At 39.0% G+C, this 72,089-nt stretch overlaps 2 protein-coding genes and 1 non-coding gene across 11 annotated transcripts; 1 reads left to right on the top strand and 2 right to left on the bottom strand.

Moving 5' to 3' along the window:
• Positions 1-30,828: 30,828 nt before the first annotated feature.
• Positions 30,829-42,813, top strand: LOC132045853 (calcium sensing receptor, chloroplastic). 4 transcript variants are annotated; one of them, XM_059436426.1, is made up of 13 exons: positions 30,835-31,144; positions 31,998-32,768; positions 32,908-33,002; positions 33,098-33,212; positions 33,352-33,429; positions 33,519-33,611; positions 33,925-34,008; positions 34,576-34,674; positions 36,372-36,434; positions 40,162-40,192; positions 41,405-41,451; positions 41,680-41,738; positions 42,338-42,813. In XM_059436426.1, the coding sequence occupies exons 1-13, from the start codon at positions 31,088-31,090 to the stop codon at positions 42,573-42,575; spliced, it is 1,830 nt and encodes a 609-aa protein (XP_059292409.1). In that variant the 5' UTR covers positions 30,835-31,087; the 3' UTR covers positions 42,576-42,813. The 4 variants fall into 4 exon arrangements, with proteins under 4 accessions (XP_059292412.1, XP_059292411.1, XP_059292409.1 ...); XM_059436427.1 differs by having other exon boundaries at positions 30,837-31,144; positions 32,911-33,002; XM_059436429.1 differs by lacking the exon at positions 41,680-41,738 and having other exon boundaries at positions 30,829-31,144; positions 42,338-42,518.
• LOC132045854 (U6atac minor spliceosomal RNA) lies at positions 38,095-38,214 on the bottom strand. The gene has a single exon (XR_009412544.1). It is a non-coding gene; the product is annotated as a U6atac minor spliceosomal RNA (small nuclear RNA).
• Positions 42,814-42,967: 154 nt separating the features above from the next.
• Positions 42,968-63,287, bottom strand: LOC132045851 (ion channel CASTOR-like). Of its 6 annotated transcripts, none has more exons than XM_059436422.1 (12): positions 62,877-63,285; positions 54,283-54,354; positions 51,473-52,078; positions 50,614-50,796; positions 50,276-50,335; positions 49,991-50,194; positions 49,606-49,854; positions 48,966-49,064; positions 48,340-48,534; positions 48,012-48,104; positions 44,582-44,845; positions 42,968-43,844 (listed from the first exon to the last, which is right to left on the bottom strand). In XM_059436422.1, the coding sequence occupies exons 1-12, from the start codon at positions 63,234-63,236 to the stop codon at positions 43,626-43,628; spliced, it is 2,604 nt and encodes an 867-aa protein (XP_059292405.1). In that variant the 5' UTR covers positions 63,237-63,285; the 3' UTR covers positions 42,968-43,625. The 6 variants fall into 6 exon arrangements, 5 of the variants coding, with proteins under 5 accessions (XP_059292405.1, XP_059292404.1, XP_059292408.1 ...); XM_059436421.1 differs by lacking the exon at positions 48,966-49,064 and adding an exon at positions 48,814-48,912 and having other exon boundaries at positions 62,877-63,284; XM_059436425.1 differs by lacking the exons at positions 48,966-49,064; positions 62,877-63,285 and adding exons at positions 48,814-48,912; positions 54,655-54,845.
• Between the last annotated feature and the right edge of the window lie 8,802 nt (positions 63,288-72,089).

Below are 72,089 nucleotides of genomic sequence, written 5' to 3'. Positions count from 1 at the left end.
GCCACTCACAGGCAAACAGGTTCATTATTATCAATAAGCCACTCACAGGCAAACAAGTTTATTGTTCTCAATAAGCCACTACAGGCAAACAAGTTTATTATTACCAATAAGCCACTCACATGCAACAAGATACGAAATAAGACACTCACAGGAAAAACAAGTTCATTGTTCTTAATAATCCACTCACAAGTAAACAAGTTCATTATTACCAATAAGCCACTCACAGGAAACTCAATCAATCGATGCTCAGGGCTAGGAAATCATGGAGGCTAATTGTCCTCTGGACTAGCACAGTAATAGATGCACCGAGCTATACGCCTCGGAGGTCAATCGTCCTCTGGACTGACACAGCAATACTCCGGGCTAGCAAGCAACGGAGGCTAATCATCCTCTGGACTAGCACAGCTTGCCCATACAGGCCCAAAGACACTATAACGAAGGGACGACCACTTAAGGTTCCCTAAACTGCATAGAAGCACCACATCGGGGTTTGTCACCCTCGACGGCTATCCTTCCTCCAGAATAGCTAGGTAAAACCACATCGGGGTTATGAACCCTCAATGACCACTCTTCCTCCCGAATGGCTAGGCATAAACCACACCGGGGTGACGAACCCTCGATGGCCACTCTTCCTCCCGAATGGCTAGGCTAACCCCACTAGGATCCATAGTGACTACCCTTCCTCCCGAATAGCTAGGCCAAATAAACAATATAAATCATGGCAAAAGAGCCGAATCACAATCCTAGCATAGAAGCCGAATCACTCAAATCATGGCATAGAATCTGAATCACAAGTCATATCATGATAGTCACACTATTCATTAATGATTATGTTCATCATCCCATTATAGGGGTACATCAAGACATTTCAGTTTTAGAAACCGGATTCACTTCTTTACACAAGTTTCAAGTCCAACAACAATCCATTATAGAGCATTCACATGAGATAGTCAAGCTTTTCAATTATCAAGTTTAAATATCCCTTATGGGGTAATTCAAGTTTGAATACCAAAGCTTTATATCTCAATTTTTCAATCATCCTTTAGAGTAGAAAACAATCATGACTACATATATATAATATAGTACAACCAAGGTTTAATGTGGGATTGTCCCTCACGCACACAAACCACAACCAAAGAGTTCATAAAAACCATTCGAAAGAGTATGTTAAAAAAGAAACATACAAATCACCTTCATAGTCAAAAAGGATTTTTAAAAGAGACATGCGTCCAAATAAGGTTTTCAAAAGAGACATACCTCCAATCCCGCTAAAAGCAAGCAAAAATAGAATTCCCAATGTTCAACAATCAATCTACAATGGATTTAGATGAGAAAGATTAAAGCTTGAATCGTTTCTTGAAGTTTTCTTGGAATTTCGAAAGCTAGGGTTTTTCATCAGCCTAAAATCTTGTTCTTGAACCTTATGGAAATCATTGGTGGATTTTAACCTCTTTGTTTACTCTATACTAGTTCAAACATCAATAATAATCTCATAAAATCAAGAGTCTTACCTTTTGATGGAATCTCACACGCCTCTCTTCTTCCTCTTCTAGAATTTTCAAGAACCTAGGGTTTGGAGTGATGATTTATGATGAAGAAGAGATGAACTTTGGTGTATGATTGATGGATATTGAGTATAGACTCACCTTAGAGTTAGAGATATTTCTTTGGTGTTCTTTTCGTCAGAAAAATTGGTTTAAAATGAAGTGGGAAGGAATATAAAGAAGTTAGGCTTTTAAAAGATCATTTTCGGTGCGTGGCTGCACAGCTGGAGGCCCACTTCGTGCAGCTGATCATGCAGCGAAGGCAGTAACACTGCCTCTTGTGCGCGATCATGCACCTGAAGGGCACTTCACGCAGACTGCGTAGCGTCTAGTAAAACGGGCATAACTTCTAGTACAGAGCTCTGTTTGAGCTCTATAATAAATGGTTGGAAAGATATTTCAAAGACCTACAACTTTTATGTCTTGAGTTTTCTCAAATTCCTAACATAAATACCCAAAAACTATCTATAAGTACATATTGTCTCAGACTTAGATAAATTTAGAAGGCCTTAAGAACTTCATTTTTTGGTTTGACTTCAAAATGACCATTTATCACCCGAATTCATCCCGAATGGATTCATATGGCTAAAATATAAACTTAATATTGATTTCATACATTCACACCTAACTCGGATTTATGGGACATTACATTTTCTTACCATATTCCCTATGGGATTCGAACCCAACCTTGTTGGGTTACTATATTTGACATCGTCCGCTTTACGCTAATAAAAGGTATAATTTGAGTGTATCAAATGTGGGCTCCGTTGCCGGAGAATACGGTTTTGAAATTACTAAATAGTGTTTTCTTTGATTAAAGTCTTTTTCTTATTCCATCACACCTTGTTTTCTATTCCTTGTGAACCAAGTGATCATGGTTATGCAAAATCAACGTGCAGCACCTAGTAACCAGGGTGATCAACATCATGACCCCTCCCCCCCCCCCTCCCGCATGATGCAGAGGAGGAGAATGTATTTGGTGATCTTATTATTGAGGAGGACTATGCATCTGCTATTGTTCATCCTCGAGTTGGAGCTACAAGTATCAAAATTGACTCTTCTTTCTACCAGTTGTTGAAGCTTAAGGGCTACTTTCGAAACTCTACTGATAATAATCCTCAACGACATTTACAGAACTTTGTGGATGTATGTGCTCATCATATCCAAAACAATGTTTCACAAAATGCTATTTGGCTGAGGCGTTTCAAATATTCCTTAGCTGGAGAAGCAAGAATGTGGTTCATGAAGCTGGTCCGGAATTCTATTACTACATGGGCAGAGATGGTAGCAGTCTTTCTCAAGAAATGGTATCTTCCTAGCAAGAAGGCTGAGATCCATGACAAATTCTATGAATTCAAGCAGCGACCGGGGGAAAAATTATACGAAGTTTGGGAAAGATTTAAAGAATATCTGCAGAAGTTTCTGACTCATGGCTTTTCAAAGAACATATTAATGGAGAAGTTCTATCGAGGGCTGGATCTTATAATGCAGTCAATTGCGAACAACGCAGCTGATGGTTGTTTTACGGATAAATCTTACTCTCGAGTTACCAACATACTTAACAGATTGACTATGCATAATCAGTCTTGGCACTCGAACAATGCTGATATTGTACCCTATGGTAATGCCACGATCCAGAATATGGTAAAGGAGAATGAGGATACTCAGCAGACATTGGCTCAGCTTGCAACAAATATTTCTTTGCTGACCAAGAAGTTTGATGAGAACCAGACCAAGAAGGTAAATGTTTGCGAAGATACTTCAGGTATGCCGAATGGATATACCAAGTCCAAGAGGGTCCATATCACGAGGGACCTCCTATGCAAATTGAGGATGCTAACTATGCTAACTATGAGTTCAAGGGAGACATCCAAGGGGGTTATCAGAATCAAAATTGAAATCAATGGAGACCTCAGTAGGGATAAGGCGCATACAACAACAACCAAAGGAAATATAACAACAATTATGGTGGGTCGAACCAAGGGAACTACAATAACAATAACTTTGGAACTAGAAGTTCCAATCCATACATTCCACCAAAAGGGCAGTCAAACAATCAAGGTAGTTCGAGGGTTGAGGCAATGCTTGAGAAGGTTCTAACAAATCCAACCAAGCCTGAAAAGACGTTACCTGGGCTAACGAAAATAGTGGGATATCGTACAGCGGCTATTCAAAAGCTCGAGTCGCAGATGCATGATATTTCTAGAGAGTAGCACCCTTCTAAAAAAGGAGGACTTCCTAGTAACACTATTCCAAATTTGAAAAATGGGGGAGGCACTGTGGATCGTATGTTTACTATTAGTACTCGAGGAGGTAAAATACTCCAAAGTGCTAAAAAGAAGGTTGTTGATCTCGAGCCAATTAATGAAGAGGAAGAGGTACAGTCTGATGCACCAATTATTATTGATGAGGTTCCTAGTGAAGAGAAAGTTGTTGATATTTCACTAAGTTCGAAAGTGGCTGATGATAAGAACAAACAGACTGTAAAAGGGGCTCTTCGCCCTTTGACTCAACTTTTCAAATCTAAACCTCCCTTCCCTCAAAGGTTGGTCAAGAAGAAGGAAGATGCTAAGTTCGAGAAATTTTATGATCTGCTAAAGCAGTTATCTCTAAATTTTCCATTCTTGGATGCTATCAAGGAGATGCTCGATTTTGCTAAGCACTTGAAAGACCTGCTGACCAAAAAGAAGACGATGCAACATAAAATCGTGAGTTTGACTCACACCGACTACTATCCAGAAAAAGAGAGATCCTGGGGCGTTCACCATTCCTTATTTTGTTGGGTACCATGATTTTGCTCGTGCTCTGTGTGATAATGGGGTGAGTATAAATTTGATGCCACTTGCTATCTATAAGCAATCGGGTTTGGGGATGCCAAGGCTGACTACTATGAGATTATAGATGGCTAATAAATCTATTAAGCGGCCGGTTGGCGTGGTTGATGGTGTTCTTGTGCGGGTTGGTAATTTTATATTGCCCGCTGATTTTGTGATTCTTGATTGTGCTGTTGATCGGGATATTTCTATTATTCTGGGGAGACCTTTCCTTGCCACGGGAAGAGCTCTTATGGATTCGCAAAAGAATGAAATAAAATTGCGAGTCAATAATGAAGAGGTAGCTTTTCAGGCAAGTAAGGGGATGAAGTTACCAAGTGCTTACAAGAGCATTTTGGTGATTGATTCTTTTGATGTTGTTGATGAAGCTGTGGAATTCAAAATGGAAGAAGAAAGTTTGGGAAAAGCTCTTGCTGCTATTCTTGTCAATTTTGATACTGAAGACATGGAGGGTTATGTGGAGAAGGTTAATTCGCTAGTTGGGTTGGGCTTATATTCTTACCACCCAAAGAAGCTTGATCTTGATTTGGAAAATAGAACAACTTCTCCTGCAAAGCCTTCTATTTTTGAGCCACCGAAGCTTGAGCTTAAGCAACTCCCATCACATTTGAAGTATGAGTTCCTTAGTCCAAATAATACGTTACCAGTGATTGTTTCAGCATTACTGACTGAGGAGTAGAAGGAGAGGTTTGTGGAGATATTGCGTGAGCATAGGCATGCTATTGGTTAGACCATAGCAGACATTCGAGGGATTCCTTCTGGGATCTGTGAGCATAAAATCCAGTTAGAGGAGATTAGCAAGCCGAGTGTGGAACATCAAAGGAGACTGAACAAAAACATGCAAAAAGTAGTCAAGAAAGAAATCATCAAGTGGTTAGACGCTGGAATGGTTTACCTTATTGCTGACAGTAAATGAGTAAGCCCAGTTCAATGTGTTCCGAAAAAGGGCGGCATCACAGTGGTGCCCAATGCAAAGAGTGAGCTGATTCCGACGAGGACTATGACAGTTGGAGAGCTTGCATGGACCATCACAAGCTTAACACTGCTACTTGCAAGGATCACTTCCCTATGCCTTTTATTGATCAGATGCTTGATCAGCTAGTGGGGCGGTCTTACTATTGCTTCCTTGACGGGTATTCTGGCTACAATCAGATCAACATCACCCTTGAGGATCAGGAGAAGACAACATTTACTTGTCCATATGGGACATTCGCTTTCAGCAGGATGCCCTTCGATTTTTACAATGCACCGGCTACTTATCAGCGGTGTATGATGTCGATATTTTCTGGCATAGTGGAAGACTTTCTTGAGGTCTTTATGGATGATTTCTATGTGGCTGGTGATTCTTTCGATAACTATATTGACCATCCGGGTCGAGTGCTTAAACTTTGTGAGGAGACTAATCTGGTGCTGAATTGGGAGAAGTGCCACTTCAAGGTGAAGGAAGGGATAGTTCTCAGGCATAAAATCTTTAAAAGGGGATTGAGTTCGATTAGGCGAAGATTGATGTGATTTCGAAGCTTCCTCCACCTATCTCAGTTAAAGGTGTCTGGAGTTTCTTGGGACATGCTAGTTTCTATAGGCGTTTCATCAAAGATTTCTCCGAAATTGTTAATCCATTATGTAAGCTTCTTGAAAAAGAGACTAAGTTCTAGTTTGACGAGAAGTGCTGCAAGGCATTCGATGAATTGAAAGAGCGTTTGACCACTGGTCCTATTATTGTTTCTCCTGATTGGTCTCTGTCGTTCGAGTTGATATGTGATGCGAGCGGTTTTGCTATTGGTGTTGTGCTTGTTCAGAGACATAATAAAATCATACACCCTATCTACTATGCCAGTAGAATATTGAATGCGACTCAGATGAATTACACAGTGACTGAGCAAGAGTTGCTTTGTTTTTGAGAAATTTCAGGCCTATCTGTTGGGGTCCAAAATTGTGGTATACACTGATCATGCCGCATTGAGATATCTGATGGAAAAGAAGGAAGCTAAGCCGCGGTTGATTTGATGGGTGCTTGTTGCAAGAGTTTGATTTCGAGGTAAAAGACCGCAAGGGAACTGAAAATCAGGTTGCTGACCATCTCTCTCAGCTTGAAGAAGCTGGGAGACCTTCAGATGAGCTAGATATTGATGATGCTTTTCCAGGTGAGTGGTTTTTAGCAGTAGTAGCTGAGGTAGAACCATGGTATGTAGGCATTGCCAACTTTTTGGTGACGGGCATTATTCACATGATATAAAGTCATACCAGAAAAAAAGTTTCTGCGGGATTCTTATATGTATTACAGGGACAAGCCATACCTGTTGAGAATATGCACTGATAACATCATTCGATGTTGTGTTCCTGAGTATGAGGTAATAGAAATTCTGAAGGCGTGCCACGACTCTCCTGTTAGGGGTCAGCATAGTAGTACTCGGACTGCTGCTAAGGTTCTCGAATGTGGTTATTACTGGCCTACTCTCTTTCATGATGCAAACTTGTTGGTAAGGTCTTGTGATCAGTGCCAAAGACAAGGGAATATTGGTAGGAGGCAGGAGATGCCTATGAACTTTGTGATGGAAGTGAAGGTGTTCGATGTTTAGGGAATCGATTTTATGAGGCCTTTTGTGAGCTTTTGTGGCATGAAATATATCTTGGTTGTTGTGGATTATGTGTCTAAATGGGTAGAAGCTGTGGCTTTACCCAACAATGAAGCCAAGAGTGTCATGGGGTTTTTGAAGAAAAACATATTTACTCGTTTCGGTACTCCGAGGGCAATAATCAGCGATGGTGGTTCTCACTTTTGCAATAGAGCCTTCGCTGGGCTGATGGAGAAGTATGGTGTGAAGCACAGGGTTGCAACCCCTTATCATCCTCAGACGAGTGGGCAGGTTGAAGTCTCCAATCGAGAGATCAAGAGTATTTTGGCCAAGACTGTCAATGCAAATAGGACTGACTGGGCTCGGAAACTTGATGATGCTCTTTGGGCCTATCAAAATACTCACAAACCTCCGATTGGGACTTCTCCTTTCAGACTGGTTTTTGGCAAAGCTTGTCATCTGCCAGTTGAGCTTGAGCATAAGGCCATGTGGGCCTTGAAGAAGCTGAATATGGATTGGGATGAAGAAACTAAACTTCGGTTGTTTCAACTCAACCAGATGGATGAATTCCGGTACCAGGCTTACGAAAGTGCAGCATTGTACAAGAAGAGGATGAAACACTATCATGACAAGAAGATCCTAAAGCGAATATTCTACAAGAGTGATCCTGTCCTGCTATATAATTCTAGATTGAAGCCGGCGGCAAGTTGAAATCAAGGTGGTCCGGTACTTTTGAGGTGGTAAGTGTTTCACCTCATGAGGCGATTGAATTAGAGTCCGGAGATAGAACTCGGACATTTAAGGTGAACGACCAGAGGGTGAAGCACTACCATGGTTGCAATGATGGGGATAGAATTGTTGATAGGTACCGGTTGAAGCATCTGGGAACGGATCCTGATCCGAAATAAAACAGTACCACCGTCGTACCGCGATGTTAAATCAAGCGTTTTTTGGGAGGCAATCCAAGTTTAGATTTCTGTATGTTTCTTGGTGTGTTTATTTTGTTTTCAGTAGTGTATCTGGGCTTTTTAACGGGTGTTGATTGTGCAGGAACTGGAACTCAGGAATCTGGCAAAAGATCATCTCAGTGCAAATTAACGGGACCAAAGACATTATTGACGGACCGTCGATGCGCATTGATGGTATACAGAGCCAGAGTTTAGAGAGTTTGAAAATTTCAACTCTCTGACAAAGTAATTCGTCGAACCGTCAACATTCGACGGTACCGTCAATGTACATCGACGGTCCGTCGAATTACCCAAGTAAGTTTTTTTGATTTTGTAAGTCGACGAACCGTCAACATTCGACGGCACCATCGATGTACAAAGACAGTTCGTCGAGTCACCCAGGTAAGTTTTCTAGTTTTAAGGGGAAAAAAAAGAAAACAAACCGACGAGTAGAGGGTTTAAAACACCCATAGGTCGCGCCCTTTTCTTTTTCATCTTCTCTACTTCTCCACCCATTAACCCACAATATTTTCTCCATTAACCCACAATTATTTCTCCAATAAATCCCATTAAACACCATAACCCACCATAAAATCACAATATCCCCTCAGAAAACCATAATCCTCTGCTCAAAACAAAAGCAAATATTTTTTTTCGAGTTCTCTGTTGCTATTTCCACCAAAAGCCCCAAGTTTTTTCGAATTTCTCTGACTATCAGGTATGTTGCTGTGAAACGCTCTTCTTCTTGGTTTTCTTTTGTGAATAGTTGGTCTTAAATTGAAATAGACACAACTAGGGACTGTGAATTGTTGAAATGGCTATATTATTGAACTAGGATTGTGTCTACCCATTAATGAACTACGTTGGAGCTGAAATTATTGGTTGTAGGAAGTTAAAATTGGTGCTGAACATGAAGGGTAGAGATCATGACCTAGGTTTGATATTTTGGGCTGAGACTAATGCTACAATTTGAAATTGTGTGAAATTATTAGTTGGGGGTGGGGAAGTTGGTATGTTTGCTGTAATTAGGACTCATGGGGATGAGAATATCATACCTCCATTGAGTTGGCGAGCATTTTGATCCACATTCGTGTCGATTCATTATGCCCGCCAATGATTCGTAACGGTTATATGTGAAAAGTGATGAAAATAGTGGAGTGAAGTCTGAGTAATTCCAACGGGTTGGAGGGCATTTCGATTGATAACTTCGGTTTGATATTGTTATGCCCGCCAAACAAAACCCGATAATATACCAAATCATCAAAAAGGTGTGAAACAAGAGGGTGAAGTCTAAGTAACCCCAAAGCCCCAAACCCCAAAAGATTGTATATAGATGAAAAAATTATTCTGTGATGTCTGTGCATCTGGAATTTGACTTAACTTACAGATATTTTGTTTTCAAATTGACAGGACCGTAAACATGTTGACTTTACCGTCAGTAAGTCGAACGACCATCCTTATACGTATTGTCGAGTTACTCAACGGTCCATCAATAGGTTTGACGGTCCTTCGATGTACAATGACGGTCTGCAGGCCATATTTTCAGAGAACAGACAGAATGGACTAATATGCCTTTGATTGAGCTTATATTGCACATACTGATTAATAAATGGTTTTTGATGACAGATATGGCTCCACTAAGTTAACAACTACACGAGGCGGTAGTTCAAGGCAAACATAGAGAGAAACGGATAGAAGGCGGCCCAGTGGTCAACTCGCTCTGAGAGATGAACTGTTATATCCGGCATTTTTGCGTATTCGAAAATTTGGAAGTAACCTTGACTTGCAAGGAATGAGGTCAAGTTTGGATTTTTCTTAGTAGGTGTATGTCGGTTATGGAAGTTTGAATGTGGAAACAACGGAGAAGGCCTAAGGGCAAAATTAGAATTTTGAAAATTTATTTCGGGAACTACAAAATAAGATTCATATCCAATTGGGCTCAAAAAAAAAAAAAAAAATTTAAGCCCAAAGCTTGAAGGGTGGCCGGCCAAGTGGCTAGGCCCAAGTCCAAGGGGAATTGGTCATGTGATGAACATGTGCCTAACTAATATAAGGGCCTAAGTATCTAGAGTTTTCAAGAAATCAAAACAAAAAAAAAATCAAGAGCAAGAAAAGGCCATTCGGCCGTGAGAGAGAAGGAAAAAGGAAAGAAAGAAAAAAAATTTCTAGCCTTCACTCTTGGTCCAAAATTTGTGATTTTCCCATATTATACTAAGCTCAAGGCGCTCTTCAAAGTGGTATAATTATCTTAGCAAGGAAGTGCTTCTTTTGGCAAGTGGAAGGAAATTGGAAAAGGTAAAATTTTTTACTTTTTTTTTTTATGTTGGAGGAATTATATGTATGTTGTAGCATATGTAGTGTACATGAGAATCATGAAAGTGTTGCATGCATGTGCAAGCCGTGTGGTGTGTGTTGTGTTATGGCCGTGTGTGTGTGCATGTTGCTTGTCCATGGTGAGTTGAATTTTGTGTTGTAATCTAGTGGTGATTATGGTAGAATTTATATTGGAGATGGAAGTTGAATAAATTGGGTTGAAGTTGGGAATATGGATGTTGGCCGTGGGGTATGGAAAATTGAAATGGGAATGAATTATCTTTGTTTAACATGTTGGTTGTATTGTTGTGAATCTTGTGATGAAAATGGAAGGCTAATGGTCTTAGTTGGCATGAGAAAATTGTTGTTAAGTTATTATCGGAAAGTATGTGATTTTCATATAGTTTTTATATAATTGTGAAAGCAAGGTTCTAAATGTGAATTATGGTTGTTGCTAAGGAGTTTGGAAGGAAAACAAAGTAATTTTGTAGTTTTGTTGTATTTGTAGAAGTTTGGGATGAATTATGGTTTGATAGAAATTTTGTATATTATGTAGAATAATGAGAAATATGTCCGAAACGTATTTGAATGGCCGGAATTAGAGAAAGGATATGAAAACGTTGACATTGGATGAAAAGTGTGAAGTTAGAACGGAAGTTAATGCATTATGTAGAAAGAAAGACTATTTGTGTTAATATGTGTTTTGTAGTGATTATTGGTGTTGTTGGGTTGGTTATTGTTATTAGAGCGAGTCACATTCTCGGGGCGACGAATGTATAGGGGAGATGCTGCCCAAATTTTTGTAGAAAAGTATAAGATAAGATTTAAGTTCTAAAGGGTTGAAATCGCTAATTGGTAAATAATGACCATTTGTAGATTCTGGACGGAACGGGAATCGAAATTGGACGAGCGTAAAGCATAACCAAGGTATGTAAAGTCTTGCCTTTCCTTCTTTGGCATGTTCTGAGTGTAATAGGCTTGAAAGCGAGCCTCGAACGCATACACTTCTTACGATCCGAGATTGAAATTGGCTCTAAATCATTCGGAAGATTGAATTGTTTCCTTTACCTTTTGTCGGCAAAATCAACTATATGTACACGCGTTTCTTCCATAAATGGAGTCGGAACACCCTAAGATGACTATGGACGACTCCCTAAGGTTTATTATCCATAATTTACGTACTCCACCGTGGTTGGGTCCGAGGTAGGGCCCATGACAGAACCCTGTTGTTTCTCGTAAGGCATAAATTGACTCCTTTTTGTCCAATTTTTATAGCGAGCTCTTGGCTATTATTCTGCTACCGTATGATAAGTGTTATGAGCTTTGTAGTATAGTATGACATCTGGAACGCTTCTGGACACTCGTTCGATATAATGCGTCGTGCATCCCAAATGACACGTATGCGTATCTATTATAACTATGATCCGATAATTCGATTTGACTTATCTTCCGAACTATTTCGGTTTCATTAAGTACGTATGTCGGTACGTATGCATATGGTTTCTCATTGATGTTCGTGGATGTCTCAATGTTTCCTTCATTGCGCCGGGCCGGAGTTACGTGATTCGTGCACTTCTTGCATTGTTCACCGCGTCCCTCGGATGTGCGGGCCGGGGATCTGTTTATATTTGATTATGATTTGATTATGTGATATTATGGGGATGGCGGCCGGGATGGCATTTGATACGATACGTCCACCGCAACGTCCGTACTAAGAGGGCGGGTTCGTTACGCGTCCCTTATTAAGGGCGGGATCGATATATGATGTGTATGTACGAATATGCTTATGACTGCGTACGTGATGCGAGACTCGATTTGGATAAGGATACGTAAGTACATTTACGCACGTACGATTCGGACTACGATTATCGTCCGTCTTACCGAGTTCTTTTTACGTTTGAGAGTACATTTTGTACACCTACGTACCTCGGACTACGCTTACGATTTATAACCACACTTTGTGCATCGATCCGCGTTGTGCTTCCGTCGGCTACATTTTGTACCTCTCGAGTCAGTATTGAAACTTCGTTAGGCTACGTTCCACAAATCGACATATTATGATTACGTACGCACACTCTGTAAGTACGCTCGCTACGAATCCGATTAAATACTGTACGTTATGATTTTGCATATTTGACTCGATTATTATGATTATGTATGTTATATTTCCGCTTTACATACTCGGTACGCCTTCGTACGACCCCTGTTCTTTGGGGGCACGCTACCACACGCCGAGGTACAGACGCGCCGCGTGATACGCCACCAGTTTAGGACATCGGTTTCTGTCGAAGAGCTCCTTTGATCCGGAGCCGATACTTTTGGTATATATCCTCTGTTGTTCATATACACTGTACATTTGGTTATTTGGGTACGGCGGGGCCACGTCCGCGTCTTCGGTTCTTGCTACGTATGTTAGAGGCCTGTAGACATGTTTGTGGGTTGTGGGTTGTCACTGTTCGGGTAGGTACGTGCGAGTTTGCGACTTTGTCTGTTATAAAGCCTTAACGGCTGGTGTGTAAGTCTATGTATACGTGTACTTTTGTGCGATGTATGCTATATCTGTATGAATCTGTGTATATCTATTTGGATTAACTAGTTGGTACGCCAACTCTGTCAGGCAGGTACGTATGGGTGTCCAAATAGGACACCAGTCGCGGCCCACGGGGTTTGGGTCGTGACATGAACCTTCAGAGGATGAAGCTGAGGTTATTCCAGTAAAGAAGAACAAGGCTGTTGTTCCCGTTTGGAACAGGAAGGTCACAATACCATCTCGTTCACCTTCTGATTCCTCTCGGTCTGAATAGGAGGGATCGTCTTCATTCGGATTAGGTGACAGTGATGCAGAGAAGGGTTCAGAGGCTGTTTCAGGAGACACTTCATCGGTCTCGCAGCAACCCACTACAGGGGATGTAATTCACAGGCCTCCCAATTACCCACCAGATCCCCAACTCAGCAGAGTTCACCTTCAGCAGATGACAGTGATGATGCGACTACAACATAAGATATTATAGCCAAAAATTTAAAAGATGATCGTCTCCGGTTCACAGTCTCGGGTGCTAAGGAACTGTTTGATGCTGGGGTGGCATTGAAAAATGAAACTAGATCGAACGTAAACAGAACTATCCATGAGGAGCGTATCGATTTGAGGTGCGGAGATCTCCTCACCGCAGACACCATTGAGCACTATAATTTGGGCTTTATAGATAACGCCCCTGGGAGTACTATCCAGTGTTGGTACGGGAGTTGTATGCTACGTGTGGAGCCTTGATTAAGAAAGTAAGAAAATTACGACAGAGGCTGATTGAGATTGACCCATTGACATAGGTCGAGGTAAGAGGGCTGAATGTTGACATCTCCGCGGAAGCAATCAACAGGGTGTATTTCGGTAATGACTATAATGCTCCAAGAAAAATAGATGAGTTGAATGATAAACTTGATAGAAAAGGGGAGCAGTCAGTCCGAGATTGGGTGGCGATAGTGATTGGCTGACTAAGCAAGAGGGGGAGACTACTGACATGCCCCAGTGGATAATGAAGCGCTGGTTGACAACGATGGCAAGTTCTGGTGGAGTGTGGTTCAGTTGCGGCTCCTTCCTACTCAGGCCAACAATGCACTTACTGTTGACAGATCCATCATAGTTGCTGCATTGATGACTAGATACCCGATTAATTTTGGGCGGTTGGCTGTTAATGAGATTCAGCTGAGGGCTTCACAGTCCATTACTTTATTGATATATCCGTGTTTGATCACCTAGCTCATTCGGAGGGTACATGTTCTTATTTTACCACACATTGATCATCGGGTTATAGCCTCGCATGTGTATTCAGTGAAAAAGAGCAGAGATGAGGCCATTAGAGAGGGCCAAGGTGCAGAGGATGGCTTCCCGATATTGTTTGGTGGTTTGCCTAAGCCTCAGGATATTCAGCATTCACGGGCCGCCGGTGATACTATGGAGGTGTTACCTGTCACTACTGCCCCTGTTTCCGAGCCTATCCGGACTACAGATCCTGAGCCTCCGCACGGATGTACCGGCGACTGAAACTCCCCTTCGCGGACCCGGACTCCGACAATAGCCACGGACGCTTCTGCGGCCATAGGGTCCCGCTGCACTACCATAGAAGGAAGCCAGAGTTGCTAACCCATATGCTTTCTCGCTCAAGAACTTCAGAAAGTTTGCAAAGCAGGCAGCGACTGCAAATGAGCAGTCCAAAGTCATAGTCAGGCAGCTGGATGAGTTTGTAAATAAGAGGGTTGCAGCTGCCATGGTGCAACTGAGGCAGGCCACGACTGCTCGCTTGGATAGTTTTGAGAAGCGGCTCGCAGCTTTGGAGTTATCTCAGCCGAGTACTTCTACTGATGCATTATGGGTTGAGTTGGAGCAGCTGAAAGTTGCAATACTGATTTTGCAAGCTCGTGATCTGAGTGTAGTGGTGATGCCACCCCCCACCAGGACTGAGGTGGAGGAGGACGTGCTTCCAGTGATACAGTTACTTGTTGATGAGGGAGCTCCCACTGCCCCTCCAGCGGTTGGTAATCAAGAGAAGAGGAAGAGAGTGATGGATAATGGTGAGGAGAAGGATGAGTTGCAAGAGAGGACTCAACTGCGGGGTCAGATCTTAGAGGAGCAGCTTATCTAGGAAGCTACCCTGAACTCTCTTGTGGAGAACTACTCTCGTGGAACTGCGGGGGCCACCTCAAGCAGTGCTCCAGCTAGAGAGACTTTGCCACCGACCCTCCCTATTCCAGAGCCAGTGCATGAGGGCACTACTGCTACTGCTACTGCTGCCACTGATGCTTCGCAGGCCTTAGAGCCTCGAGATGAGCAGCGCGCCTAGTGCGCCACAGCTATTCCTACTCCTTTGCTTTTCTTTTATTTTACTGCATTAGCAACACTACAGATTTCTTTAGTTGGGGGTGTGGGTACTTGGTATGTAGATAGTGTATGTGTTTAGGACCCCCTTCGACTTTTCTTTGCCATAGTTCTTTTCCTGAGGGATTTTATTTTGTTGAAACTGGCATGTGTAGGATGTTGCTTAGATAGAATAGAGTAGTTTTGACTTATTTAGTAGTGTTCTGAAACTTATGGCATGTTTTGTGATTTTGTAAAGTATAGACCCCTCGGAAAAAATTGAAAGATGCATACTTAGAAACAGCTACTGATTGACGGGATTGATTATTTGTATGACATTATGATTATTGGGGTATTGTGTGTGATAAATGATTGCTTAGGAGGCACATTTGTAAAAATAATCATCCTTATGCTGATGTGTGTGTGAGATGTTAGTTGTATTCATACTATGCATGTGTAATCTAGAACTTGCCTGGTTAGTCATGTTTGAATTTGGCAGATAGTTTGGTTGTGAAATGATCTTAGGCTTTCTTTGTATAAATAGTCACTTTGCCTTATAAGCCTAACCATGAAATGCAAATATCCCTAGTTTTCCCTTTTTGAGCCTCTGACCTTTTTGTTGGCTAGCTGTAACAAACCCATACCCTTTTTTAATTGAATTCCAGTCCTGTTTTGTCATGACCCGACTAGGGCCATGACGGGCACCCGGGGCTAACCACCAAACACCACTCATTCTATTACTCACCTGCTTTCATTCGTATTACTTATGCTCAAAATCATAGAAAGACCAATTCATTTGAAACATATTTACTTTATATACACGAGCCCTTTCGGCTATCAAAATAATAATATATATACAATGAGGAACTTGTAAGATCATACTACCCACAACTGCGCATCCACGAGCCTCTACTGGAGTGCTAGACATAGGGACGGGACAGGACCCCGTCATGCCCAAAACATACATACACATATATACCAAAAGAATAATCAATGGCACCTCCGGATAAATGGAGTGCTCTCAAATCAGCTAATAGCTCCTACGAGTCCGGATCGCCTCCCGTCTACCCGTGGGCATGAACACGGTGTCCAAAGAAACGGACGTCGATGTACGAACATTGTGCCGAGTATGTGGCATAAACAATAATGAAACATCAATGAAATAGGGAAGCATCAAATGAGGAGCAATTTGTAACTGACTGTCAATCATAAAAGAAATAATGCATGCTGGCTTACTTCATAATCATCATCATATCATGTATGCATATATGTATAAGATGCCCGACCATATAGGTACGGTGTGATAATCATTAGCATTAGCTGCGTCCCGTGCCCTCCCCGCGTCCGGGTACCATCTCATGCCGCCCACTAGTGGTGTCTGCCCATGCCATCTGGCCATGGTATATACGCTGCCTGCCTTAGCGGTGACTGCCCGGCCATATAGGCGCGGTGTAACATCATCATCATATACTCATCATAATATGCTCATCATAATATACTCATCATAATACATGCATGGAAACTCAAAGACAACTATACTTTATCGGGGTGACATAAGGTCGTGAACCCCCAATTTCATTATGGAACATTCGTAAACATTCTGCCTCACCTTGAAGGAATTAGCATAAGGTGAGTGTATACAATAAACAACATCAATGGATTATATATAGCATCATTAGCTTTATAGGAACATCATATCATGGACTCTAGAATCTTTAGACTTAAGCTCATCATCATCATTATCGTACTCATAGTGTATCACTTATCTCATATAGCTATGCATGAACAAGGACTCTTAGTTTTCTTGAAGATAGGAGATTCATGAAGAAGGAGAAAATTCATGCCATAAGATTCATGCCTTAGATGGAAAGGACTAGCCTCACATACCTTTTCCTTTAGCTATTCTATCACTTGATCGTTCTCCTTTAATGCTCACGTCTTTACCTTCAAGAGAGTTCGTATCGATATTAGCTAAACAATTATAAGAACGTGCTTACTAAAGAGAAGATTAAGCAAAGCATTTCCTTTGTTTATACGACTTCCTCCATATTCCATATCAACTCCCAAAAATTCATAAGCAACAATCACAATATCATAAACAACAATCATCTTTCAATTGCATTATCCACATTTCAATCCAAGCTTCTATTCAAAAATGACACTATTGCCGTATTTATGACCCATTTCCTATTTTCTTCTACAATCCAAGTGTTTCAACTTTTCAATACTTCAAACAACATGAAAAGATCATGAAACTGGCAATACTCTTCTTGCACCAAAACCCTAATTCACTTCTCTTGGGATTCCTTGACTTAGATGACTTTAATGTGCTTCACACTCTTGATTTTTGTTGGTTTGATGAAGTTGATCATCAATTTCCTTTGTGTTCTTATGGATAAAGAGTGGAGAAGGTTCTAGAGAATTCTTGAGTTGTGTAGGAGAGAAATGAAATGAATTGAAATGAACTTGGGTCCCTTATATGATTTTAAAATCTATCCCGACCGTGATCTACGGACCAACATACGGTGCGTATAATTTATACTGGCCGTATGTCTAGCTGTAGATCTGGTCCAGAGAGACATTCCATTCTGGGCTGATTATACGGCCAGACATACGGCCAAGATAATTTATACGACGTATGTTGGGCCGTATAATGCCCAGTGGTTCCGAAATCATTCTCGTCGACTCGTTTGATCTCCGATCCTTATGGAACCTTCTTGGCACTTGTTTAACACCTCATTACTAATCTAAGTGACATTATAACTCTTTTCCAAAGCATCATTAGAACGTCATTAACTCGATACTCGTAATTCTTGTCCGATACACAACATATGACTTGCTTTCCTTAACAACTTCCTTTCCTTACCTTAAATGTCTTTGAAATCTCGTTTAGGGTCATCAAATACTATTTCTTACTTTTCAAAACATCGTATACATCATGCCCTTCGTTAGTCTATTCACTGTACGCTAACGGGAAATTTTTCGAGGTGTAACATGCACCCGGTCCCTCCTTGATACTATGAGATAAAAGAGGCTAAAAGCCTAAGTTGAGGGTGAGATAAGTGTGAAGTAGAGGCTAAAAGCCTAAGTTGGGGGTGGTGTAAGTTGTGGTAATTAAAACTCGATGTGGTTGCTGTACATATTTAAAAAAAAAATCAGAAAATCATAACACAAAAAGAAGGTTAATTTTATTAGGAATAACCCACTTCAACGTTAAAGATTTGAAATAAAATAATGGGAGAAAAGAAGAGGTGAATAAAGGTGAGGAGAAGTGTAGTGTTCAAGGAGGGTGAGTCACTAATATCAAAAGTATCCTACCCGTCCCCAAGCCTACATTACAACTGAAACAATTCCTAACGTGATCACAACTGAACTATCCAAGGGTGAAATCATAGAAAATAAGGGCAAGCCTATGGTATTTGCATATGTAGATGTGAATTTCTTTGTGAGAATGAGTGTCTTCTCTTTTCTTTAGTCTTTTGTCCCTTTGTCATTGCATAGATGTGTGCGGGACATTCTTTGGTCTATGTGAGGGCATGAGGATTGCAAATTGTGCAAAAGAAAGTGCCCGCCTAAAGTGACCTTTGTGATGTTCAATAATGTAATGTCATAAATTGAAGCTTCCTTGTGAGTCGTAGCATTCTTGAGTTATGCATCGTATTTTGATCATGAAAGTGAGGTGGTCCTTGGTAGTAGAACATGCATTCATGTAGTTCAGAGTCAAAACTATTGTAGACATTACTACCCTATGATATCTAGGTAATAGTTGAGTCGTTGTGTTGTTTTACTTACTTGAGGACAAGCAAAGACTTTAAGTTGGGGGTGTTAAATTTTGGTACGCTCAAATTACACCTTTTATTAGCGTAAAGCGGATGATGTCAAATATACTAACCCAACAAGGTTGGGGTCGAATCCCACAGGCAATATGGTGTGAAAAGGTTACTAAAATCGTAGAATGCTTTATTTAGGTCTAATGTCTTACTCCGATGAATTTGTAGAAAGTTGGTTATTTATGACTAATTGCTTTGGATTGTAATATATGATAAAAGAAACCAAGGTTGTGTCCCCACCAGATGAATGCAATGCTTAGGGTTCTAATATGATATACTTCTAATGGGTGCACTTAAGCTCAAATGGAGTTCCTAATTGTCATGACCCAACCAGAGGGCCATGACGGGTACCCGGAGCTAGCCTACAGATCACCACCTTTCCTTTTATCATCTGTCTTACCTTGAATAAATACAATTCTCAAAGAAACACTTAATATGGGATAGTCTTCAATTACTCCTCAAAACATATATATATATATATATATATATATATATATATATATATATATATATATATATATATATATATATACACAACTATATAAGCCCACGTGGCTACAAAATGATATACGAGACATACACTAGAGAGATCATAAGACATCTACTACCCACACATATGTGTCTGCAAGCCTCTAACTGGGATACTGAAATTATAAGGACAGGACAGGACCCCGCCATGCCCCAAATATGTGCGCAAAAGAATATACCAATAAGCGGCAACTCCAGAGTAGTGGAGTGCTCCTGTATATTTGATGATAAAGCTCCTACGAATCTGAACCGTCTCCCTGTCTACCTGCGGGCATGAACGCAGCGTCAACAAAAGAAAGGACGTCAGTACGGTAATGTACTGAGTATGTAAGGCATGAATAAGAACATAACAAGGAAATAAGAAACATGAGATAAGAAGATAGCCTGTAACTGATTGCCTCAAAAGGCGGATATCATGCATGCTAACTTTTACTTTTAAAACATCATAAACATATGCATATACATAAACTGCCCATACCTTTATAGGTACGATGTAATCATCATTAGCCCGCGTCCGGGGTAATCATTTCATGCCGCCCACTAGTGGTGTTTGCCCGGCCAACTAGGCACAGTGTTATCCATAAGCCACCCACTACGCCCATCGTAGTGATGTCTGCCCGGCCAAATAGGAATGGTGTAATCATACATAAAAATAAGCATGCATTTGAGCCTAATTAAAGCTACCATCATATCGGAGTGACGTAAGGTCGGTGACCTCCGATTATCTTATGGAACAATCATCATCACTATATCTCACCTTGCAAGAACAATGATTATAAGGTGAGCTCAACAATAATGAACAATATGAAATAGCTTAATAATCTCATGATAGCATCACAATCATAAGCTTTGGAACTTCTAGAAATAAAATTGTTATATCCCGTATTTCGTACATTGGAACAATCCGGTTTATCTATGGTAAGTTAGAGACAAAACCATTCCAGGATACAAAGTCGGGACTTTGGACCTTCGATTTTATTTTGAGACATAAGTTGTGCATGAATTTGTTTGCATGGAACAATTAGGAAAATTTGGACCAAAATTGGAATTAATGGAACTTGCAAATCATGCATTTTTTCATGCATTTGGCCGTGTAGATGTTGGAGTTGGCCCACCCATTTTGTGTTCAATTTTCATTGCTCCAACACATGGTGTGGGCCAAGGGCAATTGTGTACTTCATATAATAGCAAAAGATGACCAACTAGTCTTCATTATTCATTTCAACACTTAGACAAAAAAAAAGAGCAAGAGTGAAGAGAAAGTGAGGCTCTCGGCCAAGCCTAGCAAAAATCAACTTCCATTCAAGCCATCCTAAAATTATTTCTTTGATGCAAACCCACTAAGTTGAGGTCCCTAAGTAGCGTGGAAGTGTCGTTGGAGCGATCAACCCGCTAGTTTTCATTATCGCAAACCCTAGCCTCTTGTGAAGTGGAAGGAAGAAAGGTAAGATTTGATTATGTTTTATGTGTTATAAAGGTTGTATGTATATTGTAGTATGCTAAAATGAAGGAAATTCATGAAATATAGTAAGTTGGAATTGAGGCCATGTGTATGAGGGTTGGGCGTGTGAAGTATGTGTGTGTTGTGTTATGTTTAAGTGATGAATTAAGTCCTATGTAGTATGTTAATTGTTGTAGGGTGAAGAAATGAGTGAGAATTATCAAATTGTGCATGATGGTATGTTGGCCGAAAATGGGGCATGTTATATGACAAAGAACGCATTAATGTCGCTTAACGTTTTAGTCGTCGTCGTTATGAATTCTATGTTGGAAATGAATGTTTAATGACTCAAATTGATATCGTAAGTGTTGTGGGCTGAATTGAAGGCTATTGTATAGTTGATGTAATTTGTATAACTATGAGAATGGCATTGTTAGAATGTGAATTGTTGATGCAAATCATGATTCGGGTTAGAAATGGGTCAGTAGTGGTGTCTGGTTTGGGGACATGTGCAAATTGGAGTTTTGTTGGATTGTTGGAAATATTGTATGAATTGTTTAAAATGTTGTTGAATGTTGTTGGTATGGATTTGGATTAGTATATGAATGTATAAGCGTCGATGTTGGCTTGAACGTGAGTCGTTGAATCGAATATGTTGAAAGTTGTTGAATGATGTAAAAGAGAGTTATTAGTGTTATATTGCTTTTCGGATTGATTATTAATGTTGCTAGGTTGGTTGTTGTTGTTGTTGTTGTTGATTTTGGCCGAGTTAAATTCTCGGGGTGGCCTATTTACGGGGTAAATCTTTTTTAAATTTCCGAATTAAGGGCGAAATTGGAATTTAATGCCCAAAATGCCTATAGCTAATGTTGGCATATTATGAATTGTTTGTAGACTTTGGGCAGCCCGAGACACAAGTTTAAGTTGGACTAGCTTGAGTTTGGAGTAGCTTTGGAAGCGTTTGAGGTATGTAAAGCAACCTTCTTTCTTTGGCATGCCTTGGTTAAAAATAGGCTATGACACGAACTTCGAGGGAACTCTATTCTCGCAATCCGAGCATGACTATGATACGCATTTGTTTCTTGGTATTCATATGTTGGATATGATGAAATATTGATCCTTATGTCCTTAGAAGTATTGATTTACCAAAGTTATATGAAAGTTTAATTTTTCAAAAAAAAAAAAAAAAGGTTTTTATTCTTAAACAATTCTAAAACTACGAACGCCCGTAACTTTCACGAAAAGCTCGGATTGCCTTGATATTTTCGTAGAAGGTTGTATGATGTTAGACGAGTATGTTTTCCATGGCGGAGCCCGGCTCGGGCCTATGCCCGTCCGCGGGTCCCGCGACGTTCCTTTATGTAATTTCGACAACTTTTGAAAAAGAGAATGTTGTAATTATTATTTCGATTTCAAATATGACTATTTTACTTATCTTTTGATTTATGACAATGATCTTATGCACATGATTTTGGTACGTAATTATGATTTATGAAATCCCCCGTGTGAGATGTTCCCGAGTGATATTCGAAAGAAAATCGATTTGATTTATGTTTTGGCTTATAAATGACGGTTCGTTGCGATTAACATATTAAGTCTTCGAAATTATTTTGAATCGTATTTGGTTACATTTTTGCCAAGTCCCGGTCGGCCGGTTTTCTACGTTGTATTCTCAAATATGATGTGTATTCAAACATGATATGATGGTCCGATTTACCGATGCGTATATATTCGTGTTATGATACGACCGCAGATATAAATGAGTGCTTTTCTATTTGCCGTGTATGTATGCTATGTTGTATGTTATGTTTATGGATTCAAATATGATCACTGTTTCGTGATCCTGGTGGGGGCAAACCCAACCCGCAAAACCCAAGGGCAAACCCATCGGGAAAACCCAATGATGACGCAAAATTCCACATTGGTTTAGGCAAATCCCACGTTCGCAGGCAAAATCCCACATTGGTCTAGGCAAATCCTACATTGGTTTAGGCGAATCCCACATCGGTTAATGTCGGCTCATATGATAAGGTATGATGTTATGATGTGCTTCGATATGTATATGTATAATCTATATTTCAGGAGTAAGCGTGTTGATATTCTGATTATTATAATTGTTTTCTGTTCCTCTCGTTGCATGACTTGCGTGTCGGATGACAAAGATTTTGAGATTCGTTATTATGTTTACTTTTTATACCTCTCGTTCGATCATGACTCAGATTTGTTACTATATCTTTTGCTTTGCATACTCAGTACATATTAAATCGACCCCTTTCTTCGGGGGGCCGCGCTTTCATGCCGCGCGCGCACACACGTTTCGGTGACCAGCCGCGTAGGATTTTCGTTCCGTCGTTCGAGTGCTCCCTTTGTTCTGGAGCCAATATTTTGGGTATATATTCTTCCGATGTATATGATTATGTTATTCAGGGTACGGCGGGGCCCTGTCCCGTCATCTGATTCTGTTATTCTGTATTAGAGGTCTGTAGACATAGATGTGGGTTATGTACAGTTTTGTTCGGATGCGACGTGTGAGTTGTGTTTGGGCGGCCCATCCGCCGTGGCAGCCTTGTCGGCTGCGTGTATATATGCTTTGACATGTTATGTATATTATGACAGCCTTACCGGCTTCTGTACAGTATATGTGTTTGTATGCGTCCGTTTGGAGCCACGTTTGATATTTATAGATGTATAAGTCGTCTGTATGCCGAATCTGGTTAAAGAGCGCGTATGGGTGCCCAGCTCGGGCACTAGTCACGGCCTACGGGGTTGGGTCGTGACAAAAATCATCATCATCATAGAAAACATCTCATCTTTAACATTATATGAAGCCGTAAGAATCATAAACTTCTAGCTTTTGGAAGTAAGAAGGTCATCGAAAAATATGGATAGAATTACAATATAGGAATCATGCCTTGAAAAAAAAGGTGACTAGCCTTACATACCTTTGTGTTTCCTTAATGACTAAACGTTCTCCTTCCAAGCTCACGACTCTACATTCAAGAGAATTCGTACTAAGATTAGGTCATTGAAGACATGCTTAAGCTTAAACTAAATCATCTATAAGCTAACGGAATTTAGGCAGCATTTCCTTTGTTTCCTTGACTTTCCCATATAATAAACAACTCCCAAACATCAATAGCAACATCCATAATATCATAATCAAGAAGCTTCTCTCAAGTTAAGCATGGTTCAATCCTCAAAACTCCTTTTCAGGTCATTCATAACCATAGCTTCAACACAACACCACATTCACTCACATATAATACTTTCCCAACACCATTAGCATCACCCATAACAAGATTATAATCATCGCATACTAAGAGTCATGACTCAAGTTAGTTTACTATTGAAAAAAATCATTAAATCCATGTTTGAGCTTCACCTACTACTTTCTTCCTTCATCCAAGTTATTCAACAACCAAATACTCTTAATAAAATGAAATAGATGTAAAACTCACCTTTTATTATGTAGGGATGAACTTTGGATCAAAGTATCTCACTTGAATGGAACTCCAACTTCAATACCCGAAGAAATCTTGAACTCTACAAACCCTAGAGAGCCTCTCCACACTTGATTCCCTTAGTTCTTGCTAATTAATCTTTGATTTCCCTTGGGTTTGTGTTAATATGACATGGGGAATGTTCTAGAGCTTTCAAGAGTTATGGAGAATGTGGGAAATGAAAAATACGAACTTGGGTCACATATATATAAAAGAGGAAAAATCTGGAAAAATTTGACCCGACTTGGTTATACAGACACTTAGACGGTCTGTATAACTTTATACGGTCCGTATAAGTGACCGTATAATCCCACCAGAGATTGACCTTCTCTGGAAAGGTTATACGGGCCCTTATACGGACCGTATAAAGTTATACGGTCCGTATAAGTGGTCGTATAACCCACTTTTTCTCGAACTTCTCTCGTTGATTCGTTTGACCTCCAATCCTTATGAAACCTTCTTGGCACTTATATAACACTTCATTAACCATCCAAGGGGCTTTATATCTCTTCCTCAAAGTAATGCTAAGCAAGGCTTAACTCAAATGATGTGAAATTCTCCCAACAAGACTCTACCTTAACTTTCTCCGACGAGCTTTCTTCTTTTGCCTCAAATGTCTTTGGAATCTTAATTAGAATTATTACGTATCCTTTCTTACTTTTAGGGACTTCATGTACACCCTAGACTTACGTTAGTCCACTCATCATGCGAATAACATGAATCTCTCCCAAGGTGTAACACTAATATTTCCCAATAATTAAGAACAAGATCTCTTTATGATTTTCCCAAATACAAAAGATTTTATATGAAGAACGATTAATTATGCCAAGTAAATTCCTCTTATTCCTAAGTGAATTTATTAAACAAGGTTTAAAGCCTTGAGTTCTTGTTATCAGTTCTTACTAAACCCTAATTATTTTTCCAAATAAATCAAGGTTTTTGGCATAAGCTAATGTTTGCAACCATCAACTAACAATGAATAATTAAAGAACTAACAAACCCTAACAACCTATTATGCACACATCATAACTAGAAACCCATGCGCAAAACACCCATCCTTAGGTCCACAACCTTAGTAAGGAATTTAGCTACTCATGAAATTGATAAAAATGCAAGACATTGTAATTGTAATTGTTGTTTGAACTTACAAAGAGAATTGAAGATAAACGAAATAGAATAGTCGTGAAACCCTTGAAAAGTACTAAGAACTCAAAATGCTCAATACAAGTTTTAAACTCAAGATATCTGAAAAATAAAACCCTATCAGGTATTTATACAAGTCCAAAACTCAGAATTAATAAAACTAATCCTACCCAGGTCGGCTTGCAACTCGACGAAGCGTCTTTGTACATTGACGGTACCGTCAAGTAACGACGGTTCACTTGACGGTCTCTGACAGACTTGTACACTTACAGGATGTCAAACGACGGTGCATGTTGATGGGACCGTCGTTATTCGACGGTACGTCGAACAACCCATCCTATTACCCGTCAACACTGCATAGCCTCTGATCTTCTGATAGCACAAAGACGACACAAACGACAAACCGTCGATATGTTAATGGTCCGTAAAAAACGCGGCAGAATGCCCGTCTTCTAAAAATCCTCTTTTTCACTTGCTTTGCATTCCAAACTCCTCAGAATACCTGCACATCAAACTGACACAAACTTACTCGAAAACAAGTAAAACTTAGAGTTAAAAAGCATCAGATGTACCACAATTTCACGGCATATCAGTAGGTCGTTACATGCTTCTGCAGATCTGTTGTTCTGTCGTATTTGGGAATGTCGGGCATTTTAAACCTCTTCAGGATCAACTCCGGCACAGTAGAGGGCTTATGCGCCAACTGGTTGTACTTATTACAGTCTGGACCGGTAAGGATTGGAGGTGCGCCTGGGATCTGATCCATCTGAGCGTGGAATCCCTTTGCATTCCGGTCCATCCTTGTATTGATCTACCTCATGCATCTTATCAGCTCGGCCCTGAAAGGGTCTTCCGGAGTGTTTTCATTCCTCGAGCCATTATTAGAACCTTAGGCCCGGCCATCCTCCGACCGAGCCTCCACTTCCAGGGCAACAAGACCGGTTCCCGGGACCGTTTACGACGTGGGCGCATAAGGAGGCACTTTGATTATGCCGTTGGGATTGTTAGCAGCCGCTGATATTGCTTGCTGAAGTTCGGCCATAATACGGTCTTACCGTGGTGACTCATAATCACTCTCTACTGCTCCCTCAAAATATTCTCTATTTCTTCCACGGGCTCGTCATCTATGTCGTTGGGAGTCCGGTCTATCACACCCTAATTTTTGATAGGGTGTGATGGGCACCCGACCCTTACTTAGGGCCGAGCGAACCCACTGACTCTCGTTACACTCATAATCATACTGGGCCATTAAATCATGACATACATGCATAATGAAAACTTTTCAAGAAACAGCGTATGTTTCTCGTCTTTTCTCAAATCAAATAAAATCGCAACATATGAAGTTTGTAACACAATGCATAACAATTCATCGGCTTACATAGCTCGCTACAAAACCGACATCTTATATACACGACAACGTTCGCAAAGTCTCTAACATAACTCCCGATACCATATCACACATACTCGACGGCAACACTCTAGGAAGAAATGGAGCTCGCCAATCAACTGGAACATACGGTACTAATATCCTCGACTCATCTGTATGTCGCGCGTATGAAACGCAAATAGAAGCGAAGGGGGTCGGTACGAAATATGCCGAGTATCGCGGGAGTACGATGAAACGATCATGACCGAAGTAAGGCATGTAGTAAACATAATAACACGAATGCCAACACGCTTGCATCTCAAGTACAAATCATGCATACTAAATACGTAAATAAGTGTAATAATCGAATGTCAAAATGCTTCAAATATAAATAATCGAATGTCGAATGCTTACCCACGAACATAAATCACGCATGTCAAAAACACATATCATATGCGGTCCATAATGACCCGGTGGGCGAACGCGGTCGTCCCTCCCCGTCTTAGGGCGCCACAACTCATCATACTTCTAAGGTTTCATATCTCCGTACATCTCCGTATCACATCATACTTCGTAACACATCATATTTGAAATCACATCATATTTCGAAAACTCATCATACTTCTAAAACTCATCATACTTCGGAATAAAGCATAGTGCGCACGATGATAACCGGCCCGGGACTCGGCGAAGGAATTAACAATAATGTGCATGAGCAGAATCGTGGGAAACTATATGCAATTTAAAACATTTACAAAGATCCAATAGAATAATCAAAACGAACTAACATTCATAAGCCAAGACAATAGTCAAATCGAAGTTCCTTTCGGATGTTACTCGATACATATCAAAAACGAGCTTTAAAAATCATAACTACGTATCTAATCATATGCATAACCATCATCTTATTTCCGACTCAACAAATAAATTAGTAATCATACTCGGGGTCGGGATGATAAACATATTAAGTTCTTTCAAAAAGCCGCTAGAACTATACAAAGGAAAGTCGCGGGACCCACGGACCAGTGTCAACCCAATCCGAGCCCGCCTATGAAAGACATAGTCATTATACGCCACGGAATCTCCTACGGGCACATCGAGGCGATCCGGTTCTGTCTACGAAAGTTACGGCCGTTTTTAGACGTAGAATCCTTTAAAATCAAGAATTCCTTTTTGCACATTGAAATCCAAGCATACAAAAGACATAAAGACCATAGCTCAATTAAGTTAAGAGTGCGGACATCAAGAAGTGAATAAGAATCGTAGACATACTCGGATCGCAAGAATAGAGTTACCCCGAGGCTCGTATCATAGCCTACTTACAACTAGGACATGCCAAAAGAAAGAAGGGTTAAGCCTTACATACCTCGTTCGCTTCCTAAGCTAATCCAACCTTACGTCTCGGCTTCTCAAGATCTACAACAATATCGTTAGGCATCGAACATTAGTCGCAAGCACGGAAGAATTCAATTTCAAAGCCACTACTTTATCTACAAAAATTTGGGCAAAGATGTCCCCTATAAATTCAAACGACCACAGAATTCAACTCGGCCCATCTTCAACAACAATACCAACAACCATATAAACAACTCCAACAATGGATTTAAAACGCATTCTAACATTAGTAACTCTTTTCTATACAATTCGACAATATTTCATTTTCATTCAACTACATATATTCAAACCAACATCGACGACCACATGTTCAAGTACTAATCCAAAACCATTCAAACAAGATTAAAAAACATTTCAAACAACCCGCAAATTATTCAAATCACCCAACCAATGCACCGTGGAACCCGAAACCTTCCCAACTCAACATGAACAACTTTAACATATTTCTTTCTTCCAAAACTCATAAACTTCATCAACAATCCACACATTGACAACATTATTATCATAAATACAAGAAAGCGCATTAGAAACATATTGGCTTCCAAAACAGCCCGCAACAACTACGACACCATCTTGAATCATTAAACTCTCATTAGCATCATAGAATCCACAACACACAACGAAAAATACTAACTAAAAGTAGTTCATTCCTTGCCATACCAAAACAACCCACTCAACGGCTTGGGCCATTTTTCCAACATCAACGCACACGACTTTTATACACACCTACACATCACAACACGTTCAAACCATCCACAACAACATCAACCAAACACTAAATAACATTAGTTTATCATTCCTACACTACACCACACATACACGGCCACACAATACAATACCATATTTTTATAAACTTCACTCATTTCTACATTTCACAACATGCACAAACATCTATAAGAACATGTAACCAAGGCTAAATCTCACCTTCTCCATTGGACTTCCCCACTCGGCTAAGATTACAATTTGCACGAACGGATGTTTTTCTTGCTCCAACAACCCTCCATGTTAAAGAGGACCTTTCAATGGTATGAAAACTAGAAGGAAATAATTTTTCGTGATCAAATTTTCATGGAGCTTGTTCGGCCATGGCTATGGCCGAATGACTCCTCTTGTTCTTTCTCAAAATTTCTTGAACTTTCTAAGGTGGAGAGGAAATAATATGACTAATTAGTCATCCCCCCACATACTTATATTAAGCACACATGTGGCCCATGGCCCACATCACATGCACGGCCACATGTGGCTATTTTAAATAAATTTTCAACTTTCCATAATTTAACTTTTAACCCCAATTTTCCTTAATATTCCATACCAATAAAATCATAAGCAACTCGTGCCTTAGAACAAAGTCGGAAAAAAAAAATAGCCTTGTCCATCACTCGTCGCAACCAACTTAAAATATTCCAATGTACAAAAATGCGGGATATAACACGGTCCCTCGCAGTTTGTTGGCCGTAACCTTTCCCTCCGGTGGGAGTCTCCCTGTGCTAAGTCCCGATGGCTAATTGCTCCTGCTGGGGCCCGAGGGGCGCAGGGTGCAGGTTGCCAACCTCAGGTACACCATTGTTTTCTATATCAGCATTGATTTGGTCATTGATACCATTGTTCTCCATATCTCAATTAAGATTTCCTAAGCGAAAAGTGTAAATGAATTAGTGTAAAATGAGTGGGTCGAAACGATATCATAATTGTCCAAACCCCAAGGTGGGCGCCAAATTGTTTGCGGATACAGTTGAATTTGTGTACATAGTTTATGGACACAGGGATTGTAATGACCCAATTAGCAAGATTAACAAAGAAGATATAATAATTAATAGCTAAGAAATAGTAGATTAATCAAAGAGCTTGGAAAGCCTGAGTTCTGGTATAGCTTGTGAGATGAGGCCACCGGAGAAGACTTCCTAATTGAGCTTGACAATACAATGAAGAACAATGAACTTTAGAGAAATTGCTAAATAATCGTAGTATGCTTTGTATGCTTGCTGAAATATGAATGTGTTACAATAAGCATAAAGTTCTATATTTATAGCTAATCTATGAGGGACATATTCCACAAATCACGCCCTTTTAATAATGAATGAATGCCTGTCATAATGGCCAAGTAACGCTTGCAGGGGACCCCGAGATCTTCCGTAACGGCTGCCTGCTGAGCTTCATTCCACCCGACCAGTAATCCGAGCTAGAACACGCTTCCCCCGGTTCAAATCTTTCAAGATTGTGAGCTAAGCAAGTCCTGTGCTGCTGGCTAGATGAATTCACCCGATGTCACATGACTGGTGACTCATATTTGACCTTTTACTATTCCCGCGTGTCCTCATTTGATACGACCACCTGACAACTCTGGTTTTTACCCAATACAGATGTCAAATTAATTTTCGTTAATACAATATGATCTAATATTCTCAGATAAATCAAATCACAACTTGAAATAGATAAATATCATAACTGAAAGTATTTTTTTTTTATAGTAATAATTGGGAATCAAAAATGATTTTTTTAAATATTAGAATAAAAAAAAGAAAGAAAGAAAGAAAAATGGGGCCCTGGAGGAGAATGAGAGGCCGGGAAGAAGATGAAGGTGATGGCTTGAAACAACGCCACACGATTCTTCCAATCACATCTCCTTCTTTCTTTCAATTGGATAAAACAAAGATTCTCCTTTTTGCACAAATATTCCCAACTAATGCTCAGACTTCATATTATCTGCTTCAAATGAAAAATACCCATTTCTCTGAAATATACAATCTTGATTGTTGAATTTTATATATTGGTCCTGAAGCAGAAGATGAGAGATTGCTGAACACGGAGATTGCAATAGACGATGATGGCAACTTTACCTGTCTGTTCAACTACTGCTTCCTCTTCTTCCCATTCAAAGGTTACAACTAACAAGAAGCAAATTAATATGCCGTGTGTTGTTTACTACCCCATTTAGAAATAATGTTTAAGTTTTTCAGATGACTTTTTCTTGTTTGTTAAGGGAAAGGGAAAACTGTTTTCTGTTTGATATGAGATTGCTAGGTGATTTTGGTACATTTACAAGTTGATCCTTAACTTCGTTTATAACTGTTCACGGGATGCTTCAATTGTTATATTAGTATTAGTGAGAGTTAAAAATGTTCATTCCTTTCCCATTTAAAAGCTTACAAATGTACATCACACCTAACATGTATGAATCACTTAAATTTGTACAAAAGGGATTAGAGCTAGAATAGCTACAGCCTACAGGAATGCAACTTGCAACTGATCTAAACTATATGCTAGTTTTCATCTATTGAGTAGCTCTTAATACATGTTTGATACAATATATTAACTTCATACAATAATCCTAACCGCCTATAACTGTTTTTTTCTTTTTCCTGAAGTTGCATGTTTGTACTACTTCATATTCGGGAAGATGCAAATTACACTGTTAGATATGAATTAATATTTGCAGAACCGCATAATTCGTGCCAGCTATTGTGTCCAATGCAAGCTAGTTCACTATATAACTATCTTGAAAGCGTGCTATGTTTGAAGCTGTCGATTTTCAATCAACAAAAGACTAAAGTCACAGACACAGTTAGTAGTAATGTTACTCATTCACCCTTAGTTGCCCAATGCTCCACCGAGACCTATGGTGTTATTTCTTTTGAAATTTAAATTCACTTGTTTCCGTGATCCAACTATTAATCGTTGTAGACTTGGAAAGTTTTTGTTAATTTCAGATATGAAAACTTATGCTCCTGCAGATTCCTATCTATGGGGGGTTCAAATCCTTTTCCTCCTGTTGGAAAACATACCAGATGAAATGCAATGTCATGGACTTGGCTAGTTCATTTCATCTTCATGGAGCTTCATTCCGAGGACAATTGCCTATATCTTTGTACTCAAAGTTTGTACACAAAAGCAATCTGTTCAGTTCCATTTGTAGTTGTAGCCGAAATGTATTTGAGGGTGAATTATTGACTAATCATCTGGGCATGACTAATGACTCGAGTGGAAATCTGAGATTTGTAGATAGTTCTGTTGGAGCGGAGGAGATGATTGGTTTTAGTAATGACTTGGTCAATATTGCACCAGAGTCCATAACTACCGTAGATCTCACCCCTGTCTCGATATTGGATTCGGATACAAGTTCATCATCTGCTATGGATGTTTTCAATAAGTCAATCACTGATTCACTTGATGAAATTAGCTCGTCTGTTAGAGGTGCTACTCAAGCAGTTGATGATGTTATTAGTAAATTGACAGAAGCCTCTGGTAATGGCGTGGCAGGCTTGAAAGAAGCCTCTGGAAATGGCGTGGCAGGTTTGAAAGAAGCCTCTGGTAGAGTTGGGGTTGTTGCTGTTGATGCATTGAGACATATAATTCTGATTGTTGAGGATTCGGTATCACGACTTGTTGTGTATTCTTATGGGTCTGTGAAGGAGATACTTCCTCCAGAAGTCCAGGATGCGCTAAATGTATCTGAAGAGCGTGCAGTGAAGCTTCTTACTCCTTTTGGGACTGCTCTGGGACAGGTATCACTAGTGTTAAGCCTTCTTCATGTTTGATACATCTGCACAACCTTCTGGTTGTTTCGCTTCCTTTTAGATTATACTGTAGGTTTTTTTTCCATACTTGAGAAATACTTTCATGTTTCTTCTACATTGTGATTAGCAGGGCTACGCTGCTTTGGAGAGGAGTCTTGGCTTGGATCCAAGTGACCCAATTGTTCCGTTTGTTCTTTTGCTTGGGGCATCAACTTCTTTTTGGTATGAACACCCCTCTATTCATTGTTTCCTGTTATTTTCCTATCACAATTAAAGTTCTACAGAAAGAAATTATATTGCTCATCAGATTTCTGCAGGGCTTTTTATTGGATATTGACCTATGGTGGATATGCTGGAGATTTATCTCCCAAGTCAAGTTTTGAGCTTCTGAAAGGAGATAGGAATGCTGTACTCATTGATATCCGGCCTGAGGCAAGGCGTCTGCAGAATAGTTTATTCTGAGACCTTTGTTGTTCCATTAAATTTATCTCAGTAAATAATAATGCTTTGATTGGATACATGGAGAAAATCTTTTAGCTAAACATGAGCAAATGCCTTATATTTTCTGAAGGATATCAGAGAGAAAGAAGGCATTCCTGATCTTCGACGCGCTGCTCGGTCTCGTTTTGCCAATGTAACACTACCTGAGGTCGGTCGATCAAGTTCAAGGGTTCGATTAAATTTCTTTCTAGTTTCAAGAGTTGACAGCCCTATTTTTCCTTGCTAAAATGTTTTCAGATTGATGGATCTGTAAGGAAGTTGTTCAAGAGTAGAAGAGAACTTGATGACTACCTGCTAGCTGCTGTCATTAGGAACTTGAAGATTGTTCAAGTAAATCCAGTGTTGCATTTTTTACACAACTGTCTTTGTATTTGTTCAAATTCAAATTTTAACACCTGGAAAACAAAAGAACATCTTCCATATTTTTTCGTTGTCCTTATTTAATGCAATAGCTTGAGAAGCAAAGACTCACAAAAGAGCCAACTCGATTTATTTTCTCTTGAAGTAACCTGCACTTACTAATTCATGCTCTTGCTTTCATTCTTAGTCTATTAGTGGTAAAAGATTCTTATGTTTACCTTGCCCATTGACTTTTGATAACTTTTTAGTGTTTTGATTAACACTTCCATTACCCAACCTATAGGACAGCTCTCAGGTTATAGTTATGGATGCTAACGGTAACAATTCCAAGGGCATTGCGAGGTCACTCCGGAGACTTGGAATCAAGGCAAGTATATTTGCTTAACGTCGATCTCCCCTGTACTTGTCATTAAATATTACAGGTAGCGTCATGAATAAGAATAATGTGAAGAAAGAGGCAACTGTATGGTCTACACATTTTACCTCTGGTACTTTTTAATCAGTTAGAAATAAATGCGGGCATTGGGCTACTTTAAGCTTGGAAAGCCTCAGATCTATGTATGCTCCTTTTGTAACTTAGCATCACACTAATTCTTTACAAATCTTCTGGTATGTATTTGCTTTCCTTTTTGCCTGTTTTCTTTCAGTTATTGTAAGTAAATGTTAATTGGTTATTGCTATAGAATGATATTCAAATTGTGATGACAATGGACCGATAAATAGGATAATAATCTTTCATGCCTTTGCTGATTTCAAGAACATACAGTTGCTTATTAAACATTAGGACTTTACATATAAACGCAAGGAAGTGCGAAACTTGGTTTTCAAGTACTGATGCACATTATGTGTTTAAAAGATTGTGATCTTGTATATCCTTCTGAGACTCCAAAGCGTGCCTCGTTTGGTTGATGACTGTTTTTTATTTAATCAACAGAGACCATATTTGGTCCAAGGTGGCTTTCGGTCTTGGGTGAAAGAGGGCCTCCGCATTAAGGAGTTGAAACCTGTGACTACATTGACAATCCTCAATGAGGTATCTCTTGACTTTCTTATAGTGCGCCATGTGATTGCTGAGGCTGTGCTGATCTTCCTGTTAAAAAATGTCAAAAATGAAAGATGTCTTGACAAAAAAAGTAAACTACTGTGAGCTATACAACACGCCAATGAGTATGCAAATCGTCAGCTACTTCTCCAAACCCCAAAAGTAGGGATCAGATACAACCAGATATTTAAAATTATGAACTTTCATCTCTTTCTTTCTAACCAAGGATACCAAACAAAGTGGATGATTGTCTTGTCACCCCAATACTTTTTTCCTACTATTTCTGAAACAAGGAAATTGCCAGTCGACTTGCATGACTCATTGTAAAACAAGCACAATCGCACCCAATTTAGCGAACCACTTGCAGTGGGAAATGTTGTTCAGACTCTTATGAAAATAAACAGCTTGACAGAAACTCATTCTTATCTTATCATCTGGACAGGCGCCACCAGTTGCTTCCCGGGTAACCAAAGTAGAAGCTTTTCTCAGCCGTTTTCCCTTATAAACAGGCTACCCCTCATTAAGGCATTATAATGCAACTTTATGGTAAAAATAAACCACTTGTACTGTCAAAAAAAAACTTTCACAGTGCTAAAGAGCATCCCTTCGGGAGATGTAAATCGTTTCGTGAATATATCAACCTCCCGTTCCTTCTAAACTTTGGATTAGGTAACACCATTCTGCTTCTCACTTCGAATGTCTCCTTAACAATGCATAATTCGGTCGCTTCCTGTTGCATGTTGTTGGAATATTTTTGTATTATATGACCATCTATTTTGTGAGCTTCTGTTGCAACTTCCTTTGAAATAGAACGAAGTTGAGGCAACCTGTCCTGATCTTTCTTTAGGGCAAAGTGATTAATACAGTAAACAAGACAAATCAAGGGAGATCTTCTTTTTTTGCCCTTGATTTAAAGATCAAGGAAAAGTAAATTTTATTGGAGAAATCAACGGATCTTATCGTTTTTCTGTTTCCCTTTTATTGATTTTGTTAAATCTGGAAGAACTAAAGATGATAGGACAAATCAGATTTCCCCTTTTTCTTTTCCTCTCTTCCCCCAAGGTTTTAATGTGCTTTCTTCACCCATTAGATTGTGAAATATCTACATGTTTTCTTTTTTAGTATTTACTCGCTTGCGGTATCTTCTATTTGAAATTGTGAAAGTAAACAGGAATTCAACTTATTCAAGTTCCCTTTAAATCTTCACTATGTTTTAATTTGATGAATAATCTTAGTTAACTTTTAATTGTTAAGATGGATCTTGTTTATAACATCTAAATATGAAGAGAACTTTATGCGGTTAGGCTTCTAATTGTATTTTGAATTTCCATGAAAGTTTGAAATATAATTTTTCCTCATTAAATTGAATTTTGACTTGTAGGAGTATAATGTTGATAAGCTTTTAATTCCAAGTAATTTGATGGCTTTAGAGAATTATTTCTAATTTTTATTTCCATGAAAGGGATTGATATTACCCTCTTGTTACTTAAAAGATACATGTTTCTGATAGAATCGTATGGAAAGAACGGTTGTTCTCGAAGAAAAGCTCACATGGAATAAGTATTCTATGTCATTTTATTGGTAAATATTGGATATATACCTAGGGACTGGACTGGAATGGAATTATAAATCTATTGCCTACTAGTAGGGCAGAAGGGGGTTATTTTCAGTCATTTGGTTATTTTCAGGAAGCTGAGGCAATTTTTGAGGAAATCAACCCAACACCGTTACAAGTTGTTGGATATGGAGTGGTAAGACTTTCTGTATGTATGATATGCAATTGAAGTCTTATAAAGCATTTCTTTTCTCTGAAGTGTTTTTCTGTTTATTATTAGTAATTTTTGCATATACAAGAGTTACAACCAGAAGCCTAATTATGTGGTTCTCTATGCCCATCCAATCATCTATACAAGTAGGAATGTCTCGTAAGAACTAGGGAGGTCGTCTGTATCTGGATGATTGGTTTCTCTTTACCTTGAAATTCTTTTTCTTCATACGGTCCACGTGCTCTAACTCCTAAACCTTCTATTTCCATCTTTCCAGCTCCACATGAGTTGTTCTACATTAATGGGCATATGCCAGATGACGCCAAACAGGTTTAACTCAAGTTCCTCATTTGTGGGTATATGGATAAGCAAATGTTTCACATTCTCCCATTTCCTATATTTGAGAATATGGTTCTGGAGATGCTTCGTCCTCTGTTGGTGTAACCAAGGACATGCTATTCTGCATTTATGGTTTTCTTCTAATGAAATATCTCTTTTGCTGCTATCACTGCCTTGATATCTTGCATTCAAGCCCCAATTCTAGTGGAGGAACCGAGTCTTTGATTCCCTTATGAATATTCTTAATCTTCCCCTCAGGTTGTTTGGTACAGCCAGAAAAGTGAAACTACTCCTTTCGTCTATTTTTGAGGGTTGAAGAGGTAAAAATGGATTCCAATTTTGCTTCCCCTTCTCTTATACTTCCATTATACAAATAAAACACCTGCTACCGTGCTTTTAGTCCCTTCTTGCAACCGCTCCTTCTTTTACCCTAATGAAAGATGGAACTCATTCAAGCAAGATGGATGGATTTCTCCTAATGAAATATCTCTTTTACTCATCTTCTTTCTGTTCCCCATTTTGATCAATATTGCTTTCCAACATACAAATTGGCTATCCTCAAATAAACCTTTTGTTGGCCATAATTTTTTATGTCAAAAACTGTAGGGTCACGTATTTAATGGATGTTATCTTGTTTAACTTGGTTTAAGTACTTCCAATCTAATTTCACTAGCATACTGCTTCGCGCGGTCGTGAAAAAAATAAATCAAAATACGATTGAATATTAATGTCATAATTTTGTAAAAGAAAATCAAACTTTTAGTAGTAAGACATTTTTAATGTTTCTTTTAACATCCTATATACAAAATTCTTTGGCTGAAAAAATCTGTGAAACCAAAATTCATATGAATTAATTAATTTTAACCAGTATTTGTAAACTTGCATAAGAAAAAACAATTAAAAAGAGAATGGTATATAAAAATCATATAAGACGTTGGCTGTGGCGCTGCCATTCTTTCGCTGATGTCTGTTGGACTTTTTTTTTTGATAAGTCTTTTATTAATCTGGTACATATGCAAAGTACAGAGCAGAACTACATAACTAACATCAGTCACACTACATATTACTCCCTAAGAAATATAGAAAATCCAAATAATGATCCATCCTATCTAGAGTACTATTGGAACACCAAAAGAATAGATTTTTGATGCATTTGTTCTTGACTCTAGGAATCTGCATCATCTTTCCTTCAAAGCATGCCTTATTTCTTTCCAACCAAACAATCCACAATATACAGATGGCAATTGTCCTCCATATCTTCTTCAATTCCTCTTTTAATTCCCTGAGCCTGCCAGATCTCAAACAGAAAAAAATTGGGTAAGATCCGGGGCAGGTAGCCTTAACCAGATGTGTTTGATAACAGGTAAAGCCCGAAGGCTGTTCCCGTCCCTGTGGGGGGAGATGCCAACCATCCGTCCGAGATCATACTTGTTCTCTCTTTTTTGCCTGCTTTGTAAGAGAATCATATGAGACTTGAGAGATTGAAGAAGGGAGTCCATCTAACCAAAAAGTAGTTTTTCAAAAACTAAAAATATCTTATTTTTGTTTTAGAGATAATCTAAACATACAAGTTTATAGCTTCAACGAAGTTAATTACATAGAAATCCTTTTGGGTTGTTTCACAAAATTGGATTACTCTCAACTTATTATTTAAATCAGCACATAGTCAACTCATATACTCTCTACCTCTCAAGGTAGGGGTAAGGTCTGCGTACACTCTACCCTCCCCAGACCCCACTTTTTGGGATTTCACTGGGTATGTTGTTGTTGCTGCTGTTGTATAGTCAACTCATAGACTAACTCATAATTGTAACATACCGGGAGAAAGTAGAGGGAAATATCAATGATGATCATCCAAGTGGAGGTTTATAACACAAAAGGCACTATTTTTTCTGTCACTAAAAGTCATCTAACTAAAGCTTAGGTAACTAAAATATAAACATGGCCGAAACATACATAATTTGACCCAAAAATCTAATGTGGCGCTCTTAATCATTTAAATTAGGCTTCATAAAAAGGATTAAATGTACTAACCTATTTTAATTCCCAACCCGACTCATGACCCTTTTTCCAACTCGGTTCATACAAACCTTACCCATTCCAGAGCATATTAGATCGCACCTTCTCCCTCTCTTCTCCTTTAGAAATTAAGATGTGTGGAAATAAAAACCTAGCAGAAATACATGCTCTTGAATTGGTGGGGTTTGTGCTTTTACCTATTTGGAAAGTGGGTCGGGTTGGGTATTAATATGGGGTTAGTACAGAACCTTTTTTATGAAGCCTATTAAATTATTAATAGAGCCACATCAGATTTTTCTGGTTAAACTATATATCTTCCAAATTTTAGTTAGCTAGACTTTAATTAGATGACTTTTGCGTGACCAAAAAAAAAAAAAAGAAAAAAGAATAGTGACTTTTGTGTTACAAATATTTACTATAACTTTCCCCTGAGAAAGTATATTATATTAGTATGCTGAAAGTATTTTGCAACTATACATTAGATACCAACCGTGAATCAAAAAAGTTCTTATTGTATTATTTAATCTCTTTGAGATAATAGCTAATGGGAAAGATCTATTGACATAGCTATTATGTACAAACATTGGAAAAAAGAAGTTCACAAATGCGGCAGAAACACTTGACGTAATCTAATGTTTTAACAAATCTGAAAATAAACTAAAAAGCATTATAAAGAGCATGATGGAGAAAGAAAAAGCAACATACCTTGAACCAGATGCCATTCTGATGAAGAAGCAGAGGCACGGTGCATGAGACGACAAAGAAAGACAGAATTGGGGTTAACTGTTCCTGGCAGAAAGAAGAGGGAGGGAGGAACGCCAATTAAAGAAGTTAAAGTCTAAAGATGTGATTACTCAGTTTTTTTTGTCTAAAAACGTAGGTTTCCTGTTTCCTTTTTTTTTTTTTTTTTTTGGTTTAGAGCGCCTAAAGTGGAAAATTTGAAGGAAAAAGCATACAATCTAAGCAAAGATAAATGCAAATCCTGGTCTATGAATGGATGCCACATCGCCTCCCCTAGATCAAAACTTTATATATATAGCCTCTTCAATAAAGAGCTCCTTGTTTCTTCCCCATTTCTAATTTTGTTGTTTGATATATATTTATTATAAAGATAGATAGATAGATAGATATTTGCTTCAGTATAACCTTAGAGCATCTGATGGTTGATTTCGGTCTATAAAGTTTAATGCTTACGAATAATGAAATAGATATGTCATGCTTTTTTTCCTTTCATGTTTACCAAGCCTTGTTCCTATCTTTAGTGATGCAAGAGTTTACACTCTTTTGGTTAACTTTATCATACTTGAAACGTTGTTTGCTTGATTCAATAACTCATGTGATGCACTGTTGGCAGGGTTTGGTAGCAGCAGCATATGCATTAGTTGGTGAGTGCAATTTCTGCCAAATATTCTTTATCTGCATATTTTCTCCAAATATTTAACAGATAATGTTTATTGGAGAAGAACACAGGCTATTATGAAAGTTCTCTTTTGACTTTCAAGTTGGAAGAAATCTGCTATCAATGTTTCTTTTGTCTTTTGGGGGTAGTCGTGTGTTTTGGAAAATTCGGGGAGGAGGAGTACTCTCAATCTCTCATTTTTCTCTTGAAGACAAGTGGAGGAAATGAATTTTCTTTACTTCACTCAACTTGCTTACATGGAAGCTGTATGGTATTTATAGAAACTTTCTAGCATATACTTAGTCTAGTACATGTACTTTTATTTAACAATAAGCTTTTACTTTTCCTTGGTTCTATCGGAAACAACCTCTCTGCACCCACAAGTGTAGGGGTAAGGTCTGCGTACACCCTACCCTCCGCTGACCCCACTTGTGGGATTACACTGGGTATGTGGTTGTGGGAGTTGTTTACTTTTTCCTGGTTCATGAACAAAACAATACATGTATCCCAGTGGCGAATCCAGGATTTTCAATCAGGGTGTTCGGAAAAACAACTGAACCACTTGAGCGCATTTGCTCAGGGTGTTCAAGTAGTAATATATGTGCATGAACACAGAAAATTTATCCTAAATATACATCGTAATTTTTTGCCCAGGGTGAACACCCTGGGCCTTTACTACATCCGCCCCTGATGTATCCTAAGACTAATACATTTAGTTTCTAATTCATGAACTAAGATAGTTCATGTATCACAAAAATCTAAGAAAACCTTTCCTTCTTCCAACCCAAGGCTATGGTGGAGGCGCAGACTACTTTTCCCTATGGGAACTTTGGGTTTCACGATATTACGGCAGCTTGTTTGTTCTTTAAAATTAAGAATAAAGCAAGATGCTCTATTATCATATTCTGTTTTTAATCTCCAAACTACTTTAGCCTAGTAATATGAATTGCAGTCTCTCCAACTGTTTATCTGGTTTTGATTGAAGTATAGGTTTTCATGTCCGCATAAATGTTTGAGGCTTGAAGATTCTGTCTGCCAGACCTTCCATTTTTTTTTTTTTTGGTCATGATCTTCATTCTCTTAGTTTTACAAGGAAGCAAGGGAGTGCCTTTTATTCTGTTTTAAGGATTGCTAGTGCATCACTGGATGCTTGTTCTCCTAACTGAAGACACTAAGATTTTTTTCTTTTATTCTCCAGAGTGGGAGAAGACACTACAATATGTTGGAGTTTTTGGCCTATGTCAGGTAATAGTTCTAGTTTTCAAATAAACTTTCTTTAATTTCCTTTATCTGAATACACTAAAAACTAACTGAAATGAGTGAATAAACTTTTTCATACTGGATTCTGTTGTTGGAAAGCCAAACCAAGATTTCATGATTATTTGTCAAAATTTAATTTCTAAAAGCTTGTTAGTTGTTAGATGTTAAGCTGATACTTCATTTCCTAAATCTGGATTTATTTTCTGTTTTTAGACTTTATATCGCCGAATTTCTTCTTACGAGGAGTCAGAAGATTTTAAACAGGATGTGAGGTAACAGCCCGTTTCATGAACTTGAATTGCTGTAAAGTGCTATACATCTTTTACATAGTGTTATTAGTGTTATATGCTCCCTCCTTCCCAATTTGTTCGTCTTAGTTACTATTTGGACAGCCAAAGAATATTTTCTTTGACCATAATTTTTTCAAATACTTCCTAAATTTTTTGAACTATTAACTTTGTGACTTATAATATTATGTAGTTTCTAATTATGTAAATTTTATTTCAAGAAAAATGAAGATTCTATGTCTGAATTTAGGCCGAACATTATCGTACTCCGAACTAAAACAAACAAATTGGGACGGAGGGAGTATCGTTGTTTGTTCTTTGAGCGACTCTCCTAAAGTTTTATAAGGTGGAAAAAAGTTAAAAGAATAGAAGGTAGAGAAATAGCTAATGCACATATTAATGAATTCTTGTTGTAAATTTGATATCATCATGGTTTTCTCCCAGATCTGGTTTTTATCATTGCACACTGTTGGGCACCATTACGTTGTTAAAATTTGTACATGCTTGTGATATGAGATATTTTACTACGTTGTAACTGCAAATTATTAGCGTCGATACGGATGCTTACTGTGTTATTTTTCCAGGCAACTTTTGGCCCCAGTTAGGCTAGGAGGCCAGGCAATGACATGGGCAGTTGGCAAGTTGGAAACAAACCGTAATCGTAATGGACTGCCAACTTCACCTTCTTCAACTGACGTTCAGAGCAGGGTGTTGCAGGCTGCTGCAAAGCATGAATCACAACCAGATAATGAAGAGATTCAAGATCCATCCCCTGACACTATGGCTTCCGTCAATGAAAACGTTGATCTTTCTGAAGCATAGAGGATTTAAGTATTTCGCAGCTGACTATAATAGTCCAACTGAATGACATGTTGTTGGGATCCATCTTTGTTTAGATGAGATTATCAACCAAATAAACACCACCTTAAAATTTGTATAGTCAAGATTTGAGATTCTTCTTTTGGTAATGAATATGTTTTGTACATTCGTTGGATATACCATTGCGAACACTGTTATGAATTTAGCAAAAGATGTCCCTCAATCCGATTCAGTTGCTTTATCTTCTGTTGTGTCCACTGGATGTTTCAGAAGTTGCCTTGACTATTCCCTTTTTTTACGTTATCACCTTTAGGTCGCATCTTTATTGATATTTCTAGGCAAAAACAAATTATAAATAAACGATGTTAAACATACCCAAAAGATGGCCCATGAAATGATGAAACATAAACGTTTTCTGCATTACAGAATGACCTTTAAACATAAATAGTTTTGCTAACACTGTTGTGGTACAACACATTGTAGGCTTTGATGTACAACAGAATCGACATCCAACGTTTTCTGCATAACAGAATGACCTTTAAACATAAATAGTTTTGCTAACACCGTGTTGTGGTACAATACATTGTAGGCTTGATATACAACAGAATTGACATCCAACGTTTTCTGCATTACAGAATGACCTTTAAAACATAAATAGTTTTGCTAACACCGTGTTGTGGTACAACACATTGTAGGCTTGATATACAACAGAATCGACATCCTTATACAGACATTATACACCCTCCAATGAGAGGAAAATTCTACTGCGTATGCCATTTAGAGAAGCCTGTCAGCAAATTTGTTCAGTCCATTATCCTAGTATATATATTAAGTGAACGAACATGAGCTGATGAGGCAAAAAATTGGTTGATTGTATCTTGCTATGGTTCCTGAACCAAAATGTCATGTGCGGTGCTCTTTCATCTCCATCCACAACTCATTTATTTGAACAAGAGACTTGAGATGAGACTGACAATATCTTACAGCATCTTGCATTACCAGTGATGCACAAGAAATTCAGGTTGGCTAAAAGGATTTTGCCATTGGCATACATCATTCCTTTTCAGCTATTACAACAAAAACGTCCTTAACTGACCACCTTCTTCTCTCTGTTTTTCCCGGGGGATTGATGACCGCTTTTTCAGCATTAGCATGACGGTAACCAATCAAAATCTCTCTCCTTTGTCGTGCACGCAGGAGCACTTCATAAAAACTCAACTCCTCACCCTCACACAGGTATAGATCTGCTCCTCTTATTTGCATCTCATTTCCCTGCAATGTCAGAAGGTTTTATTGAACAATCAAAGTACTAACTACAGCCTCAATGGAGGTTGCAGAATGCTACTATGATAGGAAGGCATTTCATGCTTCAGCATCTAGTGAATTATTCAATACTGTCAAATTTTAAAATTTAGAAGCAAGCTATATAACTTAGCCTCAAGTTCATAAAATTGATGAATGTGTCCTAACTGATCTTTACTGATTGAAGGTTTGATAACATAACTGCGAGTCAATGTAGTGAAAGTTTCACATGGTACTTTATACATTTGATGTTTCAACTTGAATTTCAGATCCTTTTCAATTTCTTTTCAGAAGGTATAAACTCTTTACAAGTGGAAATGCTCAGAGAGATGGAGTTGTCCTGTTTCAATCAGGGCACCATAAAAGGGGTTAAAACCTATTGTGGAAATCTACGGCAAAGTGCCTCATTCGTCCTAATTCGATGGCTAATACAGTTTGTTGGTTAGCCAGTATTTCTGGCATCAAACGAGAAAATGGCTCTCGAATATAGTTCACTCTCGTATTATTTTTTTTCTTTTTCGAATATTATGTCATGTTGCTTCAATTGTTAGCTTCCCCTAATAAATGGAGTGTTGGATCCTAAAATAACCTGATATGCATAATCCCTAAAAGCTCACTATCTGCATACTCTGTGTACTTGAGCAAAGTGTGGCTTGAGACAGAAAATCAGGAAACCCAGTAGGCATGACTCATGCCAGTTGCCTCACCTCTTCAGCGAAAAGCTCTTCCAATACATCATTTATTTGGCGGTCCTCTGCCACCATGGCCAATGCCATGCTAACAAGCTCATTTGACAAAACATAGTCACTTATCTTTGACATAGACAAGAGGTTTTTAGTCCTCGGGTCCAAAATTTCACTGATTATAACTGACTTATCTGAAGCCTGCTGCATCTCCTCCCTCCAGGAGCCTTGGGAGGAGCTACCCCCGTGAATTGAAACCATAGCTTCTCTGTATGGGAGGCGTTTGGCCTGCAAAACCAGGAAAAATATTTCTGAGTGCATGAGTTGATGCCACAACTTAAGATTGAATTTAAATAGTATTACATCAGCTCAATAGAATCAAGTTAAGGAGTGCAAACGAAAATAAAGAAACAGTACATCTAAAAAGTAGCAAGATTTAACAAGATAATACACAAATATTGCTACTTTATGAAAATAGAAATCATGAATCTAAATGAAACTCAAAGGGGCAGATGACTCAATTTTTCCTTGAGAAATCTTAGCTAGCATGTGGCCATAGATTCCCCCCCCCCCCCCCCCCCCCCCCCGCCCCCCCCCAAAAAAAAAAAAAAAAATTGAAAAACCTGATTTGGGTGAAGTTTTTCAAATTTTGAAAATGTGTTTGGCCATAGTTTTTCAAAACATATTTCACTTTTTGAAAAGAAAAAAAAAATGAAACATGACTTATACCCATAAGTTCTAAAAACTATAAAGAATACCGAACCGTACCAAACAAACATTTTTGCTAACCCCAAATTATGTAGAACCCTCATTGATAACGTTCATTATCATTATCACAAACCATAATCCTATATACAAATAAGTTTGGCGCCAAATTAAATTTTTTATAATGAACTAGATAATACATTATCCTAAAATCATAACACAAATCATAACATGATATTTTAATAACAACGGCTAATAACACAATTATTAGCTACTACAATTCGTCAAATTACGTTTATTTACAAAGATCCATCAGTGCAAGAGAAAAAACAGTAGTAACTAGCTATTCTTTAATATAATCTTCCCACATTGTACGAACAATCTCTTCACAGTATGCATGCATTTCCAGATCAGATGACCGAGAAGATGAACACGAGATGATGCAAGAAAAGATATACAAACAAGGTATACAACACAAAAGATGATCCAAGAATTAAGGAGATTTTAAAAAATTAAAAATGCACATTCATAGTAGATAGTAAATTTTAATGTAAATTTCCCTAGGAAACTCATTCATTAAAGAGAAAGTTATAAAACAGATAGGAAGTCATTACGCAAATTACAGTCATGTCTACACCACAACAAAGTACAACTAAAATAATTAGAGAATTAAGGTGCGCTCAAGAATTAAGGTGTCTTTCACTTGGCTCTCATTCAGTTTATAGAGAAGAGATGCCTTTAATGAGGAAAAGAGTAGACAGGGATCAGTTGGGGTCATAAATGAAGGCGTTTTTATAAAATACAAAAGTTTGGAGCAGATTTTGGGATTTGAAGATTCGGTTTTCAAATCTCCCAAAATTCTATGGTCAAACAGATATTTGAAAAAATATCTTGAAAAAACTGCTTCCAAAATCTATGGCCAAACGGGAGCTTAGCTCTTTGCGGTTAAATTTTGAAAATATGGTAATTGTTTAATAAGTAAGAGGATTTCTACATCCATTCCTCGATCCTGTTGATAATGTCCTCAATATAGTAAAGCAATATTGGGGATCGAGATCAAACTACTGGCTCCGCAAACTGAAGACTCCAAAATTTGCACATGAATGCAGTATTACTGCTGAGAAGAACACATGCCAGAAGGAAAATAATGCAGGTAGTTGATGGAAAAGACTTATTCTGCCAAAGCAGTCAAGATTACAGGGCAATCTGATTGCTTAGACATGGGAACAACGAAAAAGAAAACAGAACCTGGTTAAACATGGAAAATTAGGGATATGTTAAACAAAATTTTTAGGAAAATGTAATTATTCACTTGGTTGGCAGCGAGCGGGGTAGTATAGATAGCTGAGAATTTGAGAAAAGGACATATTTTATATCAGCTAGTGCATCATGCGCAAGTGTTCAGGTAATGATGTGGACCGCTTGTGTTTGCTCAGAGCCCTCAAAATCCTTGCCGCACCCATGTCGATCTGATACAATTTGGATGAAGGGGTGGGATTGGCACTAGATTTGGTAAACCTAACTTGGGTGCTTTGACTACACCTATGGTCAAGAAGTTTAGGTTGATTGGTTATTTGGTATGATTTTGGGTTTATATCGTTTATATATTCACATTAAGTACTAGAACACTTTGTTGTTATACGAGAAAACTTATAGCTATAATATTAATCCCTCCGTTTCATTTTCTGTCTAAGTTTGATCAGGCACAAAGCTTAAGAAAGTAACGAAGACTTTTGAATCTTGTGGTCTTAAACTAAAGATGTGTATAATGTACCAAAATGCCCTTTGAATCTTGTGGTCTTGAATATGCCATGTGAGATGTTGGAATCAAAGAGTTACTGACAATAGAAAGGGACATTCTTTTTTAAACAGACTAAAAAGAAAGTAAGGCACATAAATTGAAACAGAGGGAGCAATTGTTTACAACGAATTTAAAAGTTCAATTAGTTGTCAAAACATATACTTATATATGTCGTAATATACATTTTATTAGCCATAATCGAACACCCATAATTGAACTCCCCGTATCCTAAAATTCATGTGATGAAAGATCCAACCTCTAGATCTACACCCCTATCAGAAACCCGCACCCGTATCCGAGTAACATAGTGGACCTTCTCTCCCTAATTGTCCGGTAACAACTCCGCTTGTGGTGTGAGATTTTGAATGGTTTGGGATGCAATGGGCAATGCAAGGCATAGTGAAGGAAGCCCTCTCCAACTGGACTTTTAGAAGTAAAAGAATTTGAAGAGCTTTGGATGTTGGGCAATGCAAGGCATAGTGAAGGAAGCCATCTCCAACTGGACTTTTAGAAGTAAAAGAATTTGAAGAGCTTTGGATGTTGGGCAAGGATTTTTAGAAGTAAAAGAATTTGAAGAGCTTTGGATGTTGCCTCACTGGCACTTGTGTGCATCTTGTAGAAGGAAAGAAATATGAGAGCTTTTGATGGGATAGAGAAGGACTATGTATATTGAAGAATAGCCTCTCATTTTCTTTTTGGTGCACCCATGAGGTTTCAGTGTATAGAAGATTGGATGTCATTCTTAACGATTAAGTTGTATATTCTCTACTTTTTGGCATACTGCTACGGGATATTTTCTCATTATTAATAAAATTATTTACCTTAAATTTTTTTAGAACGACAACATATCATATATCTAAACAAACATGAGACATTAATAGATGTAATGGGCCCAAATGTCATAACTGTGGCATAGTATAAGATATAAATAACCCTTCCACAAAGTACCTGAATGTCACGTATTAACAGTAATGTGGCAAGTGATCTGGAATCAGCCTGAATTGCAGAATCTTCCACTGATTCATCAGCCAAAATTAAGATCTGTACATAAAAAAGAAAATTCAGAACAGTGGAATAAGAACAGCGATAGAAGTTATAAAAGACACACTATGAACAGGAACACCCCAGAAACCCCAAACTATCCCCCCCCCCCCCCCCAGAAAAAACACACACTCACACTCTAGTAGAATCCATCTGCGCATCGCTAACATCAGAACACAATCACTTTATTCTACCTAAAGTTAATCTTTATGCATATTAAGGGAATCTTACTCACCGAGTCAAATGATTCTAAGGGAAGACTTTCTAGATGGCGTCGTATAACAGCATTACCCTCGCGGTTTACCAGAACTATGTTTGCCAGCCGGCTAATATCCAGGCCACCATCTGTTAGCTTCTTTTCTCTTTCTTTCTCGGAGACTTCATTGAACATCCACAACTCTGAACCATGTGCTAAGAAGGCATCCAATACCTAGAATGAGTAGCTGAGTTTGTTGGAGTTACAGAGCTCATTTTCAAAAATTGTTCAGATCTTAAATACTTTGTTCTTTCTGGGCTTCTCTCATCATTCTCTGGAACTTAAGAGATGGAATGAGAAAATATTCAGAAATCAGAAAACTTGGAAGCATATATAAAGGCTGACAGGAGGTGGGTGGAAAGATACGGAAAACAAGCAAGGGATCTCTACGGCCATAGTCTATAGAGAAAAGCTTCAATGAGAAAGGAAAGCGTTTGCTCCTCACAAGATTACCAGTATCATATCCTCCATATCTCGTCTCCAACCACAAAAAAGAATCCGCTCTGTAGTCTTTGGAATAATTAAGTTCTTTGGCAAATTTCCTCTCTGAACCTGCAGCATTCAGGTGAAATGAAAAGGAATTAGGAGCTTTGATTCAAACTCACCACAATCATATCAACAATGTCTCGTCTCCATCCAGTTAGTAGAATCTTCTGTGGCTTTCTTGTTGGTCGGACAATGTGCATCAAAGATGCTTCGTTGACCTGAATAACCAAATTAATTATACCATAGAAAGTCTATTCATGCCACGTTCTGCTTGCTTGAATTCCATACCTGGAATCCCTCGATTGCAAAGCAGAATCCACTAAATACTGAAGTCGCTGAGTTCTTTTTTTTTTTTTTCACTCCATTTATTAAGTAAGACTTTTAATAATTATCATGAATCTAGTTAAAGCTTTTTCGTGTCCTTTGAGAGTTTGGCATTAACAATTTTTGCTTGCAAATATTATATGCAGTGTGAAAATTTCCAATTACCTATATTCTATTGATCATAATAAACATAGAATGCAGTTCATGTCCTCTAAATAAAAGTGCAGGAAAAAGGTTCTCAACATTTATGATTTATCTAAATCTGAATTTACACCAGTCAACCCATTTATTATTGATGAATACACTATTAAAGAATCTGTTAACCTTGTGATGTATTCACTTTTTCATCATCGTTATAATATGTAATTTGGGTTGACTACGTTTTCAAGCAGAGAAACAAGAGAAGATAGCTGTCTCAAGAAAAAGAGGAAGCACCATAGGCAGTGCTGCTGGAGCATATGAGTCATCATCCTCAGCAATAACAAGGACCTCATCTCCTTCTTGCAACACATAGAAGTCATCGGGATTCAGTATTATTTTTCCACCTGATGATGCCACCTTAATTCCACAAGGAATAGCATCAGGAAAGCTGATTAGCACTTCTTCAAATTGCAAGCCATGCAACTGTGGCCATTTCTTGATGTAGAACTCACAATTCTCAAATCCAAGGATGTCTTCCCATATCTGCCATTGCCAAGTCCATAGAGAAATAAATTAGATTCATTGACACGGATATAATTTCCTCTTCTACTCAATGTAGCAGCTAGGATCAAATTAAACATCAGTCGCTATACAAAGGTGATCACAGCTAAGAGTTGACCTGCGCAAGGCCTGGCTGTCGAGCACATTGAATCATTAAGCGCCCAATTACATCATGAGCTACCACAGTTTCAACAAGATCTCCGCCAACAAGTTTCACAAGGACCTCATTATCAAGATCACTGAGTTCAACCACTAGGTGGCCTCGAAGTCCTTCCTTTACTCCTGTCAGGCTTAAAACTGTCCTCAGAGCACGGGCATCACTCTACATTATAATTTTTGTTTAATAGCTACTACAGTTCTCAATCATGAAAATGAGTTGCTTCAAAATGTCTATTGCTCTGACCTGGTCAGCGTTCCCATCTTCAGCAAGGACAACTATTGCACGAGCTTTAGAGACAGACACCTACTACAAATTTACCTAGTGAGCTCAAAAGATTATTTAACTTGCAAATCTGGAAAACTTCAGGAGCCTTTTTTACACAATCAACATGAGACAAGTGGCCTCTTGATGAGAAGTTGTTTAAACTCAGAAAAGAGAAACACTAGCAAATTTCACGTAAAATATTGCATGATAGAATCAGATCTCTGAAAAGAAAATGGCATTTTATACCAAGGTAAGAAAAAGAAAGAAAGGTCTTTGAAGACATAAATTAATGTTTGGAAGCAAAAAATAATGCATACCTTTTTCAGGTCAGCCAAAATCAAGGGGCTTCCACTTCTGCATATGACAGAAGTTCCTCTAAAATCAAACTCCATTTTAGCAATATCAAGTTCCATCTCTTCTTTATCTCGCTCAGCCATGACTACAACAGTTCCTCCACCCAAACTCTCATTAGCTATCGCGAGTTGATTCAATAATGATCCCTGGGTATACAGATGCACTCTTTGTGAATAAGGCCATTATTTCATTCACTTTAAATTCTCCAAAAAATACAGAATTATATTAAGAAATCTCCAGCACATATCAGTAAGACTCAGCTGCATTATGTATATCTAAGTTTTATTGTAAACTCTTACCATTTTCAAAAGACTATTTAAGTATTTTGCAAGGTCAACTAATCAAAGTTAAATGATTGTTCTCATTTGTGTTCCAATTCCTTACATAATAATGAAGACTGTTCTGGTCAATCTCGTTATTGTCATGGAGCATGGTAAATAATTGGGAAAGGGATTCGAGCAATTGATAAAAGCTGGCATCAATTACTTGGCAGACAAATAAGCAGTAAAATTAATGTGGTTCTTCTTATTCTACTACACTCAATTTGAGAATTATAGAAAGAAAAAAATGATCAAAGGATGTGGAGCTTCATCTCATTTTCTTGGAGTAACGATAGGGCAAATCTTAAGTAAAATCAGACAGGGTTTCTTCTGAGCAATGCAAAATAACAGATACAATACTAGGGAGATTGCGACTCAGATCTGGTGCTAAAATTAGTCAGCAGTTTGGGGGGCAGTTATCTAGAGAAAGGAAAAAGAACGCAGATCATTTAAACATATGAGCTAGTCAAAGAACAGACTCTAGCCAATTACAAGGACCCACCAGTTTATCACTCCAGCCAAGTATAAGTGTGTGGTTCTGCTCAACTACTTCACTTCTTCCCTTCCTCAGCGAGTCAAATTTCTCAGATATTGCATCAGAAACTAGTCCTAGCATCATGGCAAATATCAGCATTCCACCGAAACTAACAGAAACTGATACCAGTCGTGGACCAATGCCTTCAGAATTAGCATGATTTCCTGAATCTGCAACATACGTCCATGATAACCAAAGGCAATCTGCTATGCTATCGTCTGTCACGCCAAAAAGTGCTAAGCCACCAAGACAAATAAGGAGCAGAGTGGCAACTAACAAGGTCAGTGGTTTAGCATAAGGATGAAATGATAAGAATACATCCACCCGGTATGCTAGCTGCTTGTTCAGGGATAATTCCTCCGTGGTACCGTCGTACGGTCTTCTAACATAGGAGATATACTCCATATATTTAATAAAAACAAGAGGAAGGGACAACATCATGAGTGAGAAAATCAATGCTGTATTTTTCAAACTTGAACCAGAAACATTATGTTCTGACGTTGAGTCAATAATGTCAATAGAATCTGAAATGTTGCAGCGTCTCAGTCTGATATTGAGCTTTGAAAGCTCATCCTGATATAATGGAAGATAAACAGTTAGGGGATGGATCTAGTAATATCTTGCATACATGTTAGTCAAAATACTTCTCAAAAGCCCAGATTTGTTGTATCAATATAATTTCACATGAGAAAGTTATGAGGAAGTAATGTTAAACACACTTAAGTCAACTAATAACTGAAGAAGATGCAGGCTATATATTAGTACGGTTCCTTTTCATGTATATTACCTGAGTTGGCCTTAAAAGATGATCTGGAAATTAAGAGTTCCACCTAAAGTAGCTAGTTCAACAATCTTGTTTGACACTAGATAACTTACAAAGAAGAGGCTACAGTGTATGCAGCAGATGTGTCAAATGCAAGGAAGCAACTGAATAAGTCGGTCATCTTTTACTTCATTGCAAAGTTCTGTGGCAATAATGAGAAATATGTTGCTAACTTATATGGAGTCCGACGAGTAACGCATGGAAATTTGACAAAAGTACTAAGCTGCTGGCAAGGGCAGAAGATAGAGAAAAGGTGCAGACAAGCATGGAGAACAATACCATTGTGCACACTGTGGACCATTTGAGTAGAAAGTGTTGGTAAAAAATTGAACACCATCTAAGCTTTAAGCAGAATCACGTGGAAAGTGGAAACTGGAATATTGCGTGACCCACGCTGAACCTTTGCATCCCGAGGGTGCAAGGTTCAATTCCGACATGATCTTTCCTTCATCAGAGCTATCGCAGCAATCAAGTAACAGAGCCCTCCTTCCGCCTTAAAAGTTAGAGTTAATACCTCAAAAAAACCCTAAACTATCCATGTTTTGTTAGTTTAATACTTAAAGCTATGGGGTTTTGCTGTTGCCCCCTTGAACTATAACATTTCCAATCTAAAACCCCCCTGCAGTATCAAGTGGCATGGGAAGTGGTATCACTCTCTTTGTAGTGTGTGGGAGCTAGAAAATAGGCAAAAAAGAACATCCATGTGGCATTTTACAGTTTTTTTTACTTTTTTTTTTTTCTTTCTTCTTTTCTTTATTTATTTTCTTTTTCAATCTTCTACATCTTTTGCTAATAACAGTAAGCTAATTGAAATCCACAACCTTCAAGTAATAGTAACATGAAAATAGAATAATAAAAAATATCTAGTTAAAAGCCACGATTGAATTTTATCATAACAGTAAACTAAATCAAAAAGTATAACTCTAAAATAATAGTAATACTAAAAAAATAACAAAAAACACCAAATTATACACTAAAGCGTAAAACAAACATTTTCTTATTTGTTCTTTCTTCTTGGCTTATCTAAATTTATCTTCTTTTTTTCTTCTTCTTCAAAATCCAATAATTCTTTTTATAACAGCAAATTCAGTTTGAAAAATGATATTTATAAAATTAACAGTGAAATAAAAAATTAATCAGTAATAGTAATCCTAATTGCAAATTAGAACAAAATTTACTCAACAATAATAAATCCAATTGTAGAAATTGAATGCTAAAAGATACATAAAATAAATATTGTGCGTGTCATGGGTTATGCCTTTTTAACTGAGTCTACCAGAAGAAAGAAAAAATAAAAATAATTAATTTTAAAAAATGAATGTAAAATGCTACATAAATGAAATAAAAATAATTAATTTTAAAAAATGAATGTAAAATGCTACATAAATGCTCTTTTTGGCCTAATTTTCTAGCTCCCACAAACTACACAGAGAGTGAGACCATTCTCCATGCCACTTAGCATTGCATGGGATTTTAGATAACAACACCACCCTATAGTTTAAGTATTAAACTAAGAAACATGGATAGTTTAAGGGGATTTTGAGGTATTAACTCTAAAAATAACGATGGAGTTTGAAGTATAAGGTCAATAACCTAGTTATAGTTGGTTTTGATCAATATTGCCTTTGATTTTTGGGAAATAAGATTAACATATCAAGAACTTTCATAAGTAGGAGTAGTAGAAACCAAATGTAGAAAAAGAAAAAACTAAAATGCATAGAGGATGGTTAAGAAAATTGGAGTCAAAGAAAAACATTTGAACTTATAATAACAATGACGTATAAAATGGGACAAACGGAACCAATATGATCACTGTACCATTTTAGCCTTTTGGAGGAAATAATAATTTTCTGTTCATTGTAATCAATGTAATGTAACTTAATATAATTACTAACGTCTTACATACATAGATACATAATTATAAGTGATAATAGACATTGAAATTGCAAGTTACCTGCAAATCACTAGCTTGATTGTGTAAAGAAAAGTTCTTGTGTACAAGCGATGTAAAGCACGTCACCAGTATCTGCAACAAAAATATAGCAAAATCACGATTTACAGATTCAACCGGTAATTAAGTGGCATTTAGTTTAAGCAATGTTGAGATTTTTTCAGTTCTACAAAAAACTGAAAAAGGAATTCGACAAACTTCTTTTTTTTTTTTTTAATCAAAAAATTTTCCCAACCAAACACCACTAGGAGAAGGTTTTTCAGTTTCTTAATGGGTTTATTTGGAAATGTAGAACAGGGGAAAAGTTCATAAAAGCTTTTGAACCTTTTTTAAAAAAAAAAAGAAAAAAAAAAGGCTTTATACATAGTTTCCTACCTGAACTTGTAGCCAAATCCCTTCTACCTATCTCTCGTTCATGGGAATCTTTTACACATCAAACGTTTCATGAAGTATGTCTACTACACACCACTTTAGCCACATAGCACTCGGGTATCCAACTTTATTTTTTTCTTCTTTTTCCTTACTATTTGGCACCAATTGAAAAAAAGGAAAAACCTACAAACCCCTCTCATTTCGTATTCTTCCCCCCACCCCCCGCCCCCTTCCTCTATGACTTCTTCCCTGCCCAACACTTTCCTCATTTGTGTCGTCTTCCCCACCCCCTTCATCTTTTTTTTTTTTTTGATAAAGTAATCAAATGTCATTAATAAAGCATCCAGAAGATGCAAGGTTACAGGTGAGCAAAAGAAGCTGCTTCAAACAAAACAGGAGCCAAACTTCCCCACCCCCTTCATCTTTGAAGAGTTTAGGTATGTGTTGTTTGTGTGTATCTATTTGGGCATTGTGGCTAGGATTTTTGAGGTGGTAGCTGTTAGCCCCTCGACTTGGTTGATCGCATGGCATGGGCGTGACAAGGGATTTACATGATGGACCTTGGCACGACCCTATGATGGTGTGGGCATCATGTTGACAAGACTGCCCCACATGGGCATATGTGTGGGCAAAGCATGGGCGTTGACACAAGGGCAGGCAGCTTGAGTGTCAAGGCATGCCAAGACCTTGGCATGGGAGCGGACATGGCAAGGCAGTGTGCGGGCAAGGCAAGGCAGTGTGCTGGCAAGGCAAGGCAGTGTGTGGCAAGGCAAGGACAAAGGCAAGGCAAGTCGAGGGCAAGGCACGACTAAGACATGGCATGGCATGGCACGACCGGGAGAAGGCAAGACATGGCAGGGCAAGGCTAGGCAGTGGGCTTGAGCAAGGCAGTGTCATGGGCGAGCTGGGCGTGGTGCAAAGACAAGCATGCCCACAAGGCATCCCGCGCAGGGAAAAATGGCGGGAAAGGCAAGCATGGCGCCTATCCTTGGCGCCAGTGTGGGCGTTGGCGCCAAAACAGGGCAGAGACGCGCGCATGGCATGAGCGTGTGCGTGGCACATGCGAGCGGTTGGCCAGTTGGGCGGTTTCCCTTAATTTCAGCCGAAATGGCCATGTTGGCCGAGGCAGTTACGTTGTAATTGACTTGTAGCCTTATCCTATGCAGTTGGGGTTGTCAAATGCCGTTAGTGGGAAGTTACCTCACATGCCTGGCACATGACTGGGCTGCTGTGACTTATATAAAGGCACAGGCAGCCTTGTCAATAGGCAGATTTGGCTGTGTTGGTCAAAACGTTTTTGTAAGTGTTCTTTGTGCACGAGTTAATACAAAGTTGGGGAGTGATTCCTGTAAATGTGTGTGTTCGTATTTGTTCCATACGCTTAAAATATTCTAAGTGTCAAACGAGTGTCAAAGTAAAGAGGGAAGGCTGAGTCATTGTGAGTGACTGCCGTGCGGTGTCATAAACAAAAAATTGACCCCGTAACAACTGGTATCAGAGCAACGCTGGTTCGAGACTCGAAAATGGCTGGTGGGAACTCATACAATGATCTGCGTGAGAAGGTTGCAAGACTGGAGGCGCTGGTTGGTGTAACTAACGACGCAGAGGATCTGGTGGACGTTTTGTCACAGATCCATGGCATAAACACTGAATTGGCTCAGTTTCGGGAAGTCTAAGTACCCAAGTGACTGGTTTGCAGACTCAGCTTGCTGGTTTTGCTGCACTTGAGCGGATGGAAAATCTGGTGAAACAAAATGAGGAACTGAGGGTTGAAGTGCAGATCCTTCGAAGGGCAGTGGCTACTGCGCCCCAAGGGGGTGGGGAACAAACCAAATCAAAGTTCCTGAGCCAAAGTCGTTTGATGGCGTGAGAGGCGCCAAAGAACTCGAAAATTTCTTATGGGACTTGGAGCATTACTTCTCAACTGCTCATGTTCCTGAGAGAGACAAACTGACTATTGCGGTGCGTTACTTTAGAGGGGACGCAGTGCTGTGGTGGAGAACAAAGAACGCTGATGATGAAAGTGCTGGCAGGCCCAAGGTTGATACTTGGGAAAAACTGAGGGATGCGTTGAGGGACAAGTTTCTGCCTAGTAACTCGTCTTGGGTTGCTAGGGACCGTTTGAAAAGGCTAAAGCAGACTGGTTCTATAAGGGACTATGTGAAGGATTTCTCTTCGTTGTTGCTGGACATACAAAACATGTCAGACGAAGACAAGTTACACAACTTCATCTCTGGTATGCAAGGTTGGGCACAAAACGAAATTCGAAGGCAGGAAGTGCAAGATCTGCCTAGTGCTATTGCGGCAGCGGACGCTTTAGTGAATTTTCGCTCAACAAATCTTACTTCTGATTCTGCCTCTTCTTCTAAATCTAAGAAAAAGGAGAAGGGAAAGGATTGGAAGAAGGATAACAAGAAGTATGACGGAAAGGAGAAAGGAAAAGGCAAGGCTGATGCGTCTTCATCAAAGGCAAACAAGCATACAGGTGGAGAAAATGTGTGCTGGACGTGTCAAAAGCCTGGGCATCAGGCAAGGAACTGCCCCAAACAGGCTAAGATCAATGCTATTCTCGCTGAAGAAGAGAAAAACGAGAAGGATGGACAGGAAATTACTGCCTACATCAACCCAATGGGACTTCTGAACGCAAATACTTGCGTGACTGAAGCAAATGATAAGGAAACTGATGCTGAAAACATGGTAACTCATGTGAATGCCACAGGCGACGATGATGAAGATTCCTTTGTCTATTCCCCACTGTTGTACGTTGACATGAAAATAGGAGACAAAAATGTTGTGACGATGGTCGATACTGGAGCCACGCACACATTTATTGCTTCCAAAATTGTTGAAGAATATGGGGTGAAGGTGACTAAGTGCCCAACAACAATGAAGACTGTTAATGCCAAGGCGCAACCAGGCTTTGGAGTGGCGCTGAATGTGCCCATAACTTTGGGACATTGGACGGGTAAGTGTAACATGACTGTTGTTCCCCTTGACGATTTCAATGTACTGCTTGGCATTGATTTCATGAAAAAGAATAAGGTTGCCCCGATTCCGCACTTGGATGGGATTATGTTTATGGGTGAAGACAACCCTGGTTTTGTGAAAGGTGTTCGGCCTCATGGTCTAGGCAGTAAGAGGCCTAGGATTAATGCTTTACTTTCTGCAATTGCTGTTGATAAAGGCTTGAGGAGGGGCGAGGAAACTTATCTCGCTGCACTTGTTGAAGTCAAGCCAGACGTGCAGATTGAGGTGCCGGACTGTGTTGCAGAATTACTGAAAGATTTCAAGGACGTGATGCCACCAGAATTGCCTAAGGAGTTGCCACCAAGAAGGGAAATTGATCACAGGATTGAACTGATTCCTGGATCACTGCCACCTGTGAGGGCTCCCTACCGTATGTCGCCTATGGAACTTGCTGAACTAAGGAAGCAATTGTCTGAGTTGCTTGGTGCTGGACTGATTCAGCCTTCGAAGGCTCCCTTTGGTGCGCCAGTGCTGTTCCAAAAGAAGCAAGATGGGACGCTGCGGATGTGTGTCGACTATAGGGCACTGAACAAAGTTACTGTGAAGAACAAGTACCCTGTCCCCTTGATTCAAGATCTGCTGGATAGGTTGTCTAAGGCTAGTTATTTTACTAAGTTAGATTTGAGGTCGGGCTATTGGCAGGTGCGCGTAGCCGAGGGGGATGCTCCTAAGACCACTTGTGTAACTAGATATGGTAGCTTTGAATTCCTTGTAATGCCGTTTGGGTTAACTAATGCCCCGGCTACTTTCTGTAACTTAATGAACAATGTTCTTTACGAGTACTTGGATGACTTTGTAGTAGTTTACTTAGACGATATAGTCATCTATAGTAGGTCGCTAGAGGAGCATCTGTCCCATTTGAGAAAAGTGTTGGAAAGACTTAGAGCATATCAACTCTATGTCAAGATGGAGAAGTGTGAATTTGCAAGTCGCGAGATCAAATTTCTTGGCCATTTGGTTAGCGAAAACCAAGTGCGAATGGATCCAAAGAAAGTGCAGGCTATTGTTGATTGGCAGGCACCTAGCGGGGTAAAGGAATTAAGATCGTTTTTGGGCTTGGCAAATTATTACCGGAAGTTTATTGCTGGCTATTCAAAGAAGGCTGCTCCTTTGACTGATTTGCTGAAAAAGAATGTCAAGTATGTTTGGTCGGAAGCATATGACAAAGCTTTCAATGGGTTGAAGAAGGCAATTGCGTCTGAACCAATCTTGAAGCTGCCTGATTTTGATATGCCATTTGAAGTGCACACTGATGCTTCAGATTATGCTGTTGGTGGTGTGCTCATCCAAGAAGATCATCCGGTGGCATTTGAGAGCAGAAAACTGAATGCTGCGGAGCAGCGCTATTCTGCACACGAAAAGGAGATGGTGGCTGTAATCCATTGTCTTCAAATTTGGCGAGTCTATTTGCTGGGAACAAAGTTCGTTGTGAAGACGGACAACGTGGCTAATACTTACTTCAAGACTCAACAGAAATTGAGTCCCAAGCAGGCCCGATGGCAGGAATTCTTGTCAGAGTATGACTTTGTGTGGGTGCACAAACCTGGCAAACAAAATCACGTCGCTGATGCGTTAAGTCCCAAAGAGGTATTCGCTGCAACTTATGCTATCACAAGAATTGAATCTGATTTCTTAGATACAATTAAGTTGGGTGCTGCGAATGATCCATTATATGTAAAGTTGATGGATCAAGTGAGAGATGGTACGATTAGGCGGTATTGGATCGAGGACGATCTGCTGCACTTTAAAGGGGGGAGAATTGTAGTTCCTCAAGGTGCAGGTTTACGTCGTTCCCTATTAAAAGAAACCCATGATACCCCTTATGCTGGTCATCCAGGTGTTGAAAGAATGATGGCATTACTGTCTCGTAATTATTTTTGGCCGAAAATGGTAGAAGATGTTGAGGCCTATGTCAAAACTTGTCTCGTTTGTCAAGTAGACCAGACTGAAAGGAAGAACGAAGCAGGTTTACTACAACCTTTGCCGGTTCGGAGCGACCTTGGGCTTCTGTTTCCATGGATTTCATTAGCTGGTTTCCAAAGGTTGATGGTAAGTCTTCTATTATGGTGGTAGTTGACAGATTCTCTAAGTATGCTATTTTTGTTGCTGCTCCAACCTTATGTTCATCTGAAATTGCTGCTGAGTTATTCTATAAGCATGTGGTGAAATACTTTGGGGTTCCAAGTGATATTGTGAGTGATCGTGATGCGAGATTCACTGGTCGGTTTTGGACTGCATTGTTCAAATACATGGGAACCGATTTGAAATTCTCAACTGCAAATCACCCACAAACGGATGGACAAACTGAACGTATCAATCATCTGCTTGAAGAATACTTGAGGCATTATGTGACAGCAAGTCAAAGAAATTGGGTTGAGTTAATGGACAGTGCGCAGTTTTGCTACAATCTGCACAAGTCATCGGCAACTGAAATGAGCCCATTTGAGATAGTGTTGGGCAGACAGCCTGACACACCATTGGAAGTCGCTAAGTCAAAGAAACAAGGGAGTTGTCCTGCTGCTTACAGGTATGCTCGTGACAAGCAAGAGTTGCTGGCTGAGGCGCAAGATAATTTGAGAAAAGCGTCTAAGCGAATGAAGAAGTATGCCGACAAGCACAGGCAGGCAGTGGAATTCAATGTTGGTGACAAGGTGTTGCTGAAACTTACTCCACAGATTTGGAAGAAAATCAGTAGCAAGGCATGTCATCGTGGGCTGATTCCTACATATGATGGTCCTTTTGAAGTTATGAAGAAGGTGGGGGAAGTGGCATACCGGCAAAACTTGCCGGAACGTCTCAAAGTACACCCTATTTTCATGTGAGTTTTCTGAAACTGTTCCATGAAGATGCTGAAGATCCAACAAGATCAAAGACCAAACGTGCTCCTCCTGTGGTGTGCAAACAATACGAGGAGACTATTGAGAAGATCTTGGATCACCATATGTTGGGTCAAAGCACGAAGAACCAGCGGACTGAGTTTCTGGTTCAATGGGCGGGAAAACAAGAGTGTGATGCAACTTGGGAAAAGGGGCCATCTCTATGGCAATTTGAAGATCAAATCAAGGCGTACATGGATTCTGTCTCGTCGAGGGCGACGAGCTCATCTGGTGGGGGAAGTTTGTTAGCCCCTCGACTTGGTTGATCGCATGGCATGGGCGTGACAAGGGATTTACATGATGGACCTTGGCACGACCCTATGATGGTATGGGCATCATGTTGACAAGACTGCCCCACATGGGCATATGTGTGGGCAAAGCATGGGCGTTGACACAGGGGCAGGCAGCTTGAGTGTCAAGGCATGCCAAGGTCGAGCGGACATGGCAAGGCAGTGTGCGGGCAAGGCAAGGCAGTGTGTGGCAAGGCAAGGACAAAGGCAAGGCAAGTCGAGGGCAAGGCACGACTACGACATGGCATGGAATGGCACGACTGGGACAAGGCAAGACATGGCAGGGCAAGGCTAGGCAGTGGGCTTGAGCAAGGCAGTGTCATGGGCGAGCTGGGCGTGGTGCAAAGACAAGCATGCGCACAAGGCATGCCGCGCAGGAAAAATGGCGGGAAAGGCAAGCATGGGGCCAATCCTTGGCGCCAGTGTGGGCGTTGGCGCCAAAACAGGGCAGAGACGCGCGCATGGCATGAGCGTGTGCGTGGCACATGCGAGCGGTTGGCCAGTTGGGCGGTTTTCCTTAATTTCAGCCGAAATGGCCATGTTGGCCAAGGCAGTTACATTGTAATAGACTTGTAGCCTTATCCTATGCAGTTGGGGTTGTCAACTGCCATTAGTGGGAAGTTACCTCACATGCCTGGCACATGACTGGGCTGCTGTGACTTATATAAAGGCACAGGCAGCCTTGTCAATAGGCAGATTTGGCTGTGTTGGTCAAAACGTTTTTGTAAGTGTTCTTTGTGCACGAGTTAATACAAAGTTGGGAAGTGATTCCTGTAAATGTGTGTGTTCGTATTTGTTCCATACGCCTAAAATACTCTAAGTGTCAAACGAGTGTCAAAGTAAAGAGAAAAGGCTGAGTCATTGTGAGTGACTGCCGTGCGGTGTCATAAACAAAAAATTGGCCCCGTAACAGTAGCCATGGTGGAGTATTCCTTTGCGAAATGGTGCAGTTGTAGCAGCCATGGTGGTGATGGATTCTTTTTAAGTGTTTTTTTTTAATATATAGTTAACAACACATGTCACAATTCCATTGGTGCGTGGCATACACTTATTTGAAAAAAATTATCAAATACCAAAGTGGTGTGTGTTAGACACACTTCCTAAAATGTTTGGTGTGTAAAAGGGTAAACTATGTATTAACCTTTTTTTAAAACAAACTCCACCAGACTATTTTCTTTTTAATACATGTAGTTCAAAATGAAACTATTCAAAGAAAAAAAGAAATAATAATACGACAATATTGTAGGTAGGGGTGTACATGGACCGAGTTGGTTCGGGTTTTTCAAATACCAAACCTAACCGAACCAATTGCGTCAGGTTTTTAGATCTATAAACCAAACCAACAAAAGATGGGTTTCCCAACCTCGGGTTTTCTCAGATTTTTTGGAGTTTTTTCCAGTAAAGTCTTCATACAAAACATATAACTAAATTGTGCAAATATATTGTATAACTTGCGGAATAGAATTTAAATTGTAGAAACATTATATTCATAAAAAGATGTTGCAGTCCGTAGTCAAAGATAAATTGACGGTGTCACCATGCTTCTTTCTATAGGCCTTCTGCCACCCCCTTTGCACGGTCTACTTTAGGGGGGTAAAATTTCTCTCATCATTTTGGCTGCCTTTGCTCTTTAAACCCTGAAACTGCTACTTTTGTCAAAATCCTAGTCTTACTACAGTTCCAAACTAAGCCTTATTGAACCATTCTAAATTCAAACTTGATTAATATGTTAAAACACAAAAACTATGAAAAAGTTTAATAAATCTCTATAAATAACATTACAAAAAAGTATTGTTTTAAAATTGTACATGTAATGCGGGTCGGTTTGGTTCGGTTCGACTTTTTTAGTTAAAATCAAACCAATTGTGGTGGGGTTTTTCTTTTTAAAACCAAACAGTTTTTTTTTCTTATTTTAACTTGAATTATCGGTGTGGTTTGTCGATTCTTTTGTATACTCCTAATTGTAGGAGTAAATAATAAGGATAATTATGTAAAATTAGGGAATGTAAAGAGAGAGAGAGAGAGAGGTTACTGCAATGATGCAAGCCGTCTGCGGACGAACAGTGAAGCGGCGAAAGAAACGTCTTGCAGACTGCTTATCAAGTGAGGTAGTTTTATTCCCCGAGAGAGGAGTTGGATATTCTTCTGACCGGATAGCAATGTCGTTCGTTTCATCTCTAATAGAATTATCAATCCGGTGGCGGTGAGCAATACGGCGTCGTAGAGTTCGAGGGACTGCGGGAGGAGGAGAAGGAGAGTTCTGAAACGACGTTGTTCGAGGGTGAGGCGAAAAGAATCTACGGGCGGGAGTTCGTGGAGGAGGATTGAAGGATTCTGAAGGGAAAATCCAGTCCCGGTTGCTCGTCAACGACGAGTCCTTGTTCAACGACATTTTGGCAAACTTTGCGGGCTTTTGTTTTCACGACTCTTATATTCCCTCCGTCCCACTTTCCGTTTTATAGCCGTTCTGGCCGGCTTATTTTTTCCCAGAATTTTTTCAATAATTATTTATTTTAAAAAAATTAAGGTATTTGACCAAGCTTTTAAGAGAAAATAAATACTTTTGTGGAGTAGCAGAAGTAATTTTTAGAAGCTAAAATAATAACTTTTGCCCCAAAGTACTTTTCAGAAAAGTACTTTTAAGAAAAATATACTTAGAAGCACTTTTTAAAAGTTTGGCCAAACACTAATTGCTACTCAAAAGTACTTTTTAAATTAATTAGTTAAACACAAACTATTTTCAGTCAAAAGTACTTTTTAAAATAAGCTGTTTTTATAAGCTTGGCCAAACAGGCTATAAGTCTATCCCAAAAAGATTATCACCTTTCTATATTTAGAAATAATTTACCTTTATGAGATGGTTTACAGCCACACAAATATCTAAGGCTTGTTTTGGATCACACATTTTAAAAGTCTTCCTTTATTTCTTAAATTTTGTGTCAAGTCAAAAGAATAATCTTTTTGGGACGGAGGAGTATACACTACTACTCCTTTTCGTTATCTTAGTATAAAAAGAAAGTGTCTTTGCCTTTTTTTCTTGGGTCAAAAAAGTGTTCACTTATCAAATCAAGAAAGAATTAACATTTTTTTTTTTTAGATTTGCCTCTATTAAGTTTTATATGATCAAATCTTAATGACTATTTAATTAGGGATAATAATAATCAAATTACCTATTTTTGTTTAAGAGTTAATATTTTCTTAAGGGGTGTGCAAATGGCTATAGTATTTTCTTAAGGGGTGTGCAAAAAAGTGTACTCTTTTTTTGATCCGGAGGGAGTAATATTCAGGGGTATAACTGTGTGTTTGGTGTAACGGGAAATTGTTTTTCCTCAAAGTAAGAGAAATTGTTTTAAAATGACATTTTTCAAGTTGTGTACCAAACACAAGAAAATGGGTAAAAAATTCACTTATTTTTCCCGAAAATATTATTCCGTCGTACTAAACACACCCTTAATTACTTAGCTTTTCCAAAAATTTTGTGGTTAAAAGTGGAAACACCAACATTACTCTCATTATCCAATACTAAGGCTGTCTGTCTAAGGCCTCATTTGTTTTCATTAAGATTAAGACGTCTGAATCTTAATGCACATCTGAATGATTAAGACGTTGTCTCTAGGTCTGAACACTGAATGATTAAGACTGTTTGTTTTTCAATATCTGAATGTTCATAATGTATTTATTTAAATATAATAAATATACAATTCAAATCAAAAAGTAACTAAATAGTAGAAAATAAATAAAAATTTAGTAAAATAAAATATTAGTTTATTAAAAAAATGAAACATTTATGTTCACTAGTAATGGTGGAGATGTTTTGTAGTCGTGGTGGGTGGTGAGTGGCAGTGAAAGGGTGAGTGGGCAGTGGGTGGTTGGGGTGAGGGGTGGGAGGTAATGGGGGTGGGGTTGGTGCGGAGTGGGGGTGGGGTTGGTGCGGAGTTGCGCGGAGTCGTGGGAAGTAGGGGTGGGTGGTGTGGGGCGGGGGTTGATGGAGGGGGTGGTGGGGAGTGGGGGTGGGGTTGATGGTGGGAGGTGGAGGTAGTGGGGAATAGGGGTGGGTGGTGTGGGGTAGGGGTTGGTGGTGGGGAGTAGGGGTGGGTAGTATGGGATTGGGGTGGTGGTGGGGTGGGGGTGGTGGGGAGGGAGTGGTGGAGAGTGGGGGGTTGGTGTGGAAGGTAGGTGGGTGGTGGGGTGGGGTTGAGGTGGATGGGTGGGGTTGGGGTGGAGAGTGGGTGGGGGTGCGGTTGAAGTGGAGGGTTAGGGTTGGGGTTGGGATAGAGTCGGTGATAAAAAGTTCCATACAAAAATACCTCTTAATGATATTAAGATTTCGTTCAAGATCTTAATGATTAAGACCTATTCGACCCAATAAATGCTTAGATCTTAATGCAAACAAATGCACTTAATGGCTTAAGGTCTGAACCATTCAGATTCAGACCTCCAATAAGTGCAAACAAATGAGGCCTAAATCAAGTTGATTTGAAATCTTTTGGTCATTCAATCTGAGTTTTAAAAGTTAGTATTTTTTCTTATAAATATAAAAATTTCACATTTTGTGAAAACTATCAAAACTTGTTCGGCTCTTATAAAATCTTACTAAATGAGCAAATCATAATTCATAAATAATGTGTCGGACTATTCTAAGGCGTCGCATTAATAAATCTTATATTTTCACGTTACTTTTATTGCTTGCGATTGCATGTTATTACAAATTTTCAAATACACATAATTTTATATAGATTCACTAGTCCAATAAATTAACAATAGTAATAACTAGTTGTTCTGTGAGATAATCCTCTCACTTGATATATTATAACTTTATTTGCCCGAATACACTTACTAGATTTTTTTTTAAAAAAACTAGAACTTCATTTAAACATTAAATAAGGTTAAAAAGTATTGCCCATGAAATATGCAGAATGGAACAGATTTGCCCTTTGTTAATAGTTGTGGTTAAATATGCTCTCGCCATTAGTAGTTGAGGCCAAATTGTATAGCCATATAGGGGTCAAATTTTATTCATTTGTTTCATTTCACATAATTCTAAGGGGAGAATGATGTTACACCTCGTGGTTTTGTACATTAAAATTTGTCGTGTGTTAGTGGTTTTAGCCTTGGATACGGGAGTTACCAAGGTTAAATGAGATTAGACGAGTTTATCTTATAGTTATAAGGGGTTAAGTTCATGTTTCGCAGGTATTGGAAGGATTAAAGGTTGAACAAATCAACGAGAATATATTTTCAGAAAAAGTGGATTTTATGGTCAGATATACGGACCGTATAATTTTTACGAAGCGTATTTCTGGCTGACTTCGACCATAAATTGATTCCAGAAGGGGTGAGTTACTGGTTGGATTTTAGGGTCCAATTATACAGACTGTATAATTTTTACGGTCTGTAAAAGTGGACCGTAAATTCGGGTCTGTACCAGATTTTTTGTTTAAGTAATATACTCGACCCTTATTCATTTTTGCTTATTTCCAACATTTCCCAAGTCCATGAAAGTTCTAGAACCTTCTCCTAAACATAACCAACCAAACCCAAGTAAAATCAAGGATTGAAAGGTGAAAATCAAGAGATCCAAGTGTTGGGAGGCTCACTAGGGTTTGTCTAGTCCAAGAATTCCTTTGGTGTTGAAGTGGAGGTTTCTCTCAAGTGGAATAAATTGATCCAAAGCTTATCCTTATGTGATAAAAGATTGGTGAGCTTGGAAGGAGAAGCGTTAAGTAGTTAAGGAGACGTAAAGGCATGTTAAGGCTAACCCTTTCTTTCCAAAGGCATGATTTCCTTATTGTGAATCCATCTAAGATATCCGTAATGCCCTATTCTTGCAAAATGCTAGAAGCTTATGACTTTCAAGGTTCTGAAGAGATTATTGATAAGATTCCTTCATAATGATGATGATGACGGTGATTATTCCATAATAGGAATCGGGGGTTTACCGACTTTATGTCACCCCGATAGAATTGAAATGTTTCCTTTGGATACTCATGTATGTCATATATGTATATAGCTAGTTTGAGACACCGAGCTTATATGGCCGGGTATGATATCTATTGTGCGCACACCACTGCAGTTGGGTATGGACAACACCGAGCCTTGTTATGGTCGGGTACGGACAATACAGAGCCTTGCTAGGGCCGGGTATGGGTGTCACCGAACCTATACGGTCGGGTATGGTATCGTATATGTATATGTATGAAGTGTGTCCTTTAGAGAAAGGTTAAGTATGCATGACAATCGTCTTGAGAGGTATTATGAGGTATAGATTGCTCTCTTTATCCTATGTTGTCTTCATGCTTTCATCATGTTGGTATTCATGTCTTACATACTCAGTACATTGTTCGTACTGACGTCCTTTTTATTTGTGAACGCTGCGTTCATGCCCGCAGTAGACAGAAAGGGACACCCGTACCTTTAGGTCGCCCATCGATGATTGCATAGAAGTGCTCCATTTGATCCGGAGCTGCAGTAGTTGGTATTATTATTTTTGTGTACATATATGTCACACCCTAATTTTCGTTAGGGCGTGATGGGCACCAGACCCTTACCTAGGACCGAGCGAACCCTCTGACTCTCGTGGCACTCATAATCATATTGGGCCCTCATAGCATAACATGAGTACATAATGAAAGCCTTTCGGGAACAACCTGCTTTTCATCCTTTTCAAATCAAGTAAGACCTGTGATCGTATAAGACCCGTAGAATAATGCATCACAATACATCGGCTTATGGAGCCGCTTACAAAACTGACATACTACATACACGACACTGTCTGCAAATGTTACATCCCATAATTTCGTACATTGGGACGTTTTAAAATAAATGCGACAAGTTAAAGACAAGACTATTTTAAGATACGAAGTAGAGACTTTAACTTCCAATTTTGTTTCAAGTCACAAAATGCCCATAAATTTCGTTTGGTATAGAAGCACTAATGGAAAGTTGGGATTAAATTAACCATGGTAGATTATTGAGTGGGATTGAAAAACTAAATTAGTCCATTAAAATATGCCATGGTTGACCGTGAGTATAGTGGAGTGGTCAAAGAATATTTGACCCAAATTTTGATGGGGACACTTGTTCAAATCATGGAGTGAATATATAAGGCAAAATTCTGATTCATTTTTCACTAACAACTCATTTCAACACATCACAAAGTTAGAGAAAATATAGTGATAGAGAGGGAAGCTCTCGGCTACAAAGTCAAGTCGAGAGTGAGGTGTTCCAAAATCGCTCCAAAAATCAGTTTTCCAAGCAATTTAACTCCCTTATAGGTGCATAAAAACATGTATTAGTTGTTAGAAAGAAGCAAGGAGGTATAGCATTTCAATAGGGTTGAAGATTCGGCCAAGGTTGAAGAACAAGTTGTAAGGTAAGAATGATTATTGTTCTTGTGTTAGATGATGATTTGAATGTATAATTCATGCATGTTGTTGTTGGATTGTTGTTGTGGTTGAAGTAGGGGTGAGCCGTGAGCTTGGTGAAGCCATGGTTGGTTTCATTTTGCATGTATTGTTGGTGAATTAAATGTGTGTCAACATATGTAAATGAACAAAGATTGTAGAAGTTGGTTTATGATGTTGCATGTTGATATTGAGATGTTTTCTTAAAATTTAAGTGAGCCGTGTGTTGTAGACTTTAATGGAATCATATTTAATCTTCTTGAATATGTATTGGAAGTGAATTAAATGTGTTGTTGTGTGGATAAATGGATGAATATTTTGAAGTTATTGGAGTAGTGTTGAAGCCGTGTAAAGGGGACCGTTTTAGGGGATTGTGGGTACCGTTTTTGTGCCAAGCTTTAATTGTTGTTGTTATGGACATGGTGGGGTATTGTATGCATGTTGAATATGTGAATTGAGGTGTTAAAGAAACGAATCATGTTGAAATATACAAGCAGTCCAAAACCGTGGATTGTTTTAAGGTTAGAAGTGAATTAGTGTTTGTTGAATGTTGAATGTTGTTATGAACATATAGTAAAAGTGAAGTGCAATGATTCAAGTTGAAATTGAAATGATTTGTGGGCTGTTGTAAGAATAAAAATGATGCTAAAACAGTTCCAAGAATTGTGAAAGTAATGTTATTAAACGTGTTGTTGTCGTTGTAAGTTAAAACTGGAAAATTGCTAAGTGAAAATGGTATTGTGGTATGTGCTGTTTGGCCGTGAGTTTGGGACTGATTTGAATGATGTGCAAGCTGTCCAAAGTCCCCTAAGTCATGTTAAACAAGTTTGGAGTGATATAAGAAAGAATGATTAGCAATATTAGCTTGTAGCACTAGTTGGTTTGAATGCGAACGAAACGTCGTCTAAATGTTTGAAAGGGATTGTGAGCGTCAGAATACGTATTAAATTCCTTTGTAGACTAATTGTAGCTCTTGATATCTTGATATAGGATAAGTGCTATTGGGCAGCAAGTACAAGTTATAATACGACTAAACGCTAAAGGTATGTAAAGTTATCCATTCTTTCTTTTTGGCATGTCCTAGAAGTAAGTATGATATAATCCGAGCCTCGGGGTAACTCCACTCTCTAACTCCTAGCATGACATGTGATTGTTATTCGTTCTTAATGTTGAAACTGTTGGTATAATCGAGTTATGGTCTCGTTATTTATTACATAATTGACTAGTATGTGATGTACAGAAGTTCTTATTCTTAAAAGGAATTGCATAGGTATGCTTGACTTTCATAAGATGTAACATGCTAGGGTGATACATGTATATGAATCCTGAAACGTTCCTTAATATAGTCTATGATGGTAATTAGGAAGAACTTAATGTGATTATTGTCCTGATGTTCGAGAGCTGATTAAGTTTACTATCCGTCGAGTCTCAAAAGATGTTTTACTTGTATGTGGTTGCTTATTACTCTGCTCGTGCTTACCGCTATATCCTTCACTGAGTCCCGGGCCAGGGTACGTTCTCGTGCGCAGATCTATTATATTATTCACCGAGTCCCTCACTAGAGGGCCGGGACACGTTATATATATATACATGATGATGATATGATGATATGGAGATGGTGGCCAGGAGGGCATATATTCCTTATTACCGAGTCCCTTACTAAAGGGCCGGGACACGTATATGTTTATATTTATGATGTTATGATTATAATTACCGAGTCCCTCACTAGAGGGCCGGGACACGTTATATATGTTATATACGAAATGATTATGCGACTTTGATTATAAAACACTATATTGACATTGATATGAGAACGATACGGATGAAATATGTTCAAAGGCAAGTTTTATGAAACTCGTTTGTTGCATTGAGTCCTATACACCTTGTCTCGTATATGATGCTATGTATTATGTTTCATGCTTTACATACTCGGTACATATTCCGTCGACCCCTTTCTTCGGGGTTGCGTTTCATGCCCGCAGGTACGTACACTCGTTTCGGAGATCCGCCAGCCTAGGATATCTACTCAGCTATTTCGGAGTGCTCCTTTGTTCCGGAGCCTAGCGTCGTGGTATAGCCTTTTGATATGTATATATGCTGTTGTTCAGGGTACGGCGGGGCCCTGTCCCGTCATATGATGTCGTTGTCACATGTGTGGGTCTGTGGTCACATGTGTGGGTCTGTGTGTAGTTGTTGTTTCGTTGTATGGGCATGGCTTACTTTGGGGCGTACCTATTTATAGTGGCAGCCTTGCCGGCTTTTGTGCGATATTAAGTGTTAAAGGTTGTAACTCTTCAGGAGATAGGTAGCTTTGATATGCATACGTCTTGTCTCTATACTTATATCAGTTCGTTCATGCTAGTAGTGTATGACTATAGATAACAGGTGTATACGAGTGTCCAGCTCGGGCACTAGTCACGGTCTACGGGGTTGGGTCGTGACAGCAAAGTCTCTAACATAGAACATGAAACCATATCATAATGCTCTGACTCGGCAACACTCCGGAGAAAGTGGAGCTCGCCAATCCCGCTGGAACATCTTCTGCTCATATCTTCAACTCACCTGGGTGTACCTGCGCGGCATGAACGCAGCGTCCACAAGAAGGGACGTCGGTACGAGCAATGTGCCGAGTATGTAAGGCATGAGTAAAACATTTTAGCGGATACAAAGCATGAGTAGTAACAAGACGAAAACATAGGGCATTTCATGAGGTAAAGAGTAACACACATCCGAGTGCCCTTTTAGTAATTACTTTTAGGCGCGAACGTGCGTGATCCATATAAGTATATATATTATATTGCTGCGGAACGTGCAGCCCGATCCATATAAGTATAATAAAAGAGTAACCTGTGCATCTGAGTGCCTTTTAGGCGGAACCATGCATGCTTAGTGCTGCGGAACGTGCAGCCCGATCCATATATATATATATATATATATATATATATATATATATATATATATATGCGGAACGATCCATATAATATATATTAGTGCCCCGTGCGGCCCGATCCATATAATATATTCTTTGCGGAACGTGCGGCCCGATCCATAACCACATATCCCGCGTCCGGCATCCCGCGTCCGGGACGGTATCATGTCATATTATACCAACCGATCAGGTGGTTACGTATATAACGCTCTCGCCCTTTTCCCCATATACATATACATATATCATATTCATATATCATATTCATATATCATGTAAGTAGCATGCATGTGAGCCCAAAGAAAGTCATGTATCTATCGGAGTGACATAAGGTCGGTAACCTCCGATTGTGTTATGGAATAATCATGGTCGCTTTGTCTCACCTTGAAGGAACGATTATTATAAGGTGAGACTGTCAATGAAGAATAACTTCACGAGGAAACATAAAATAGGATCATAAGGCATCAATTCATATACTTTGGAATCTTTAAAAAAATAGTCATCATTCATGAATAAAATTGAGAAATCAAGAAATAGCTCAACATTCTCATATCGTCATTGAAATCATAGACTTGGAACCTTTAATCATGGAATCATCATCATCATATTCATCGTAGGAAAATATTCTCATTTTTGACATCATCGTTGTCATTGTAAAACATATCCATCGTTGTTGTCATGAAAGCTTACGAGTCATAAACCTCCGTTTTGGAAAGATACGGACATTTCGAATTCTTTTCAAAAACGAGGTCGTTAGGACCAACAAAGGAAAGTCGCGGGGCCTACGGACGAGTGTCAACCCGATCCGGGCCCGCCTATGAAAGTTAAAGATTATTAGATGATTTCGAAGCGATCCGAGCCCATCTGTGAAAGTTACGAGCGTTCGTAGTCTCGGACTCGTTTAGGAACAAAATTC

Source organism: Lycium ferocissimum, unplaced genomic scaffold, assembly GCF_029784015.1.
Source record: "Lycium ferocissimum isolate CSIRO_LF1 unplaced genomic scaffold, AGI_CSIRO_Lferr_CH_V1 ctg824, whole genome shotgun sequence".
NCBI classification, from domain to species: Eukaryota; Viridiplantae; Streptophyta; class Magnoliopsida; order Solanales; family Solanaceae; genus Lycium; species Lycium ferocissimum.
The sequence above is the reverse complement of the archived record's forward strand: the minus strand, read 5'-3'. Positions and strand labels throughout refer to the sequence as shown.

Excerpts from the sequence above, each read along its gene's own strand:
- LOC132045853 (XM_059436426.1), top strand. The coding sequence starts at position 31,088 with ATGATGGCAACTTTACCTGTCTGTTCAACTACTGCTTCCTCTTCTTCC. Across the intron at positions 33,003-33,097 it reads GGGGCATCAACTTCTTTTTG|GGCTTTTTATTGGATATTGA; the intron begins GTATGAACACCC and ends AGATTTCTGCAG. Across the intron at positions 34,009-34,575 it reads TCCGGAGACTTGGAATCAAG|AGACCATATTTGGTCCAAGG; the intron begins GCAAGTATATTT and ends TTTAATCAACAG.
- LOC132045851 (XM_059436422.1), bottom strand. The coding sequence starts at position 63,236 with ATGTCGTTGAACAAGGACTCGTCGTTGACGAGCAACCGGGACTGGATT. Across the intron at positions 52,079-54,282 it reads ATCAAGCTAGTGATTTGCAG|GATGAGCTTTCAAAGCTCAA; the intron begins GTAACTTGCAAT and ends CCATTATATCAG. Across the intron at positions 50,797-51,472 it reads TTGGCTGGAGTGATAAACTG|GGATCATTATTGAATCAACT; the intron begins GTGGGTCCTTGT and ends CTGTATACCCAG.